The sequence below is a fragment of the Onychomys torridus genome, chromosome 1, assembly GCF_903995425.1.
Source record: "Onychomys torridus chromosome 1, mOncTor1.1, whole genome shotgun sequence".
In the NCBI taxonomy this organism is placed as follows: Eukaryota; Metazoa; Chordata; class Mammalia; order Rodentia; family Cricetidae; genus Onychomys; species Onychomys torridus.
This window is the reverse complement of record NC_050443.1, coordinates 28,557,495-28,627,622: the sequence shown is the minus strand read 5'-3', so window position 1 is coordinate 28,627,622 and position 70,128 is coordinate 28,557,495. Positions and strand designations below refer to the sequence as shown.

Genomic DNA, 70,128 nt, shown 5'->3' with positions numbered 1-70,128 from the left:
TTCCCTCCAATTTCAGCTCTCCTCCCCTTCCCCAGCACAAAGACCCACTTGTTAGCTCTTTCTGGCTCTTGGGCCTTTTTTTTTTCTTAAGATTTTATTTTACTTTTTATTAATTGTGTGTGTGTGTGTGTGTGTGTGTGTGTGTGTGTGTGTGTGTGTGCACATGTGTGCAGGTGCCTGAGGAGGCCAGAAGAGGGCATCAGAACCCCTGAAGCTAGAGTTGCAGGTGCCTGTGCCTGTCAGACATAGGTGCTGAGGACTGAACTTAGTCTTCTACAAGAGAGCACATGCTCTTAGATGCTGACCCACCAATTCTCCTGACTGTAAATGGGTTTTGAACTTTCCCACCTGACTACAGAAACCTCCTGATAGCATAGGTACCTTGTTCTTGTGCACTCAGGATCTCCATCTCTCATCAAAGTGTCTGGCTTCTATGAAGATCCCTGCTCTGAGATGACGTGAATCAATGATTTTTTTTCAGACTTTACAAAATTGGTGTGAAAGCAATACAGTTAGTTAGAAACTTGACTCTGTGAATTTTGACTTTTCTTAGTTGATATATTCTGTGTGAGTTATTTTTCCCCCTGTGGCAACCGGCCACAGCTCCTAGACAGCCCCATGAGTAACAGCCAAGGCTCAATGTTGTGCCTCTAAGCCATTCAGTGTAGTTAAATGCATTGTTTCTCTCTGTGTTCTTTTTTAAAAATCTGGGTGTGGTATGTGCATGTCTGTGTCCCTTTGTGAATGGGAACACCATCATTTATGTGAGTGTGCATGTAGGCTAAAGGTAGTCACTGAGTGTCCTTCTCAGTGACTCTCCACATTAGTTTTATTTTTAATTAAAAAATAATTCATTTTAATGTTTGTGAGTGTTTTACCTGCATGTATGTCTGTCCACCATGTGCATGCAGAGTCCACAGAAGCCAGAAGAGGACGTTGGATCCCCTGAAGCCACCATGTAGGTGCTGAGAAGAGCGGTCATTGTCCGTAACCACTGAGGTGTGTCTCCAGCCTCCCACTTCAGTTTTTGAGACATGGAATTTCACTAAACCTAAAATCTGCTGTTTTGGCCAGACTGGCCAGTGAATCCCCAGGATCCCTTTCTGGTGCTGGAGATACAGATGTGCACTGCCACACTCAGCTGCTTTGTGGGTTCTTGGAGTCTAAAGCCAAGTCCTGGGCTTGCAGAGCTAGCACTGAACCCATGAAGTCATAGCCAAGTCCCTGCTCTGGTTTCCTCCCGAGTCCTGGAATTTCAGGTCCAGGCCACCATGACTGGTTTAGAGTTAAGTGAGATAATTCATCCATATTTGTTGGACAAACAAATGCCTATTTTTCAGGGGCCTTGGGCTGATGATACTGGAAGTGATCATGAAGGCCAATTACTAGTGAGTAAATGTTACAGTTCCTCCTTGACCATCCCAGACTTACTTTCTTCCATTTTCCTTTAACCCCACTGAAAGCAAAATGACTCCATTGTGATGGTTAAGTTTAGTTGCCAACTTGACTGGGAGTGTCTGTGTTTCCAGTATGGGTTAGCTGAAGAGGGGAAACCCACTGTGAGTGTGGGTAGCCCCAGTTCATGGGCTGGAGAGATCCTGGGCTGAGTAAAATGAGCTAAGCCACACCATCATCCTTCTCTGCTTCCTGATTAAGGATGCGATGTGACAGCTCACACTTCAGGCTCAAATTGCTGTGCAACCCTGCCACAGTGGATTGTACCCCCCAAACTAAAAGGCAAAATAAACCCTTTTCTGAGGGTGTGTGTGTTACCTCAGTGGTATGTACACGAGGGTAGTGTGTGTGCACACAGAGGCCCAGGGAAGACTTTGGGCGTCCTCTTCTGTCCACCTTATTGCCTTGAGATACAGACTCTCATTGACCCAGAAGTCCACCATTTTGGTTAGGTTTTGTGGCCAGCGAGCTTTCAGGATCTGCTTGTTTCTGTCACTCATGCTGAGTTACAAGCACACACACTCAGCACACTCAGCCATGCTGCTGGACACACACTCAGCACACTCAGCCATGCCTGGAATCTTGTGTGTCTGCTGGGGATTCAAACTCAGGTCCTCACACTTGCATAGCAAATGCTCTCAACACTGAGCCATTTTCCAAGGCTTCCTTTCTTAAGTTGCTTTTTGGTTTTTATGTGCATTGGTGTTTTGCCTGCGTTCATGTCTGTGTGAGGGGGTTGGAGTCCCTGGAAGTTACAGACAGTTGTGAGCTTCCATGTGGGTGCTGGGAATTGAACCTGGGTCCTCTGGAAGAGCAGCCAGTGCTCTTAACCACTGAGCCATCTGTCCAGCCCCTCTTAAGTTGCTTTTGCTGAGTGTTTTGTCATAACAACAGAAAAGCAGATCACAGTTAGCCATACGTGACTGTGGTTGCTGAAGGCAGGCTTGGAGGTCCAGCAGTTAACCAGCTCAGCTTAACCAGAAGTCTGTTTACTCCGTGTCCGTGTGTGTGTGTGTGTGTGTGTGTGTGTGTGTGTGTGTGTGTGTTTGCTGTTGCTTCCTCTAACATTCATGGAAATTGGGAGTGACTGTCTTGCTGGGACAGTTAATGTGTTTGAACGTCCCCAGCCACTGGAAACATGACTTCTTGTCATGTTCTTTGCTCTTTCCTGGTGGGGCCACATTGAACAGCATCTTCTATAAAACAGGACTTATCATGTCCCAGCCACGTGGCCAAATAGCTAGAGCACTCTACTTCCTTCTGTGAAAAGGGCAGGCATTGTAGGGTGAGGCCTGGGATTTGAACTCTTGACCCAGCGATCTTGGGACGTTACCTAACCCTTTCCAGCTCCTTCTCTATCACAGGGCCCAGCAGTTAATGCTGTTCATTATTGTCATGAGCTTCTGCGGTCATTTACTGTTATCCCTCGTCATGTAGCATAGATTTTACACATTTACACTGTGTGTGGAGATACGGGTGCTGTGAGCGGCAAACCTGAGGAGTTCGGCTGCACTCCCTCGCCCTTGCAAAAGCATCATCCAGCTGGCCTTCTTGACTGCTTCTACCTGTTGTGGGGAGGGTGCCTTGACTCTCACCTGGGTATCCAGCCTATCCACGTCACCTGTGGTGTGCAACTCTGCCTCAAATGTGTGCGGCCTTAGGGAGGGGCGAGACTATGGTGGCAGTGAGGAGAGGGAGTCTCCATCCATGGGACCACAGGTAAACTGGATGAAGGCTTTTCATGGGCAGCCTGTCGGGGAGAGCAGCACCCACACCCCTGTAGGTAACCCCTGGCCTATGCTCTGCAAGTTGCTTCCCCAGAGTGAACTTGCACAGGATTGTGCCCCCATTTGTTGTTGGGACCTTAGGAGGAGGGAGAGGTGTGTGTCACATTGTGTGTGCAGCAGTCAGAGGACACCTTTCAGGGGTCTGTTCTCACCTTCCACCTGGTCCAGGCAGGCTCTCTCTCCTGTGGTATCTGAAGACTAGCCACTCGTGGGCTTCCAAGCGGTCCCCCTGTCTCTCCTCTCACAGGAGTGCTGGGATCACAGATGTGTGCCACACAGCTGGCCTTTTAATGGGGATCCACACTCGGGCTTTTGCAGATGGTGATATTCATCCACTGAACAGTTAACCGGGCCCTGTTGTGTGGTTTTAATCTAAAGCACTCCATCTGATTTTCCAGCACTTGAATCCTTGGGTTGTGTGGCTCAGTTCTGAGCAGACTGCCAATCAGCCCTAAGTGGGGTGGTGCTCTTGCCAACTTAATTCCCTTCTGTCTTTAATGCTATCTCAACTAAAGGAGCTTTAAAATTATTTTATACTGATTTATTTACTTTCTATGTTTACCCGTGCACTTGACTGTGTACACACATTCCATGGTACACATATGGAGGTCAGGAAACAACCTGTAGGAGTGGGTTCTTCCCTTTCACCATGAGGGTTCTAGGGATCCAACTCGGGTCATCATCCATGGTAACAACTACCTTTACCCACTGAGCCATCTGAAGCTCCCAAATGAGCATATTTGCAAGCTGAGCACACCACAGACTCACGGTAAGCTGGAACTTTACCCAGGTTTTCTCTCCTGCCACATCATCCTATAGTAAGCTTTCAAAAGATTTTTATTTTAACCAGTCATGATTTAATCCCAGCCCTCAAGAGGTAGAGATTGGTGTTATTTCTGTAAATCCCAGGCCAGCCTGGTCTACATAGCAAACTGATGACTAGCCAAGGCTACACAGTGAGACCCTGTCTCAAATAGAAACAATTTTATGTTAATTTATTTATTATGTATGCATGTGTGTGTTTGTGCCTGTGTGTATGTACATGTATACATATGTGTTCATTTGTGTCATAGAGCATGTATGTGGTGGTTAGGGGACAACTTTGGAGTCTGTTTTCTCCTTCTACCTTGTTTAGGTCAGATAGATCTCTCTTGTTTCTGCCATGCTGTGTAGCCCAGGCTAGCTACCTTCTATCCCCACCTCCCATTGCTGCAGGAATGCAGGGATTACGGTTACACACTACCACATCCTACTTTCTGTGGGTTCTGAGAATCAAAATCAGGTCATTAGGTTGTACAGCAAGCGCTTTTACCCGCTGAACCAATTTCATTGGCCCTATGGGTTTAATATGTTATTTCTAGGACAGTCAAGGTGGTGCGTGCCTGTGGAGTGGAGGTGGAGGCCGGAGGATGAGGAGTTCAAGACCCTTCTTGTTTACCTAAGAAGTGTAAAGCCAACCTCTCTGTAGGAGACCTTGTCTCAAAAAAATTTTTTTTCCTAGTGTTATTTTGTTCTTGCTTTCGAAAGACAGGATCTAACTGTGTCAAACTCACAATCCTCCTGTCTCAACCTCTGCAGTTCTGGGCATGTGGAATGTTAACTGCACTGGAGACAAAGGTCACTGGGGTCCTGGCGGAGAAATTAGTTAGGCAGGTAGAATCAGGAAGGCACAGAGGGCACAGGGCAGGCAAAGGCCTGCTGTGATCTGAATTCCAGGGGAGAGAGGCTTGATACAAGGGAAATGTGGAGTTCTGAGGAGGACGAAATGCACTCTAAGCTCCCTGATGGATCAGTTGCCCAAGGTGGGCTTCACCCCACATCCAGGAAGTCCAACCTCCCCAGTCACCAGGCTACACAGGATACCATTAGAGCCTTCACTCCTTTGCCCTCACAGTATCTTCATTTGAAAGTGTTTGGGGGGTCTCTACTGTACCCCTTCTCCCTCTGCTGTGGTACTGGGTCCACCATCCCTTCTTCCCTGGGTCATACAGATGTGTATCAATAGCTGTGAACATTTGCTTCAGGCTTTCATAGTCTTTATTTCCAACCTGCCAAAGCAGACTGGCTTTTCTCTCCTCCCATGCAGGTCAGTGTCACCGTCAGACTGACTGGTACCAAGACACATCCTAGCCTGGGTGGGGTGACACCGCGGACAGATGCTTAACGGTGGGGACAAGGCCAAAATGTAAAAACCAGCAGAGCACACTTACAAAGGGGCAGCTCAAACGGATATAGAAAGAGCAAGCTCACAGGGATCGGAGCCCCTGTCCTCCCCACCAGTCCCTCCCGTGGAGTAGAGCCTCTCTGAGATTTTTCTTCTCACGCTTTTCCTCCAATCTTTTTTCACTGGCTTCTGCAGCATCATTACCAGCCAGACCACTGTCTCTGGAGGGTGTTTCCAAGCTCGAAGGAATATTACTTTAAAACTACACTCCTATTTTAAGCCACCTTGCTTCTGAGCCCCTGGCTCCACTGTGTTTTAGGGCTATAACCATTTCTTCTCGTATCCTGGAGCAGGAAAATTCAGTCAAGCTGTTCCGCCAAGCTGAGAGGGCATCGGGGCGGGGTTGGGGAGGATCTTTTTCATTTTTTATCTTTCACCAAGTTCCAGGTGCTCTACTAGCCAGCCCAACTTCTGGGTGACCCAGAGGCTAGGGAAGATCTGGGAAAGTCTCTACTCAGTGACGAAATCAGAACTTGGCACCCCCTCTGCTTGACTGCCACCCCTGTCCATCCTGGTCGCCTCCACTGTCTCTTTGGCTCCCCTGCCCAGCATTGAGGAGCCGGGATTGCGCAACAGTAACAAACCCTTCCCGAAAGCTCTGCGCACCACTGAGGAAGAGAAATAGAAAAGCAGTGGGTCCAGGCTGGCATTGAGGGAGCTGAACACCACAGCCTCCACCCGCCATGGAGGGCTCTGTCTCAAGTAGAACCCCACCAAGTGGGACATGTTGTAAGGTCCGAAGCACACCAGAAAATTAAGAAGCGTCACCACAGCCAAGCCTACCGCCCGGCGTCTCCTCTGAGCCCCTACATGGGGCTGCGTGAGCATGATCCACATGAAGCGCCAATAGCAGAAGATGGTGACCGCCATGGGGACGAAGAAGAGAACCAGGCACAGCTCTAGGCGCACTGGCAGCACCACATCCAGCTGCTCTTGGGTGAAGTTCTCATAGCAGGTTAACTGGCTCCCAGTGCCCACCGGCTCAGTTGAGTTCAGGTACTGAACGATGATGACGATGGTGCAGTGGCCGAAGGACATGACCCAGGCCACCAGAGCAGCGATCGCTCCATACAGAGGCCGGCGGGATAGCTTGTACTGCACAGGGAAGGCCACTCCCAGGTAGCGTTCTATGCTGATGCCCGCCAGCAGCCACGTGCTGCAGTAGATGCTGCTGTAGAAGCCGAAGCCCGTGAGTGCGCACACGATCTTTGGCAGGTACCAGCGAAAGTTAGACGCTGCTTCCACGATCCGGAAGGGCAGCAGCAGCAACAGGAGCAAGTCCGCCAGGGTCAGATTGAGCAGGAGGATGTGCACGGGAGCAGGCTGGGGCTGGCGGACCCGGCTCACGAAGGCCCGCAGGGCCAGCAGGTTGGCAGGGAGCCCAGTGAGAAAGATAAGGATGTAGGCCGTGAGGATCAAGGAGCTGTGCCAGTTTGGGGTCATTCTGGAAGGTGGAAGGAGTAAGGCCAGGGACTCCCCACCCCGTCACTCACAGCCTTCAGACCCTCCTTCCTCAGCTTCAGACTGCTCACATCCTCTCTGGTTCCCAGGCCAAAGCCGTCTGCTCCTCACGACCGCTTGCCCAGCCACCTGCCAGAGCTGCCCAGAACAATTATTGACTTAGCCTTGGGCGGGCATTAAGCTGCAGTTATTACGTTTGCCATCCTGTGTCTCTGAGGGAGACCAACTCAACTTCCCATGGGAATTCCCCTCTGCCTTCCTGGGCCCCTTTCCTATTTAACTTCGCAGATCAGAGGAAGTGGCTGTGGTCAGACTGTCCCTTTCTCACAGCTGGTTGTGGCTAGGAGCCAAAGCTTGGTGGCCGAAGAAGGCAGGCATAGAAACTGGGAAAATTGGGAAAGTGTGTCTTGGGGGAAAAAATTTAAAGAAACTTCTAGAAGGCGTGCCCTGCCAATCCTGGGCTGGTTCTCCTCAGCTCCAGGTGCCCACCCCCCTCCCACCCAGCACCTTACCTCCTTGGGCCGACTATAGGACCTCTTTCACCTGGTTCTCCTCCGGTCCAGTGCTGTGGATCCTACCAAAAAGGGGGAGCTAGGGATAGCCAAGGACGAAGGCTGAGCCAGCACCTTGCTCTGTGGCCTCTTTTCCCCCAAATTTCAGACACACATTCACTGAAGCCCAGAGAGCTGGTAGCTCCTGGGCCTGGTGTTCAGCTGTATACAGGACTTCTCCTCACAGGGGACTGCTCCTACTTGGTTGGTAACCCTTGTTAACTCACAGTCTCGTCCCCATTCCTTCTTCATCCCCAGGTCTAAGGTTCCTCATGGCGCCCGCCCGCCAACATCTGGGTCTGATGATTACTTTTTTGTACTGACAGACATCCTCCAGCCTCTTTCTCACTCCACACCTGCTCCTCAGTTGCAAGCCCTAGCATCTTGCCCCGAGAGCACATACTAAGTGGCTTGCCTTGTCTGGCTTCTGATAGGAGGCTCCTCAGGAGTTCCTGGCTCAAGAGACCAAGGGAATTTTAGCAATAGCTGCACCACCTCAGAAAAGGGCGGGGGGTGGTGTCAAAAACTATGAGGAACCTGGTTGGTGGGAAGCTGTTACATGGGTCACATGGCCAGAGAGAGGCAGGTCAGTAATTGAGCAGTATTTCCTCCCCAGCTGAAGCAGGGGCCTGCAGCTCTGCCCTCTCCCTGGAGATCTGATCTATTCTGACTTCCACAGATTTTTCTGTCCCTACTTCCTGCCCCCTCCTCGTCCCCCCCCCCCCGACCCCATCCCTGTCAGGTTGTCTTCTGTTTTCTGACCAGTGTCTTCTGTGGCTGCCTAGAAGATTGATTTCATTCTCAGAATGAGGCTCCCCACTCCCCCTGAATCTTCTGACTTCTAGTGCTCTCCCATTGTCCACCCCAACAAGTTCCCTTTGGCCTTGAAGCTGAGATATATGGGCTTTTCCTAGCTTGTGTCTCATGGTGGACAAAGCCAGGCAGCTGTGGGCGGCTGTCCAACTCTCTGCACTGGGAACTTTGGGTCAGATTAAGTTTTGTGAACTTTCCTTCCCTTCTGCTAGTCAGCCTGGGAACCCTAACAGCACAGCACGTCTGGAGCGTCTGGAGTGATCAGTGAGGCCAAAGACGTTAAGCATTAGTGTCAGGGAACCTGGTGATTCCTTCCCTCAAGCCTGTCAGACAGCCTCCTAGAGGGAGAGCTGGATGCCTTGCCACAGGCCTGGAATCCCAGCTACTCTGAAGGCCTGAGGCAGGAGGATAGACCCAAGGGTAGCCTAGGCTACAGATGACAGAGAGGCTCACTCAAGGTCAGATGTTCCTGTCGCCACTCAGAAGAGTGACGCTCGCCAGCATTCCTTCCCTCCTCCTCTTCTCCCTTGTTTTCTCTCTTCTGACCTGCTTAGTTAGCTTTGAGTTAGAAGATCGTAACAAGTCCTTCAGAGGGCTACAGAGCTGGCTCAGTGGCTAAAAGCACTGGCTGCTTTTGCAGCGGACCTGGGTTAAATTCACAGCACTACTCGGTGGCTCACACTGTCTGTAACTCCAGTTTCATGAGGTCTGACACACTCTTCTGACCTCCATGGACACTGAACACGCATGCTGTATATACCTATATGCAGACAAAACACTTACACATTTAAAAAAAAGTCCTCAAAAATGTGCATGTGGGACAACAAGGACAATAAGAACATGTCACCCTCTTTTCTATCCCTTCCTCTTTGTTTCTTTCTCTTTCCCTTTCTTTTTTTCTTTTCTAATATTGGAGATGGATTACAAGCCATTTGAGTGCTGGCTACACCCTCAGTCTTGTCACTAATGTAATCTAAGCAGGGGCTCTACCACTGAGCCACACCCCAGCCCCTCACTGGGGGATTCTAGGCAGTGCTCTACCCCTGAGCCAAACCCCAGCCCCTCACTGGGGGATTCTAGACAGGGCTCTACCACTGAGCCACACCCCAGCCCCTCACTGGGGGATTCTAGGCAGTGCTCTACCCCTGAGCCACACCCCACCCCTCACTGGGGGATTCTAGGCAGGGGCTCTACCACTGAGCCACACCCCAGCCCCTCACTGGGGGATTCTAGACAGGGCTCTACCCCTGAGCCACACCCCACCCCTCACTGGGGGATTCTAGGCAGGGGCTATACCCCTGAGCCACATCCCCAGCCCCTCACTGGGGGATTCTAAACAGGGGCTCTGTCCCCACTGAGGCATGTCCCAGGCCTTCACTGCCCTCAGACCAGGAAGCAGGAGTGTGTGTGTGGAGTGGGGTGGGTAAAACTTCCAAAGGCCTTCCCCTAGTAACCTACTTAATTCCAGACAGGCCTGACCTTCTGAAGTCTCTGTGGCCTCAGCTTGCTGGAGACTGAGCATTCAACACAGGGGCCTGTAGGGGGCATTTCAGATTCAAACCACAGCACAGAAGAACTAATGAAGGGACAACACAGCTGTTGCTTGCTACTAAGTGTTGCTTTGTGTTGTGATTTTCTGTAAATAGCCCTGAGGATTTAGACTAACTGCAAAATGGAAGCTTATTGGCAAGCTAGCCTGGAGGAGCAGGACAGCCTCTTGCTTTCTGCCTGTCCCCTCCAGCCTCCCCCCACCCCCCCGGTTGTGTCACCTACAGCGACACATTGCCTTTCCCGGTCCTGGAATTTACAGAGGAAACCCTCAGTCTCAGGCTGAGCAGAGCCAACAGCCCCACTGCCTTCTGGATCCCCCAGGACTCTTTCCTGGTGTTGGGTGGATGTGATTCAAGTCAAGTTCCAAAAGCCACACAAAATGAGATCCATCACTGTGCTAGGTGGCGCCCTAGCTGATGTCCTTGGGCAGAATTGGGACACAGCACCACTTATTTCATAGTGTAGGAACCTGATGGACGGTGGCAGTTAGACACAGCAGCCAGGACCTCTGAGGTCAAAACAGTAGCACCCTACATAGCAAGGGGTGTCAGGGGTGAACCTGTTGTGCCCTTCAGTGCTGGTCCAGCTGAGCCCAGAGCCACAGAGGCAGGTGTCTCAGAAGTAGAGGTGTAACTAGGTGGGGGTCAGAGATGTTGCCCTGGGTTGGGGTGTCCAGATGCCTAGGGAGGGAGTAAACATGAAGCATTATGGCAACACACCTGTAATCCCAGCACTCAGGAGTAGAGGAAGGAGGATCCGGAGTGCAGAGGCAGCCTGGGCTGCATCACAAGACCCTGTCTCTTGAGTCAGATGATTTCCAAAGTTCCTTGACAAATCCTAGGACAGCCGTTATTCATCCAAAATGAAGCTGGTGCTCCAGCCATCGCACCTGTGTTCCCAGGATGCTCCACACCGCTCGTTTCCTAGCCCTGGTCTCTCCGCACCGCCTGCTCTTACCCTCTCCTTTCCTCAGCCATCTCTTCTTCCCACTGCCTGCATGATCAGGATTCTGGAGCTTCAGAAGCGCCCTCCAGGTAGAGCCACAGCAAGCATGTCTGTGAGCACTGCCTGCCTGAATCAACTCATTTCTTTGTTTGCTTAATCTCACAAAGACGGATCATTCTCATGTGACCAGGAACCTTGCTAGCCTCTGGCTGCCCAGTAGCCATGAGTCTCAGTGAGGCCGGCTGTGTTTAGGGTGGGTCAGGCAGTCTCGTTGTCTTAAGAATCTGCCTCCACTCCTGCTCACACCCATGCTCTGTGCCTGGATGCTGTTAACCTGTCAGATTGCCCCAGAATGGTGTGGGGGGCGGGGCTTGATACTTCTCTGAATTGGGATGTCTTACTTAGGGTTTCTATTGATATGCTCAAACACCACGACTAGAAGCAAGTTGGGGAGAAAATGGTTTACTTCATCTCACATTTCTAGGTAACTGTCCATCATTAAAGGAAGTCAGGCCTAGAGCTTAAGGCAGGAACCTTGAGAGAGGAACTGAAGCAGAAACCATGGAGGAATGCTGCTTACTGGCTTGTCCCCATAGCTTATTCAGTAAGCTTGATTATACCACCCAGGACCACCAGCCCAGGGCCGGCACCATCTGCAGTGGGCTGGGCACTTCCACATTAATTATTAATTGAGAGAATCCATTACAGACTTGCCTACAGGTCAGTCTGATGGAGACATTTTCTCAGTTGAGAGCCCCTCTTCCCAAATGAATCTGGCTTGTGTCAAGTTGACATAAAACTAGCCAACACAAGAGGGCTTTTGGCAGTCCATCCAGGGGAAGGCTAAAGGGCACTTGTCACAAACATGAACAATCATCAGTTAGGCCCTCCCTGCCCCTCCCCCTTTTCTATGACAGGCTGACTCTCCTAGCCCAGTGGCCCAAGTGCTGGGATTACAGGCCTGTACCACACCGGGCATCCTGTGGGCTTTCCTCAGAGGTACCCAGCCTTCTCTGCTTTCCCAGGATGTTGTCAACTACAACTCTCATGGATGGTTCTCAGAAATCCAAGTTCTGGTTCATTTCTCTTTCTTTCTTTCTTTTCTTCCTTCATTCTTTTTTTCTTTCTCTTTCCTTTTTGTTTTTGGTTTGGTTTGGTTTTTCAAGACAAGGTTTCTCTGTGTAGCCCTGCCTGTACTGGAACTGGCTCTGTAGATCAGACTAAGCTCAAACTTAGAGATCTGCCTGCCTCTGCCTCCTAAATACTGGGATTAAAGGCGTGGTACTTTTACTTATTTACTTTTTAAAGCAGGGAAGAGGTTGTGTAACAACCGATGACCCTGCACTTACATTGTGTGACACTATTCCTGGGGAGGAGTGAACAAACGTCTATTCACCCCAAATAGGCACCCAATGACAGATCAAATTCAATTTGGTGACCCATGAGCTTCATTGGGGTCTCTTACAGGAGCAGAAATGACTCAGACAGCTGCATCACCACAGTCCACCCCGGCACGGGTGACAGCTCACACAGCGGGAACCTGGAGCCCACTGCACAGCCTGCAGGCTGCTCAGCAGGCTGCAGAGTTTCCTTTCTGGTGACTCAGTTGGTAGCTTGGCTGGTATCTCAGTCAATGTTCTATTGCTGAGAAGAGACAACATGATCATGGCAACTCTTAGAAAAGAGAGCATTTAATTGGGGCTGACTTACAGTTTCAGAGGTTTAGTCCATCATCATCATGGGGGTTGCTTGGCACAAGTAGGCATGGTACTGGAGAAGTAGCTGAGAACGACATCCTGATCCAGAAGCAGAGAGAAAGACAGGGCGTGACTTTTGAAACTTCTAAGCCCATCCCCAGAGACACACTTTCTCCAACAAAGACACACCAACTACAACAAGGCCACACCTCCTAATCCTTCTTAAATAATGCCACTCCCTGATGACTAAGCATTTAAATACATGAGCCTATGGGAGCCGTTCCCTTCAGACCACCACAGCTGCTCTCTGCTTCTTCCAGGAGGTTTGATCTGAGCCTCTTCTCAGCAGTTGTCTCAGAGCCTTCTTTTCAGCCTGGCTTGTCTAGGAACGGCTCTCAAGTAAGCAGCCATAACTGCTTATACACTATGGAAAGGGAAGCGCCTAATGCATCTGGTCAGTTTTAGGGACTTCCTGAAGCTATTTTGAGCTGTTTACTTCCTGTCTTAAGAAGCTTCCCTGCATTGTTTGATCTCTTTAGAACAGCCTTTGTTTCACTTCCTGGTAAACATCCTGTCCTAAATACCCTAATTTTCACTTCCCTGTTACTTTCTATGTCTTAAGAAGTTTCCCTCCAAAGTGGAAGGTTCTAATCTTGGAGGAAACCAGTCCACAACAACCTCTGATCTTCCAGTCTCCTCTTTTTAGCTTCTGAGGTTTCAGATGTGTGTTAGCATGCCAAGTGTACCTGATGCTGGTGGTAGAATCCAGGGCTTCCTGCACGCTGGGCAAGCTCTCTATCAACAGAACCACGCCATTGGGGCCCTGAGTCTTCTTCCAGCCTCCCTTCCATCTGTGTTCCAGATAAGCACCACCCTCTGTTCCCCAGATGCCCTGCCCCCTTCTTTGTCACAGTTGCCCTTCCCCACCTGTCACCCCTCACCAACCCTGTCACCCCTCCCCACACCCATTCCCTGTTCCTTCAGCACTGTGCTCTAGTCTGATCAGGAAAATGGCCAGGTTTTGCATCCCCCTGGTATTCCAAGGGCAGCAGGTACATTTCAGACCATCTGAGGCAATTGACTCTCAATCCAAGACCATCTGCGGCAGTTGACTCTCAATCAAAGGAAGACTAGACAGCCCTGAAAAAGCCTGAGGCACTGGCTCCACATGGACAGTCCGGGGAATCAGGCTCAACAACTCTCCCCACATCCTTCTCTAGGCTTTCCTCAGCCACCTCTTGTCCCCAGGGTGTCCTCTATGAGTTTTGGGAAACTATGCCATCCCTGGCTTTCTCAGATTTCCCTGGAAGTTCTTTAGATTATTCAGCTGAGGAAAGGAGAAACGCAGCCCAGACTGACCTTGAACTCAATGATCTGAGGACCATCCTGACCTCCTGCTCCTCACTCAATGACAACTTCTGATCACCACTCCTTTTCAAACGCTCCTGTCTAAGCTGTCTCCTTCTTTGGAAAGGTCTACTAATGTCTTTGTAGATTAATCTGTGGGTTCTTTGTGTTTCTTTGAAAAATTAATGTTTTATGTGTATGGACATTTTTGTCTGCAGTATCTGTAAGAGATCAGTGAAGGGACTATAGCCCACTCGAGCATGTGGTTCTGGCAGGCCTTGCCCTTCCCTAATTCCCTCTGCCTTGTTAAAAACTGTTCATTCCATTCCTGAAGCTAGCCACCAAGGTTCGCCAAAGTATGCAAGTCAAGCAATCAAAAGCCCCCTTTGGTTCACCTGATTAACACACCCAATCAAAACATACCGTCAAGTGCTAGACTATTCCAACACAGACCTCCCCTTTCTCTCTTCTTAAAATCACACCCACAAGCTCATTTGCTGCTGTTTTTCTGCCCGAGACAAAAAGCGGCCACTTTAACTTCTCTTCCCTGCTTAGTAAAAATCTCTCTGTGAAAACAGGTGTTTGGCTGTGGTTTGTGCCCTATCCAGGCTCTGGAAGGGAGCCCCTGCTGTGTGTGTGTGTGTGTGTGTGTGTGTGTGTGTGTGTGTGTGTGTGTGTGTAGGGGTCTTCTTCAATTGGTATTGGCTCAGGAACCCCAAGACCAAGTTCTCAGCACAAAGGAGATTTATTTCCCCAAAGGGACAGAGGGCAGGGGATAAGATACAAAGATGAGATAGAGGATAAGGGTGGAAGGGAAGGGGACAGAGTGTTTGTCCCAGGAGAATAAAGGACTGTCTCTGAATAGAGAGGAGACAGACATGGCACCCAGGAAAACGGCAGTTTGGAAAGGTAAAAGGGGAAACCCTGTGTTAGGATGAGGGGTTTAATTTTAAATAGGCATCTTAATTAGGTGAGCCGAAGGGGACAAGATTGCTGGACTTCAGTACTTTGGTAGCTGGACCTTGGTGGTCAGCCTCGGGAGGAGGAAGTGGTCAAATAAGGGAACAGACCTTGTGGCTAGCCTTAGGAATGTGATCTAATGGTTTTTAGCAAGGCAGAGGGGTGGGGAGAAGGGCAAGGCCACCAGAGCCACGTGCTAGTAGGCTAGTGTCTCCTCAGTATCTACCTGTGTAGCACTTGACTGTAATTGCCACAGAGGCCAGAAGAGAGTGTCAGATGCCCTGGGACCAGAGTTGTGAGCCACATGTGGGTGCTGGGAATTGAACTGGGGTCCTTTGGGAGAAAAGCCAGTGCTCTTACTCACTGAGCCACCTCTCCTTCCCTTCTCTGTGTCCTTTGATTGACACCACACTTGCGTTCTGCCTCCACCTGGCTTCTGTCTTTCCCATGCTGTCCTGGCTCTGGAGGTGAATGAATGCCACAGACTTCCTGTCAAGAGACTATCTGGGCCAGAAGCATGCACTCCCGCCCCCAAATTTGCCTCCTTCTCTACCCACTGTTGCCTGTGCAGGGGGAGCACAGGGCCAGAGCAGAGACAAGGATTCTCGACTCGGGGACAGAGGTCAAGCATCATAGCTCCCATGACCTTTAGGTCCCTCAGTCCCTTCTGCATCCTGTCCTGCTGGCCCAGGGCAAACTTGGATTCTGTTTCTGTGTTCCTGGTCTGCTGCTGTCCAGGGAGCAGGTGTCCTGCTCCAGGTGGTGAGCCTGGACAAGCAGGAAGGGTGGGGGAGGTGCTGGTGGAGAAGGAACAGCCCAGATTGGGGTGGGGGTGGAGTTCTTACTGATTCCCGGGTCAGCCTCACCTGCCTCTTTTTTTTTAGTAAGCTTCTGGTCTGATAAGACCAAGAATCCTCCCAGCTCCGTGGCAGGTCCCACCCTGTCCAGTGTACACATCTTCCCTGCAGGAAGTTGTGCTGTAGAGGAACTCCGTGCCTGCCTGCGGGCTTTTCTTTACTGTTTTCATTGCTGGGACTGGAACTGCACACTTTAAACGTGCTCAGTCAGGAGGCACACCTCCAGCCTGCAGAGTATTAAGGGACGTTATGTATTCTTATTTAGGACGTGGGGGATGTATGCCAGAGTGTGCATGTGGAGGTCAGAGGTCAACTTGCTCGAGTCAGTTCTCCCTGATCACTCCCGTCCCTGTCCGTTCAGTGCCTTCGCCTGCTGCGCCATCCCTCAGGCCCTAAATGTTTCCGCGTAGCCTCCTTGGTCCTCTTCATTCCGCTATGTGAGTCTCAGGGGTCTAACTCAGGTTGTTAGTCTTGGCAGCAAGCATCTTTACCAGCTGAGCTGTAAGAACAGAAGGTGGTGCCATCTGGGCTCTACATTTATCTAATCTCATCTACAAAGGAGGCTGAGGCCAGAGAATCAAAAGTTTGAGACCAGCCTGGACAATTTAACAAGACTGTTTGTCCACCTCAACAACAGACCTCCTCCAACAAGGCCATGCCTCTTAAATCTTCCCAAACAGTTCCACCAACTGGGGACCAAGTATTGAAACCTTTGAGCCCATGGGGGACATTCTCATACAAACCATGTACAGGTTTTGGAGTCAGAGCAGCTGGCCTCAAGGCTTGATTACCAGGGGGCTTTGCCAAGCTGCTGAAGCTATATCTGATCTAAAAGACTGAGACTTCAGGGTTGGCAAGGGTGGGCCCTAGAGCCATGTAGTCTGGAACCCTGTTCATAACTTTGGACAGGCAAGCTCATGTTCTCTTACCTCAGTCTCTTACCTGAAGAATGGGGATGACAATCCATTTACATAGTAGGGTTGCTGTGAGGCCAGAAATGAGTATGCTTGTTTGTATGTGTATACATATATGTGCACATAGAACCATATATCAGTACATGAATACAAATATGTGTATGCATGTATGTATCTATATGCCTCCATACAGCAAGTATGGTTGTTTTTTTGGTATTCAAGAGGGGCTGACTCTTCCCCTGAAGACAGCAAACTTTACAGATGCTCTTATATAAGTGTCTTATGTAAGATGGGGCACTTAGGAGGCCAAGGCAGGAAGATGGCTTGGGCCCAAGAGTTCAAAGTCAGCCTGGGCAAAATAGCATAATACTGTCTTACAGATAGACAGACAGCTGGTCCCTGTCTACCCTTGGGACTAGTCAGTGCCTTGTGTCAGTACTGAGGTGGGGTTGGCTCTAATTGTGATGGTGAACCCTGGGCTGGCCCACGAGCGCTTTCCCACAGATGAACAAGCAGAAGTAACCCGGAACTTGCACTTTTTACTTTGTCCTTTATTCCCACTTTTGTTATCCAAATCCAACTCACAGATAGGTCAAAGGATAGATAACCTTGGTACCAAGGTCCCAGGGTCACTGCTATAATATGTAAAATGTCTGCTCTGCCCTGGCTGATGTATTTGAACTTGGACCCCAGCTGGTGGCTCTGTTTGAAGAGATAGTGGAGCCTTTGGGAGGTGGGGCCTCTGGTGTCTCTACTTCCCAGTCCTCACCATGATGGAGAAGTTTCCACTGCTGGTTCCCACAGCCATGGAGCCTTTCCCACCATGATGGACGGAATCCATGAGTCAAAGTAAGCCTGTCTCCATCAAGGTGTTTCTCTTGGTGATTTTGGTCAGTCATGGTGTCAAGTAAAGTCACTAACACAGAAACACAGAATCCAGGTGCCAAAAGGGAACCTTCAGTGATGTTCCTGCCTGCTATGGGAGGCTGCTTTCCAGCTGCATCCTGGGAATGCTGCACCTGACCTCTCCACTCAGTGACAACTTAGGTGGAGCCGTGCTCACTGGAGCGGGGAAATAGCCACAGTGTCTCACTATCCTGCCATGGTTGCCCACTCATCAGATGCACTGGGCCTTCCTTCCGCAAGAGGTGACATTTTGAGTGCTGGAGACATGCGTGAGCAAGCCAGGCCTTGAGCGGGGGGTGGGGGGACACAGATAAAAAGAATGGTAATAAGCACTATACTAGCACTATACTGTGTGGGCTGGAAGGGGGTGCTCAAGTGGGAGGGGAGGGGTTAGCCAGGAAAAGTGTCCAGGTCAGGAGACTAGCTGTTCCTATGGGAACAGGCTTTCAGGCATTGAGGGGCCAGAGGAGGCTGGTAAGGCTGGGCCAGGGGCCAGGCTGGCTGCTCAACCTTGAGAGCTGGAGGGGTATGCAGAGAGAACAGGGGTGTGGAGAGTACTGACCCCCTTGGAGAGCTGTCTGTCTGCCATGATGGCTGACCTTACCTTCTTTCCCAGTCTTCATGTGTCCTGACAGGCTGCAGCAGCCAGTCAGAATCCAAAGCTCCATCTGATGTCCTGATAACAGAAGTCCTTCAGTGTTTTCCTCAGCATCCAGCAATGACAGACAGACCACAGACTCAGAGCCAGATGCAGCAGTGCAGGTCTGTCATCTGAGAGCTCAGGAAGCTGAGGCAGGAGGATCAAGAGTTCTAGGCCAGTCTGAGCTACATAGTGAGACCGACCCTTCTGGAGAGAAGGGAGGGAGGGAAGGAGAGGAGAAAGGAAAAGAAGGAAGGAGGAAGGAAGCCTGGTCATCTAAGAGCTAGAGGTCACAGGATGCACACAGCCATGCTGCTCTCAGTAGGTCAGGAAGCATCATCTGCTGAAACAGCAGGATTTCCAGGCTCAACACACCGGCCTTGCCAGGTCCTCACTTTAAACAGTGATATCCCCCTCCATGACACCTCAGCCTCCAGATGTTTGGGCTCCAATCCCAAGAGGCATCTTTTACTCTTCTCTTGATCTAACAGTGATCCCATCAGTGACCTAACAGTGATCCCATCAGTGACCTAACAGTGATCCCATCAGTGACCTAACAGTGATCCCATCAGTGACCTAACAGTGATCCCATCAGTGACCTAACAGTGACCCCAGTGACCTAACAGTGATCCCATCAGTGACCTAACAGTGACCCCAGTGACCTAACAGTGATCCCATCAGCTAAACCTTTCTACTCTAAGAATCATATCCGATATCTGGCCACTTGGATGTATATCCAAGGTCACTGCTAGGTCGTCACCAGCTCTCACCTGTGTACCTTAGGGGTTTCCCACATGGTCCCTTGCTTTATGGCTTCCCCCCTTTGGTTCTTTCTACCATACAACTGCCAGATCATTCTTTTTTTTTTTTTTTCTTTCAAGATTTAATTATTTATTATGTATACAGTGTTCTGTCTGCATGTATTCCTGCACACCAAAAGAGGGCACCAGATCTCATTACAGATGGTTGTGAGCCACCATGTGGGTGCTGGGAATTGAACTCAGGGCCTCTGGAAGAGCAGGCAGTGCTCTTAGCCTCTGAGCCATCTCTCCAGCCCCCAGAAGATTTCTTTTAAAAGGTAACTTGAGACACATCTCTTGCAAAGGGTTCAATTTAATAATTTTCAAATGAAAAATCTCAGTCGTGGTGGTACATACCTGCAATTCTAGCACAGGAGACTGAGGCAGGAGGATTACTGTGAGTTTGAGAGTCTGGGCTACATAGTAAGTGCTAGACCAGCCAAGGACACACTAACAATGACAACACAACAATAACAACCACACATGAAGGGTGAGTAGGGGTGCTTTCCTTTCCTACTGGACCCGGAAGATTGTGCCCTGGAATAACCTTTTTGCACATTGTAAAGGTTTGTCACTCAAATTGGGTTAATAAAACGCTGATTGGCTGGTAGCCAGGAAGGAAGTACAGGTGGGTGACCAAACTAAGGATGATGGGAAGGAGAGGGGCAGAGTCAGGAGACACCAGCCAGATGCTGGTGCAGAGGGAGCAGGAGATGAATGTCCCATGCTAGTAAAGGTACAGCCACGTGGCAAAGCACAAATAGAAAAATGGGTTGATTTAAAATGTAAGAGCTTGTTACTTTGGGCTATTAAGAGCAGTTTAAAGGCTCATGTGGTCAGAAAACGATACAGATATGCAGTAAAGACAGATTCAGATAAAAATAAAAACCTATACGTTTTACAGTGTGTTAAAAATATATATATGTAGGCTTGGGAGAGAAAAAGAAAAGTCCTTAATAGACTTAAGGAATAGAGTAATAAACAATATAATAATCCATGTAAAGATGGAAATACACAGAGAATCTAGATACTGTATGTTATTGTGCTGTCTTTAAATTTTTTGACTACTAATGAACAAATGATAACTGCTCAGAGACATTTGATTATGAAAGCTGCTAGATTAAACCAACCTATATATTTTTAAAATATGTTGACTTCAAAATTTAACTAAAAAAAAATGTTACTTTGGGAAAGAGATTATGCTTCTATTTCCACAGGAAATGAGAGGCTGTGGCTTAATTCTGTGTTAAGAAAAATCAGGTTTTCCAGGCAACAGTGACACATGCCTTTAATCCCAGTACTTGAGAGACAGAGCCAGGCAGATTTCTGTGAGTTCCAGGCCAGCCTGGTCTACAGAGTAAGAACCAGGACAGGCACCAAAACTACACAGAGAAATCCTGTTTCAAAAAACTGGGGGGCTGGGAGGTGGTGGCACATGCCTTTAATCTCAGCACTCGGGAGGCAGAGGCAGGCACATCTCTGTGAGTTTGAGGCCAGCCTGGTCTCCAAAGTGAGTTCCAGGAAAGGTGCAAAGCTACACAGAGAAACTCTGTCTCAAAAAGACAAAAAAACAAAACAAAACAAACAAACAAACAACAACAAAACAAAAACAGAGGGGGGAAGAAAAAAGAAAAATCAGGTATAATTGAGGAAGACCCTCTGAAAAATCTCCAATGGGAACAGATGGCCCAGATGATCCAACATTTCATAGTACCTCTATTGTAGTTTCCTCTGAGTTCTGTATCCAGAATGGCTTCTGGCTGGCTGAGATGATCCAGCTTCATAGAATTCTCCAGTCAGGACTTGACCATAATCCTAGCTTTTCTCAGGGCCCCCCAAAGATTACCAGAGCCCCCAATCAATGAAAGTAGTCTAGAAAACTATGCTTACATTCTCAAAAAATGGATTATGGATATTTATCATTTTTTTAAGGAGGTTGGTTACAAGTTGTTATGGATAACAGTCAGGAAAAATGCTAAACAAAGGAGATTAGATTCAGGGATCTTGTTCTGAAAAGAAAAAGAGGGAGATCTAGAAATGAGGATAAAAGGGTAGATTTTTGAATCTACTTTAATACAAAAAACAACTGTTAACCTCAAAATGTTTTACATTGGTATGGATTTTAGTTTATTGATACAAATTTAAAGTTAATTTTGTTATATGTATATTTCTACTCTTGTTTAAGATATTATGTTCATGCAACTCATTTAAAATGTAATGTATAATTAAGAAGTAAAAATTAATAGTCATCTATAATAGTCAAACCTATAGTCTTATTAGTTAGGTTTTCTAGGTATACAGAGATATATTTTAGATAGATAGGTAATCTTCAAACATTTCAAAGACCTAAAGAATATGGCATTTAAAATGTTTTAATAACTTAGACTTTTCATGACAGCAAGGTACATCTGCTCCTGGCAGCACCAATTTATTCCAGAAAAGATGATGGGCATCAAAGAAACTCCGTATGGATTTTGTTTTCTTTATGGCAAAAGCTAGCTATATATGAACAAAGAAACTGCTCTTGCCTCAATTGCTGACAGTTACTGTCTAAACTGAACCAGCAGGATGCAAAAACAGTGACCGCCAAACTTTACCAAGACAAGGTAGGACAGTCCTTTAAAATTCCCTGTTTCACAGGAAAGTCTGTCAAATATGCTAGGCCTGCAGGCCAAAGATGGGTGCTCCAATATTGCAGAGAAACTTTGGGTGACTGTCCAGGCAGCCTGATGTCTCTGTCATTAGGTAACATTTTATCCTTCTGGAGTCTTTGATGGAGTTGAAGACTAGATACTCATAGTTATAATTTTTCTTAGTTATGATAAAAGAGTAAATTATATATAAAATTTTGGACTTACCAAGATAAAATGGATAATTAAATGTTTTATCTGATTTTGTCAAAAACAAATAGACTGGATATTGTAACTGTAATTCTTACTTGATAACTGTTTTTGTTGTATATAATTTTACTATGTTAAAATTAAAACCTTTTTTAATTAGACAAAAAGGGGGAAATGCTGTGGAATAATCCTCTTGTAACTGTAAATATTTGTCACTCAAATTAGTTTAATAAAACACTGATTGGCCAGTAGCCAGGCAGGAAGTATAGGTGGGTAACCAAACTAAGGATGATGGGAAGGAGAGGGGCAGAGTCAGGAGGGAACAAGAGATGACTGTGCTGTGCTAATAAAGGTCTCTCCATGTGGCAAAGCATAAATAGAAATATGGGTTAACTTAAAATGTAAAAGCTAGTTAGTAACAGTCTGAGCTATTGGCTGAGCATTTATATCATATTCAGCCTCTGAGTTGGTTATTTGGGAACTGGCAGGTGAGAGAGAAATGTCCTATTACAAGATTGACATCTACTGATTATTTCATGGTGGACTTTCCCATGTGCTCAAATAAATACATCCATTGTGGTATGTTTAGTTTGTTCTTTTGCTGTTTTGAGACACTAAAAGATGACAGACATCCTATGTCCATCAGTAAAGTGTCTGCTGCCATGAACACTATGGGCAAATGGGGCATCCCTATCATAGAAACAGAATACCTCTGCACGGGAAGAGGAAAGTGGGTGGTGATGTGCACCTGTGATCCCAGAACCTGGGAGGCTAAGGCAGGGGGAGTAGGAGTTTGCGGCCTGTCTAGGCTACATAGCAGACTCGGTTGAAATAAAAAAGTAAATAAAGCTGTGGGGAAGAGGACGAGGCAGTCCAATGGCATAAGTCAGTGAAGATCAGATGAGAGATGGTTAGTGGAAAGAGCAAGCAGGATATAAAAACAGAGCTGCAAAGGAGAGGGGGATGCACACACATGAGCCTTTCTATCAGTACCCCCAGGGATCCCCATACTCCAGCACTAACAGGCCCAGGAATGAGGCTTGGCTTCCTGTGGCTGACTTTCTATTGTAGCAAGATGGGCCATAGATGGATGGCACAAAGCTGGACATGCAGCAGGCAGTGGAGACAGCAGCATTGCCCAGGATGGCCTCATGGAGGAGGAGACCATTGAGACACCTGCCCACAAGGAGGGTGCATTAGCTGCTTTTCTGGTTCCTACAGCAAAATACTAACATGGACAGAAGCAGTTTACGAGAGGAGGAATTGTTCTGGCTCACGGTTTAGGTGGCACAGTCTGCTGTGGTGGAGAAGGCATGGTAACTGGAGGTTTGATGTATGGCTGCAGACCCCTGTGGCTTGCTCACAGCATGGCCCACCAGGAAGCAGCGAAGGGACTTGGTGCATCTTGGGACTTCTTTATTCCTCTTCCCAATGTAGCCACACTGAATAAATATCCTTTCTCTTCCTTTTACTGTTGCTGGCACGTTGCCCAGCCTGTTGGGGTGAGTGGCAGTCTCTAGTTGGTTGGGGCTGCCAGATTCTAGGTTTTCAGCCTAAGAACCAATAGCATTAGCCATGCTGGCTGGTTTTTGTCGGCTTGACACTCATCTAGACACATGTGAGAAGAGGAACCTCAACTGAGAAAATGCCTCCATGGTCCAGTCTGTGAGGACATTTTATTGATTAATGATTGACTTGAAAGGTCCAGCCTACTGTGGGTATACCACCATTGGGTCCATGTTTCAGGGTACTATAAGAAAGGAGGCTGAGCAAGCCAGTAAGCAGCATTCCTCCATGCCCTCTGCTTTAGGTCCTGTCTCTAGATTCCTGTCTTCAGTTTCTTTCCTGACTTCCTTCTGTGAGGGTTCTTGACATGGAAGTGAAAGTCCTTTTCCTCTCCAAGTTGCTTTTGGTCATGGGGCTTCTCTCAGGAACAGAAACTCTAAGATATTAACTGTAGATATTTATGTTTGCCTTTAACTTCATTGGGTGATGTCTGTGTTGAGATTTACTTTAAAAAAATTGTATGTCTGTGTGTATATGTATGTGTGTTATACCTCATCCATTGTGCACCACGAGGGAGGAGAGAGGCGGGCCCCTGAAACAGCAAAACCTTTAATAATTCACCACACAAGGCAGGTCTCTGATCAATCAGAGCTGCAGGACAAGGACTTGGGAACCTTGTTTTTCCTGGCAGCCTGAGCAGGAGCTGAAGTGAGATTTACAAGCACAGAGCTGCTGAGCCACCTCTCCAGTCCTGTCCTCAGGATCCTTATCTTTTGTCCTTTGTTTGTACAGTACCTGGGGATGCACACAGAGCCTTTCCATAGGCAAGTGTGCTTTATCTGCCCTATGCTTCCCACTCAGAACTTTCTTCACAGTAGCAATGGATCTGTAGGGAAAGGTGAGTTTTCCATGCAGCTGGACACCCAGTATCCCTTCCTAGATGTTCTACTACTGCCCTTATTCCGGCTCCTCATGACCACCCTGGCCTCCTTGGCTGCTTTGGACACACTATGGCTCAGATATGTTTGAAATGTGGACTGTGCCTCCCAGGTTCATAGTTTCGAGCACTTGGTCCTCAGTGAGGAATGTTATTTTGGGGGTTGTGCAATGGTCAAGATGGGGATCATAGTTTGCAAAGGCGTGCCCTGACCATGGGCCTGTAAGAGTGACAACCTAGCCTTTCTTCCAGTCCCTTCGCTGCTTCCTGGTGGGCCATGCTGTGAGCAAGCCACAGGGGTCTGCAGCCATACACCAAACCTCCAGTTACCATGCCTTCTCCACCACGGCAGACTGTGCCACCTAAACCGTGAGCCAGAACAATTCCTCCTCTCGTAAACTGCTTCTGTCCATGTTAGTATTTTGCTGTAGGAACCAGAAAAGCAGCTAATGCACCCTCCTTGTGGGCAGGTGTCTCAATGGTCTCCTCCTCCATGAGGCCATCCTGGGCAATGCTGCTGTCTCCACTGCCTGCTGCATGTCCAGCTTTGTGCCATCCATCTATGGCCCATCTTGCTACAATAGAAAGTCAGCCACAGGAAGCCAAGCCTCATTCCTGGGCCTGTTTGTAGCTGCAAGTTTTCCTGTGTCCCGCCTGGCCCACAGTCAGGACAAATCTCTCATCCACAGTCCCGAAGCCTTTTATAAAATAATCACATAGAGGCTTAATATTATTTATAACTGCTTGGCCATTAGCTCAGGCTTATTATTGACTATCTCTTACACTTAAATTAACCCATAATTCTTATTTATGTTTAGCCATGTGGCTTGTTACTTTTTCTCAGTTCCACCTTGACATCTTGCTCCCTCTGTGTCTGGCTGGCGACTCCTGACTCAGCCTTCCTCTTCCCAGCATTCTCCTCTTCTGCTGGTACCGCCTACACTTCCTGCCTGGCTACTAGCCAATCAGCATTTTATTAAACCATTGTACAAGGGCATTATCCCACAGCATTTGCCCTTTTTTGTCTAAACACAAAGGAAGGTTTTAATTTTAACATAGTAAAATTACATGTAACAAAACAGTTATCAAGCAAGAATTATATTACAATATCTAATCTATTTGTATTTGGCAAAATTAAAGATATCCTACCTATATATTTGTGAGTCTAAGGCTTCATATTTACCCTATCTCTTATCATAACCAAAAACAACCCCATAATTATAACTATCTAGTCTTCAACTACATCAAAGGCCCCAGAAGGATATAATATTACCTAAGTAAACAGGAAGACCATTGTAAGCAACTTCCAAAAATCTAGAATGACAGAGATGGCTGGCTGCCTGGACAGTCCTCCAAAGTTCTGCAACATTGGGGCATCCATTCTTGAGCCTACAGGTATAGAGTCTCTCAGTTGCTTTTCTGTGTGTCCTATAGAATGTCTGGCAGTTTCTTCTGCAAAGCATGAATCTGAAGGACCATCTTGCCTTTCAAAGTTCAGTGGTCATTTTCCTATGGGTCCTGCATGTCCAGTCAATACAACATTTTGTCAAGTAGTCCAGGCAAGAACAGTTTCTTGCCCAAATGACTATTTTTGCCCATCCTTGATGCCCATCTTTCTCTTTGTAGTAAATCGGTGCTGCCAGGAACAGATGTGTTTCATTGTCCAGAAAGTCTATGTTTTTTAAAAAATTTAAATGCCATATTCTGTAGGTCTTTGAAGTGTTTGAAGATTACCTACCTAATTGAAATATATCTATGTATACCTAAAAAACTTAACTAACATGACTATAAGTTTGATTATCATAGATGACTAATAATTAATCTGTATTTCTTAATTATACATTACAATTTAAATGAGTTACATAAACATAATACCTTAAACAAGAGTATATATATATATATATATATATATATATATATATATATATATATATATATGTATATATAATAACAAAATCAACTCTAAATTTGTGCCAATAACCTAAAATCTAAACCAATGTAAAACATTTTAAGTTGCTCTTTAAAAATAGGCTCAAGAATCCACCCTTTTATCCTATCATATCTATATTCTATATTTCCATAACTTAAGTTATCCCTCTTTCTTCTTTTAAAAAGATATTGACTATGACCAATAACAATTTGTAACTAACAATCTAAACAAAGACAAACAACCACAATCCATTTTTTGGGAATGTGGGCATAGTTTTCTCAGCTACTTCCTCCTGATAGATAGTGCTGTATTCTTATGGGGATCCTGAGAAAATTAAGAATTATGGTCAAGTCCTGACTGGAATAGTCTGTGGGTCTGCATTGTCTGAGCCAGTTGCCTTGAAATTGTTCTGGAAATTGGATCATCTGGGCTATGGTGTCATCGGAGACCTTTCAGAAGGTTTTGGCTGGTCAAAACATATGAGCCTGGAAGGAATCCACAGGTTCTCATCCTCTGTGGAAACAAAAGCAGAACCTCTTTTCCAAAGCAACATATCCTTAGATCCAAATTTTGAAGTCAAGATACCTTTAAAATATATATTGGTTTAACTCAGTAGTCTTTATCAAATGTCTTTCTGCAGTTAAAAATCCAAAAGACAACACAATCCAGACTCTCTGTGTGATTTCCACCTTTTTTTTTTAAAGAATTGTAGCCAGTGATGTTGATACACACCTTTAATTTTTTTTTAAATTTATTATGTATACAATGTTCTGCCTGCGTGTAGAGCTGCAGGCCAGAAGAGGGCACCAGATCTCATTATTGATGGCTATGAGCCACCATGTGGTTGCTGGGAATTGAACTCAGGACCTCAGGAAGAACAGCCAGTGCTCTTAACCTCTGAGCCATCTTTCCAGCCCTGATTTCCATCTTTACGTGGCTTATTTTTTATTTTTTTTTTTTACTTTCTCTTTAAAGACTTTATATTTTAAACTTTCTATTTCTTTATATAACGATCTATATTCTTTTTCCTCTCTCTTCCAAGCCTATGTATATTTTATACATATTGTAAACAGTTTAGAGGTTTATTTCATTTGAATCTGTTTTATTGTGAGTCTATTGCTTTAAACTGCAGTATTACTAGGATTGAAATGGCAGCTTTGGCTGCTGGCTCCATCCACCTCAGCTTTCTAACATGGTGGTGGTACGTTTACCACCAGCTCTACCAACTCTGGCTCTGGGAGCCATGTGTACCACCAACTCTCGGTAGCAGTGGGTCTATGCCTCCATTAAAGCAGCATTTAGTTCAGAAACTTTTTTTTTTTTTTTTTTGTATTAGCAAAAACTAAATCCATCACACAGTGTACTGAGCAGCTTGGAGACACCTCTATGTTTTGTGGTGGGAATTTGCCCTGCTGCACTGAAGCCCACATGCTGTGAACCTGCCATACTGTAGCTCAAGTCCTCCTACCACAGCATCTCTGTATCACAGCTTTCCTGAGAAACACAACTGCTCTTGGCTCCATTTTAGAACACTTTTTAAAAACTTTATCAGGTTTTGGGTGGAAATTCTTGCCCCATGTCTGGGTGCCATTTATAGCTGGAAGTTTTCCTGTGTCCCGCCTGGCCTGCAGTCAGGACAAATCTCTCACCCACAGTCCTGCAGCCTTTTATAAAATAATCACTCAGAAGCTTATATTAATTATAACTGTTTGGCCATTAGCTCAGGCTTATTACTGACTGACTCTTACACTTAAATTAACCCATAATTCTTATTTATGTTTAATCACATGGTTTGGTATCTTTTTTCATATCTACCTTGATATCTCTTGGCGGTGGCTGGCAGCGTCTCCTCAGCTCTCTTTTTCCTTCCTCTCTCTCTCTTTAGAATGTTCCGCCTAACCTTATTCTGCCTCACCGTTGGCCAAACAGCTTTATTTATCAGCCAATCAGAGCAATACATATTCACAGCAAACAGAATGACATCCCCATCACTTGTTAGTGCTGGAGTATGGGGATCCCTGGGGGTACTGATAGAAAGGCTCATGTGTGTGCATCCCCCTCTCCTCTGCAGCTCTGTTTTTATATCCTGCTTGCTCTTTCCACTAACCATCTCTCATCTGATCTTCACTGACTTATGCCATTGGACTGCCTCGTCCTCTTCCCCACAGCTTTATTTACTTTTTTATTTCAACCGAGTCTGCTATGTAGCCTAGACAGGCCGCAAACTCCTACTCCCCCTGCCTTAGCCTCCCAGGTTCTGGGATCACAGGTGCACATCACCACCCACTTTCCTCTTCACGGGAAGAGGAATCCTAAGCAATTTTGGTCCAGGGTGTGGTGCTGTCCATCACTGATCCATCACAATCTGGCTCTGCCTTTTCCACAAATTTTTCTGACAAGCTGTTAGAACTGTGTGAAATTCTTTTGAGGGAGACAAGCTTTCCCTCTAGCCAGCAGTAGACTTCATTAAGCTTTTTCCTTTCCCAAGCAAGAGACTCCTACAAAAGTACCACCTCCATCCCCTACCCCTATCTCTCCATTACCCCAATCCCCTCTCCTCACTCCGACCCCCCTGGCCTTGACCTCCAGAGAGATCCTTCTCCATCTTCATCCTGAGTGCTGGGATTAAAGGTGTGCTACTGAAGAACCAGCCTGCCTCCATCTTAGGCTTAGAAGTCATCTTATAATAAAGACAAACTAATGATTATGATTATGGTTAAACCTCTGTTTCTCAAAAATTGGGCAATGTCCCAGCTGTAACCTTAACTACAAATGGTTCTGCTCTGCCTGCTGCAGGAATACCAATCTTGTCTTTGTTTCAGGAGGTCATTATGACTAACTTGTTAGGCTCATGTTCTGATCCTGTAATCCTGCCTATTTTGCCCACCAAATCCCCCATTTGGACACCCCCTACCCCTGAGCTATCAAAGCCTTGTCTTCCTCACATCTGGGGCTGCTCTCTAAACTCTTGACATAAGGTGAGCCAGCTGGCTGGCCAATCCAGAGTACACTTCTAAACTAAAACTAGCTTTAACTAGACAATTGTGGATTTGGTTTTTCTCCTTGCAATTTTCAGATTTAACACTGCCATGCCAGGCAACACACCACACTGTCCAACCAGGCTCTGCATTCCATGTTGTTCTCTTAAATAAAAGAACAGGACTTAGCCACCTAACTCACCAAGTGCACACTCACTGTCATATGTCTTGGGAGAACCGGCCAGTGCACGGCTGTCTGGCAGCATCTCGATGCTGTTTAAATCTTGTCTTGTTTTTCTGACAGCTCAAATGCGTTTATAACTCTCTGCCCAGTGCAGACTTCCTTAGCTTATCATAGCAGGGCAGGCCTAGATAATTGCAGCAACCAAAGCCAAGTTTGGCTTATTTAGGGCCTTAATGATAAGACATTGGGCAGCTTGGAGATTTTCCAAGGAATGAAGGAAGCTGAGCAGCCAGGACCAGTTGAAAAGTTACAGCACTAGCACAGCCCAGTGAGGACCTCTACATATATCTGTATTGGTCATGAAGCCCCAGGCCACATGCTAAGCAATTCTCCACGTTTTCCCTTTCTTGTATCATGAGCCTCGGATACAGAGTTTGAATCTCTGGTTGGATAAATGAAGGTACCAGGGATGCTGGAGAACAAGGTGCAACATCTCTGTAGACTTGTGTGTTGGGTGTTATTTGGGAAAGCTGTGGAGCCGTTAGGAGATGGAGCCGCCTTGGAGGAGGAGGGGAGGAACCAGCCTGCCTTTCTTTATTTTCAGCTCAAAAGCTACCTTACAGTAAAGTCAGACTAGGTTCATTCCTACTTATGATTAAACCTCTGTTTCTTAAAGATTGGGCTATGCCCTAGCTGTAACCTTAACTACAAATGGTTCTGTACTGTTTCTTCCTAGAATGGCAATCATGTCTTTATTTCAAAAAATTGTTTATAGCCATCTTGCAACCCTACCTTTGTTTCAGATTATATGGCCCCCATAACTACCTTGCTATGACTACCTGTTGCTATGAGTACCTGTTGTTATGACTACCTTGTCATGCCCACCTTGCCATGCCCACCTTGCAACTGTATCTTTGTTTCAGGAGGTCATTAGGACCAACTTGTTATGCATATGCTCTGCTCCTGTAACCCCACCTATTATACCTGCCAAATCCCCCATTTGGACATCCCCCCCCCCACCCCTGAGCTATAAAAGCCTTGTCTTCCTCACATCCAATGCTGACCTCTTGAACCCTGCCTTAGTGGGAGGCAGCCCTTGTACAGGAATAAAAAAAGCTTGCTTTAATGGATTAGTTGCTTTAGTTAATTTGGCCATGATTTGGGTAGGTGGTCTTTCTCCTCCCGTCTTTGGGATTAACAGAGGGGTACTAGGAAGTGAGTCTTGATATGTTACAACCCAGCCAGTTCCTGTTCACTTCCTCTACTACTTACTTGGCTGTGGATGCAATTGGGATCAGCTGGGCCCCTGTCCTGTACCCTTCCATCCCTCCTGCCTCAAGTCTCTCCTAAGGCGATACACTGTGCTCCTTCAAACTGTAAGCCACAATCCACCCTTCCTCCCTGGAGTTGCTTCTTTTCAGGGATTTTGTCATAGCAACAAGAATGTAACTAATGCAACGTTTAGCTGATCGAAGTAAAAGCCAGGCGTCTTAAAGATCAAGTCTGTTTTTAAAAACTGGAAGAGCTGTATTGGAGATGGACATGATGGTGCAGAGTTGTCCTTAAAGTATTGGGGAGGTGGAGCAGGAAGGTCAGGAGTTCAAGATCATCCTTGGTTACAGGAGACCCTATCTTATAAACACAGCATCAAGGTCAGCAAGATGATTCAGTGGGGAAAGGGGTGTGTTGCTTTTAGGTTCCTGTACACACACATGGAAAAAAGCATGCAAGCAAAATAAAAACAAAATAAGGCAAAAGAGTATAGGTAGTATGTAACTTTTAAAGCCCTGGAACCAAGGCAGGCCCCTGAGTGTGCCAGCCAGAGGAAAGATGTCCAATGAACCTACCAATTTGTCTCAGAGGCTAACACAACCTAGACCATTTCCATTTTTCATTTTATGTGTATGGGTGTTTTGCCAACATGTATGTTGTACCATGTGCATGTAGTACCCATGGTATCCAGAAAATGGTGTCAAATTCCCTGGAACTGGAGTTATAGAGGGCTGTGAGCCACCATGTAAGTGCCGGGAACTGAACCTGGGTCCTCTGCAAGATCAACAAGTGTTCTTAACTACTGAGCCATCTATCTCTCCAGCACCCATTTCCCTTTTTTTCTAATGCTCTGTTTGTGGAAAAAGTGATAACTGTAAAAAGGAGGTTACCAAAACCACACAGTAATTACAGGTCCGTGTCATAGTCTTAACAGGAAATAAGGAGGAGCTATACTGCTTGCAATGTTCCGAGATTTCACTTGGTTTTCGGACAGTGAAAGGCTGGAAATGGGCCACAGATTTAAAATTTGGATCTTTGTGTTTGGCTCAGAGATCACTCTGCAAAAGTGATAGTGAGGACCTGGTCAAGACGCCCCAAGGTCTGCTGTTACAGCTCTGATGTGAGCAGTGCCTTGGTCCAGCCAGCCATGAGCTTCACTAGATACTGACAGAGATACTGGATTCCCAAGAGGCAAATTGTAGCAGAACTCAGTTCTTCTGGAGAAATTGCTCTTGAAAATCTCTTTCCTTCTTCCCAGAAAACGTTTCCTACTTCATGGATTATGTTTGTTTGTTTTGTGGCGCAGGGAATTTGACTCAGGGCCTTATGCACGCTAGGCAAATAATCAACCACTGATCCACATCCCCAGCCCCTCACTGGGGGATTCTAGGCAGGGGCTCTACCACTGAGCCACACCCCAGCCCCTCACTGGGGGATTCTAGGCAGGTGTTCTACCACTGAGTCACATCCCAGCCCCTCACTGGGGGATTCTAGGCAGGGGCTCTACCACTGAGCCACATCCCAGCCCCTCACTGGGGGATTCTAGGCAGGTGTTCTACCACTGAGTCACATCCCAGCCCCTCACTGGGGGATTCTAGGCAGGGGCCCCACCACTGAGCCACACCCCTTACTGGGGGATTCTACCTCTACAAATAAGCTACAGGTAATGTAAAACTAAAACAGGAGTCACATTGTTGCTAAGGAGCCTCATTGTTATACATTGCTATTAAGTTTCCATACCTTACAAGAATAAGTTTCCATTTCCTACTCCTAACGTATTTGTAAACCATGTTTTTCAAGCTATGTTGAACTTGTGACCCCATGATGTATACTCACCCCTTTCCCTTGCTAAACTCCTGAACCTGTGAGATACCATTGAAAATGTATCTTTCCTGGTTCCCTGGTGGCTTCCCTTCCACATGATGAATTCTTGCACTGTGTACTCGACAGGCAGCCTTGAGCCCCGAGTCCCCACTCTCTTTCTGTCCAGGCGCTAACAGCCAGTTATCTCAACAGTTGTTTTCTCTCAATCCTAACCCTTCTCCATAAAAGGGGCCTCAAAAGCCAGCGAGGGGCTGCTCTCTGAAACCCTGACAGTCGTCTGGCCAGTTCCTTCTGCCCTTCAAATACAGCTTGCTTTAATCAGACAGTGGCAGTAATGGTTTGTCCTTGGCTTGAACAGGAGAAGCACTGCTGAAGGAAGGAGCATGTCATCACGTTCAGTGAGGTAACCCTTAGCCCTGCTAACCTCCCACGGCGTCTTCGGGCAACTCGCGTCTCTCGGTCTCACTGTCTACCCTAACACGGTCAGTGTTCTCTTTCCTTTCTGTCGCTGTCATAGACACACTTAGCAGCAGTGTCTTAGGGGAGGAAGAGTTTATTTCAGCTCACAGGTCACAGTCCACCATTGAGGCAAATCAGGGCAGGGATCTGAAACAGTGAAGATGGGCTGCTGCGGCTCACTCACAGGCTCAGCCACCAGCCAGAGAAGATAGACCTGGGATGTCACTGGAGCACACACACACACACAGAGTTGAAAAAAAATCTTTAAAAAACCAAAAACTATTTTAAAAAAACGGATGACTAATTTGAGATCATACACAAAAATGTATGAACCAAGGATGTGTTCACATCTGCAATCCATCCTAGCATTTAAATGTGGAGGCAGGAGGATCAGAATTCAAGGCAATCTTCGGCTACATAGTAAAGCTCAAGAGTAGCCTGGGCTACATGAGACCCTGTCTAAAATAAATAAATAAGTAAATAAATAAATAAATAAGTAAGTAAATAAATAAATAGGCCAGGTGTGGCTGCACACCTTTGATCTCATCACTGAGGAGGCAAAGGCAGGCAGATCACTGAGTTTGAGGCCAGCCTGGGTTACATAGTGAGACCCTGTCTCCCCCCCCCTCAAAAAAAAAAAGCAAAATAAAACCAAAACCAAGAACCAACCCACCCCACCAAACAGTACAACAAACCCCAACAGTATAAACTATATGGAAAGAAGAGATTTCCGAGAGAACTCAGGACTTCTGGCGTTGTCAGCAACCTCTCCATCAGCTGGGACCCGGTCCCGGGAGGAGCTGGGACAAAGTGGAAGAACACTGTCTTTCCACACAGAGGCTCTCCAACAAACTCCTGCAAGTCAAATAAGAAAAGGGGGATTACAGGAGGAAATGCAAGTGACTCCTGTATGTTATGCAAACACTTTCTCCAGGGTTTACTGTTTCTCTTTGCAGCAAATCAAACCCAGGCCTCTGTGTAAGCTGGCTAAGCACCTTAGCACTGGGCTGTAACCCAGAGACCCACCTCACTCTGTCTCACAGAGACTACAACTGGAATAGGAAGAGTAATGACCTTGTGTCAGCTTGTCTGGGCTCCCATGCCTGGCTAGATCCCTGGCATTTCTGTGAAGATAGTTCAGAATAAGATTGACATTAGTAGTGAACCTGAGGAGAAGTAGTGTGTGTTCTGTGGTGTGGGGAGGCCTCATCCAATCAGTTGAAGGCTGACCTTCCCCAGCAAGAAGGACTTCACCAGCAGAAGACATTGTGATGCCTCTCATGACCCCAGCTCCTGGTGGACCTATCGTGACCCTTGCCAGTGTACCTGTGTATATGGTACCATTTCTTTCTTTTTTTTTTCTTTCTGGAGCTGAGGACCAAACCCAGGGCCTTGCGCTTGCTAGGCAAGTGCTCTACCACTGAGCTAAATCCCCAACCCCATGGTACCATTTCTTTAGAGTCCAGAGAATCCTGTTTCATTGGAAGCTCCGCTCAGCCCTCCTCCTCCCTCTCCAAACCCCGCCCCTCAGAAAGCCCGCAAACTGAGGCTCCTCCCCCGGAGCTGCTCAAGACCACGCCTACAGGGTATTTAAGCTCCGGTCCATAGAGCTGCCATGGGATGTCTGATAGGAAGTCACAACATGCCCACACAGTTGGGCTTGCCCGACGGACCACGTAGTTATTTCCAGTTCAAAATAGCCATTTCCAGGTCAAAACATCTTGTGTGACTAGGACTCCGTGGCTTTGCATGGCTGCGAAAAGTGCGTGAGGCCATGTAATCTACGCACATGTGTGGAGTAGCCACATGCGGTCCTGTACGCATGTGCGGCCCACTCTTTAAAAAGCCGGCGCCATTTTGCACAGGTCTCTTCTCTCTTCTTCTTGTCCCACAGGCCTATCACGTCTGTCTCTTCCTATCCTATATTAATAAACAGCTCTTCTGTGGATTTGTCATGTTCGGGACGTGTTCCTTGCGGGTAAGAGCGCCAAAATAACTAACAATGTCTCCTTTTCCTTCCCTGAGATCATCCAGGAATGCTTTGCTCAGATTAAACCTGGTCTTATTAATTCGGCTTGATTTGGCATATTGTGTCAGTGGAGAAACCCATTAGCGGGGATTCAAAATACTTATCACTAGCACCCAGAATTACTAAATTTTAACTATCAACTTTAAAAAATGCTTACCATACAGCATTTTGTTATGGCAGCAGAGTTACAGGGTCACTCATACAGTGTGGAAGGTGAGGAAGGAAGTCAAAAGATTTCTTTACCGTTTCTTATAGTAAAATCCAGCTATGCTTGCTCCCATAGCTCACTGCCCATTCATCCACCTTCCAAGAGAGCACCCATCCCAAGGTCCCGCCTTATATTTGAATCATGTACAATCCCCATAAAAACTCCACCCCGGGGGCTGAAGAGATGGCTCAGAGATTAAGACCACTGACTGCTCTTCCAGAGGTCCTAAGTTCAATTCCCAGCACCCACATGGTGGCTCACAACCATCTGTAATGAGATCTGGCGCTCTCTTCTGTATACATAATAAATAAATTAATTTAAAAAAAAACCCTCCACCTCTTGGACCAAGATGCTCCTTTCAATTGGTTAGCTGACCAGTGACAGGATTCCCACAACAGGAAGGAAAGAGGCTGATTCTGCTGTAGAAAGATCAATATTTCAAATTCATGTAGCATTTCCAGTTGGAGAGTGTTAGGTCTCAAACCTGGGACAAATCACTGAGGTATCTATTTAACATATCAAATTGGACCTGAACTCCAGTCCCTACCTATTACAGGTATAGCTGACACACCCCACCCCCTAATCATACTTCTCTAGCCCAGGGCTGGGCTGCCCTTCCCCCAGTTACCTTTCCCTATATAATTCAGACATTTTGGTTACCCACCCTTTTGATCTACCATTTACCTTGGTCAGTATGTGAGAGCCAAAGTTACATTTTAAGTTTTAATTACTATGCCTAAGAGATCCATGAAACAAAAATGCCTCTGATTTGCAAGTCCCTTGCCCAAGGACAGCCAGTTCCTGAAATGCAGGAGGCTAATGTTTATGGGAGATGACAAGCCACATGTTTCCACTGCCCTAAACAAGTTTGTTTCACTCAACTGCATCCATGTGCTTGATCACAAGTGGGTGTTAATTAAATTTTTGAATACTGAGCAAGATGGAATTTGGTCAGGACCATCATCTGGAAACTTTCCAGGTAAGTGGCCCTGAGGCATGTGTTGGCTGGGCTTATGTAGACAAAATCCATAGGCCACCACATCTTTCCATGAGGCTTTGTTGTTAATTTTGAAGAACTACAACTCCCAGAATCCCATGAAGCTACCTGATAGAGCAGATAGAGCTTACAGGTTAACTTCAGGTCTGACAGTAGGCAGGAGGTACATGAGCAGGAAATGCATCAGGATGTGTGCTTGCCTCTGATTGGGTGGGGGAGTGAGGGGGTGGGGTATGCAGGTAGGAACTGCATCAGGAGATATATTTGCCCCTGACTGGAACTGATGGGAAATATGGTGGACCTGTGGTTTTAACTTTTTAAGCCTCTGCAAAATGTGACTTGTCGTCAACCATTTCTTGGGAATCCTGGAAGGGACCTGGCCAGAGTCCACCAACCTGGCCAGTATTAATTAAAGCTTGCTTCAAATTTGGCTTTAAATTGTGTAAGTGATCTTATTCTCAACTGGTGGGATTTACAGTACCAAGGGATAGCCATGGTGATAAATCACAGCTGGTATTTAATAAGTTTTCTGCTCCCTCCCCCATAATAAGTTTCTCAGCTAATATAGTAAGCCAGATCAAGCCAAATTTTAAAAGTATAACAACAGGTATATTAAGCAAAGCAACTCCTGGGCAAGTTCTTTGGTCTCAGAGCTCAAGGCCAGAGAAGTCACACCCAAACTAAGGCAGGGAGATTTTATAGATTGTAGGCTAGGGGTGATGATGTGTCTGCCACAAGCTGGGTTTGTGGTCAAAAGCTAAGTGCTTAGGTTCGGACTTGGACAGCTGGCAGCATCAGAGGATGAAGTTGCATTAGTTGCCAAGAATTTGGAACTGGGCTTTGTTCTCTGAGTGGCGGGTTTTGGAAAGATAAAGAGACACAGAAAAGATAGAGGGGGTGTGCAGAGGGAGGGGGAGACAGGAGTGGGATTTCCCAGGCCATGTAGGAGTGAGCTAGAGCTCCAGCCAAACAGTATGGCCACTATAAGCTTCCTTGTTCAGTGAGAAGAGTCCCTTCAGACAAATGAATATACAGACGTCACAATGCAAGGCAGGATTACATCAAAGGGGAAGGACATTTGGAGTCAGGTGAGGTGGGGCTGTACTGCCTGTCTACAGAGGTGTCACATGGATGAACCAATCATTAAGTGAAATAAGCCAGATGCAGAGAAACAAATACTATGTGTTTCCCCTCATATCTCGAATCAAGATCTTAAAAGGGAAGATATAGAAGTAAAAAGAAAACTGCTTGGGAAAAAGAAGGGCACCTAAAGAGAGGGGAAAAGTTAGAGGGAGAAGTGAGGACATTATATACAGGTTCGCAATGTCATAATGAAACCAATTACTTTGTAAAATTAGCATATGCTTAAGAGAATAAAGGTGAGGGCTGGCAAGAGGGCTCACTGTCTGTTCTTCTAGAGGACCTAGTTCAATTCCCAGCACCCACATGGCAGCTCACAACCATCCATAACTCCAGTTCCAGATCTGACGCCCTCTTCTGGTCTCCATGGGCACCTGGCATGCAGGTGGTACACAGACATACATGCAGGGAAAATAATTTCATATATAAGATAAAAACGTTCACCTCAAAAAAGAAAGAAAGAAAGAAAGAAAGAAGGGAGGGAGGGAGGGAGGGAGGGAGGGAGGGAAGGAAGGAAGGAAGGAAGGAAGGAAGGAAGGAAGGAAGGAAGGAAGGAAGAAAAGAAGAGAAAAGGAGAGAAAGCTGACCATGGTGGTACATACCTATATAACCTCAACACCCAGGGCACTGAAGTAAGTGTTGTGAATTTGAGACTGGCCTGGGTCACACGGTGAGATTCTGTCTCAAAACACGCAGTGAAACACACAAACACACAGGCTGTATCCTCCATAACCATCTCTGTACTGCAGAGTGGGCAGGGACTTCCTGAGATGAGAGACTGTTAAGAACACATTTGAAAAATGAGCTGGTCCCTGCCCCACTTAACAATGGAGACACGTTCTGAGAAACCCAGCTAGTGGATTTCAGGGGCCTGTCATCACAGAGTGACTTACACAGGCTCGAATGTCTAGATCAATCCCTTCATGGGGCTTTGTTCAGGCAATAAAGACACAGCTACCAGCTTGATGCCACACACCTGAGGTCCCTGCACCTGGGAGGCAGAAGCAGGAGGCTGATGAGTTTGGCTATATAGGAAGATTCTGACTTAAAACAAAGACAAAATGAGGGGCTTGTGGGATGGCTGTCAGAAGGTGAAGGTGCTTGCATTAGGGCTTGGCCACTGGCTCCCATCTCCAGGAATCCATTCGGTGAGGGAGAGAGCTCACTCCCAGCAGCATGTGCCTTCATGTATGCGCCCACACAAAATATTTCTCCCAAAATAAGTAAGTAAATAAATTCAATTTTAATGCAGGGATTTAACAAGGCAATTCCACATAGTTTACCTGGTAGTTAAAAGGAGGTTTATTTCTGGGTAACTTACAACCAGTAAAGGGGTCGGTTACAGGGTCCAGGAGAGGTGAGGTACAGTCCAGCATGGTTCTCTGGAGAACTCTGACTTGGTCTGCAATCCAGCATCCAGGATCACAGGAGCCAATAGGGCTGGTATGTACAGGATCTTACCAGCTCCCATGTCGGCCATGCCCCAGGGGCAGGTCATAGGTAGGCAGTTACCAGCTGCCTCACCAGGGGCAGTGATTCAAAGGCAAAGCTGGAAGAGCTGCCCACTACACAACTTAGATAATTAAAATGAAAAAATATATATCCTGCAACTGCAAGGTGCTCAAAGGTCGGGGAATGAGCACACGATTTTACAGGAAGCTTTTGGTTTCTGGATGTGGTCTGCTGGAGCCTGTGACCCAGCACTCTGAAGGTAGAGGTAGGAGAAATCAGGAGACATGGGTCATTCTTGACTACATGCTGAGTTTGAGCCAGCCTGGGGGTAGACATAAGACCCTGGTTGGAAAATTAAAAAAGACAGAACTTTTAAAGTTTAGCTTTAAAATACTTATTGACGTATTTATTTGGGTGGGGGGGGGTCTATATGTGGAGGACAGAGGACAGCACAGAAGAGGTTAGTTCTCTCCTTCCACCCTGTGGGTTCCAGGAATCAAACTCAGATCTTCAGGCAGGAAGATATCAGATTGTCAACTTCCGCCTTCCATGTGCACAGTGTGAGCGCACACAAACAAGTATACACAAATACACCTCACCCACACTTTCCCTTCATGCACACATGCATGAACGCTTGCGCGCGCACACACACACATGCTTACTGAAGCTGAACTTACATACAAGAATATTTATCCACTTAAGGTCATGGTTTTGTCTCATGACTTGACATTCCAGCTCTACTCAAGTTATAGAATTTCTCCATCACTCTATAATGTCCCAGGGGGATCTTCCCCGTCTATATCTCCATTTTAGCTATTCCCAGCCCATAGCAGCCACTGACCTGCTTTCTGTCAATGTATACCCTGTAAAGCAAAGGCTAGTTAGCTGAAGCAAGGTAAGTGGAGTCCTCCTCAGAGAACACAGAGAGGAGGCCACAGGGAGCAGGTGTCTTACAGCACAGTGGGGGTCAGGACAGCTGTGCTCTGGTTATTTTTCAAAGAATAAGCAAGAGTTATTTTATTTGCTGATTTTGCTGTGCTGAGGATCAGATTTAGAGTCTTATCCTTGCTGGGCAAGCAATCCATGCAAGACTATATTCCTAGCCCTTTTAATTTTATTTGGAGACAGGGTCTTGCTCTGTGGCCCAGGCTAGCCTTGAGTTTAGGATCCTGACAGGCATGCACCTCTACCCTCTGCAGGGAATTGTTTTGATAAAGACTTCTTCCAGGAGACCTCCTCAGACAGTGGTTCTCAACATGATGATCATGATCCTGAGGGTGGGGGCGTTGAACCACCCTTTCATGGGAGTCCCATATCAGATATCCTGCATATCAAATATTTACATTGCAATTAGTAACAGTAGCAAAATTACAGTTCTGAAGTAGCAATGAAATGATTTTATGGTTAGGCGTCACTACAACATGAGGAACAGTATTAAAGGGTCGCAGCATTAGGAAGAACTGCTGTCAGGTGTGGAAAAGGTGAGTGTGGGGTGTAAGCAGACTCCCCAGCAAACACCCGAAAGAGCAGAGGCGTCTGGGAAGGGAAGTGGCAAAGCCCTCCCTCCCAGCTTGTCAACCATCAGTTAGGCATTGGAGAGCTCACATCTCCATCTGCACGAGACACCCCGTGCTGCTCACTCTTGGCCAAGGTGCCTGGGCAGAGAAGTGAGCTTGTTTCCACAGAACACCCAGTTCTCATGGTGCTTGCCTGGACTGTTTGACCTTCCCTGTCTTGTTTCCACAGCATCCAAGATCCCAACCAGCATGGGGTTTGTTGTTGTTGTAGTTTAAGACTGGCAGGAGCAGTGGCTCATGACTGTTGTCCCAGTATTCAGGTGCCTGGTTTAAGTAAGGTGGAGAGTTTGAGGTCAGCCTGGACTGCAAAGAAAATTCTGTCTTAGAAAAAAAACAAAACAAAAGTGACCGGGCAGTGGTGGCACACACCTTTAATCCCAGCACTTGGGAGGCAGAGGCCGGTGGATCTGTGAGTTCTAGGCCAGCCTGGTTGTTCTTCACAGTGAGTTCCAGGACAGCCAGAGCTACACAGAGAAACTCTTTCTTGAGAAAACAAACAAACAAACAAAAAACAATAGTGAGTGTGGTGTGTGCTGGTGCAGGACACAGAGGCAGACGGATCTCTGGGATTTGAGAGCCAGCCCAGTCTGCATAGTGAGTTCTAGGTCAGCCAGGGCTACATAATGAGACCCTGTCTCAAAAACAAAACAAGGGCTGGAGAGCTCAGTGGTTAAGAGCACTGGCTGCTCTTGCAGAGGACTTGGATTTGATTCCCAGCAGCCACCTGATGGCTCACAGCCATCTGTAACTCCAGTTCCAGTGCATCCAATGCCTTCTACCAACCTCAGAGGGTACCAGACACATACGGTACACAGACATACATGCAGACAAAACACCTGAATACAAAATAATAATTTTTTTAAATGTCAAAACAGCAGTGAGCCCGTACTTAAGACCTGAGCCACATGGCCCAGCTCCTCTTCCAGATGTAAACCTGAAGTTTTCTAGCAATGTCACTAACAAGACTGAGTTTTGTTCACAGAAAATAGCTCTTCCATTCCTGTGCAACCCCGCAACCCCTGTGACCTGAGCTTTCACATCATACTGGAATCCACCACGTTCAAGTCAGGATTTCATTCAAGTTCCTCGTCTTCTTGATTTTTTTTTTTTTTTTTTGAGACAGGGTTTCTTGTATCCAGGCTGGTAGCTGAGGATGACCCTCAATTTCTGGTCTCCCTGCTGCCTCTCCCCTGCTGCTGAGGACAGAAGGGCACAACTGTGTCTGGTTTATGTGGTGCCAGGGCTTGTGCCTGCCAGGTAAGCACTCTGCCAACTGAGCTACATCCCCAGGGCTGAATATACATACATACATACTTACATACATACATACAAACATACATACATACATACATACATACATACATACATACATACATCTTAAGGAAGAAATGTGGTTAGTTTCATTCCTCCAACCCTGACCCTCTGCAGACACCTGGGCTTTTTTGTCCAGCCCCACTGCCTCGGTGTGACTGTTCCTTCCACCCACCACCTACAATACCCAACCCAGGAAGATGTGGAAACATCATTTGCCTTTGCCAGGTACGGAATTTATTTGGGTAATTTTTCTCTTTGCCTGCCATTGCTCATAAGTATCCCAGAAGATCTGAATTATGGAGCAGTTGGAACTCTCTGGAAAACCCTCACCAGGGCAGGTTGTTCCCTCACCCCTGAAGCCTGTCTCTCCCACTCTGAAGAGCCCAGAGTCAGTGGCTTGTACCCTTCCCCCATCCCAGGTCCCCAGCTCAGTTCCAGCCCTGGGCAGCCCCCCTTCCCCCATGAAGGCACTGAAGCCCAGCTGCTGCAGAGGCTGGGCTCTTTCTTCCAGAGAAGTCTCTCGCCATTACAACGTCCCAGAGTGGAATCCAGGGAGTGTAAGAGGATGGGAAGGAGGGCACCATGGAGAGCCCAGATGTGAGCAGGTCCAGGGAGAGCTGAGGGACAGCTGTGCCTCCAGCCTGTCACAGGAGTTGCGTCTCTCCTGAGCTAGGGAATGAATGCCCTAAGGACACACCTGCCTACTCCTTCCTGATCCCTGGAGATCTCATTGCCAGCCAAGGCACTGGGCCAATGGTTCCACACCCCTCCTCCAGTCCACCCTTTTCTCTAGCTTGGACACTCCTTGGACGGCTCTTCTCCATTCTTTACCTTCAGTTCCAAGCTGACTTCCTGAGTCCATGGCACACAACCTCTGGTCAGCCTCCGCAGGAGCTGCTGAAAGTCAGCTTGGAACTTGGAGGATGAGAAATAGAAGACAAGAGGGTCGATGCAAGAGTTGAGAGTGCTGAGGAGGAGCACGTAGCTCCGCCAGGCTGGACTCTCACCCCGGACATAGCCCACCACATGGGACATATTGTAGGGGCCGAAGCAGACGAAGAAGATGAGCAGTGTGGCTGCTAGAAGCCCCATCACCCTCTTGCGCCGGCGCCGGCTGGCTCCCCGACTGAGAATCCACACAAGCCGGCTGTAGCAGTAACTCGTGATACAAAGAGGCACCATGAAAAGGACCACAGCCATCTCTAGCCGCACAGGCAGGAGCACAGCCAGCTGGTCCTCCCGGAATTCCAGGTAGCAGGTCCCATCGGTGCCCCGGCGGTGGGTGGCGTTTCCCCAGTATTCAGTGACATAAACCACACTACAGTGAGCTGATGCCAGGAACCAGCAGATGCCACTGACCAGACCAGCCTGGGCCAGCCGTGGCCGAGTCTTGTACCACAGTGGGTAGGCCACGCTCAGAAAACGTTCGATGCTCACAGCCGTCAGGAAGAGGGAGGTGAGATAGATGGTAGTGAAGAAAAGAAACCCAGAGAGGGGGCAGAAGATGAAGGGCAGGAGCCATCTCATGCCACTGGCTGCCTCCACCATGCGAAACGGCAGGAACAGCAGCAGGAGCAGGTCCGACAGGGTCAAGTTTAGCAAAAGTAAGTCCACGGCCACTGGGCGGCGGCGTAGCTTGCCCACGAAGACCACCAGGGCCATCACGTTGAGGGGCAGTCCCACGAGGAAGACCAATAGGTACACGGCAAAGAAGAGCCAATGATGGCCGAGAGAGAAGCTCACCCCCATGGCCACAGATGCTAGTGAGACAGAGGTGAATAGGGAGATAGTGTGGGGAGTTGGGGAGTCTTCTGTCCCCCACCAGGAGACTCTTACCCATCAGGCAAGAGTGTTGCCATCACTGTTTACCCCCACCACGCCATCCCCCATACTCTCCCTGCAGGGTCATCCTCCCTGCCTTCCTGCCTTTCCTGTCCCTCACCCAGTGCAGACACCACCAAGGTGTCTCCCTCCCTGTGTAACCTCCAGCCCCATACTCACCAGCTTATTGGAGAATCGGTGCTCCGCTGCCTTGCACCACGCTGGCTCTTCCAACACTAGGCGGTGAGCTAGTTGTCCAGCCGAAATGATAAAGACTTGGTGGTGCCTATGACGTCACTCGCTGCAGAACTGCACAAAAGATGCTTTGAGCTCTGCTATCTGGGCTGTGTCCATATGCAAAAAAAAAAGAAAGAAGGAAAAAAAAAAGAACAAATCCCAAGGCTGTGTGTGGCTGAACACACGGTCTCAGCTGGGACCTTCCTTCCTCCCTCTTTGACTTCATCTCCTCCACCTAGATTCGGTATGCTTCTTTAGAACATGCACATCTAGTGCTCATCAGAGTGGGAGATAGGATGCACAGACCAAGGGCTGTTTCTTGCTAACTCTGTGACTTGGGACAAATGAGTACAAGTCTGTGGCCCCCCATTCCATAAAACAGGTCACAATACAATACAATTTCACAGCTTAAAACGTATGCATTGGCTCAGTTATGTAGCTCAGTGGTGGCAACACTTAGACGGGCTGTGGCTCAGTTGGTAGGACATTTGCCTATCATGCACGAAGCCCTGAGTTTGAGTCTCAGCACATAAAGCAGGTGTGGTGGTGCATGCCTGTAATCCCAACACGTAGGAGGAAGAATCAGGAGGATCAGAAGTTCAAGGTCATCATCAGCTCCTGGTTACAACAGTTTGAGGACAACCTGGGCTAAATGAAGCCCTGTCTCTAACAAAACATAACATGCTGAGCACATAGAATAGAGCCTGTCCCTGTCATGGTCCTTGTGGTGCAGTCAGGGATCTGGGGTGATGATGGTTAATGTGATGGTGGAGGTGGGTGCCGTGAGGATTGCAGTTATCTGTTGTAGGAGCGTAACCCACAACAGGCCCTCAGGCCACTTCCAGTTCATCCCCAGAGATAACAGACCTCTTCACTCAAATATTTATGGAGTAGAGCATGAAACCAACACCCACCGGCCAGAATGGCTGTGGCTAACACCAGACAGAACCAAGAGCCAGCAAAGACAGAGAGACACCAAAGAGACTGCACCATGGGATAGCCACTTTGGAAAGCAATTTGATGGTTTCTCTAAACCCTTAAACACGCATTACACAATACCAATAATTCTACCCTGAATATTTGCTGGAGAGACACGAACACATGCGTGTTCACAAACACTGGCTCATATATCATCTTCATCATGGGCCTAGTCACCATGGCTCACAGTGGAAATATGCCATGACCCCACAACAGATAGGTATCAGGATATGAGGCATCAGGGTAACAGTGTGACATACCACATGGATGAATCTAAAACATATGCTAAGTAAAGCAAGCTAGACATAACAGGCCCTGTTTCACATAATTTCATTTGCATGAAATGTCCAGAATAGGCAACTATTTTAAAACAGAAAGTAGACTAATGATTGGGAGCCAAGGGTGAGAGGCAGAAAGAGAAAGAGATCCATTGTAAATGAACGCAAGGGATCTTTCTGGGTACGTCCCTGAGAATTTACTTTTAAAAATTGGCTTGTGTACTTAGCATGGGTGAATTTTCTGGCGTGTAAATTACATCTTGGTTAGGTTGTTAAAGGTGTTGCTGTGAGCCAGGCAGTTTTTATTGCTTCCGGGCTTGCATTTAGTGAGACTAAATAAAGACATCAATACTAAAACAGAAGCTCCATCTCCTGGGGAAATGAATGATCAAGAGATCTAGTTGAGGGTGGGGGGTGCACCTGATGGAGGAAGCCAGAGTGGATGAGATCTCACAGGTGGGCCAGAAGTGTATTGGCCTCTGAGTGGAAGAAAGCCCAGGTAACTGGGCACAGTGGCCCCACCCCCAACAGGTGCTCCTGGGCAGTGGGGATGGAGGTTTGAACCACTATGGGGTCAGGTAGTGGGGCCGCATAGACTTCCACTAAAATTCTCTAGTGTTCCACTCCCCGGGGGCCACGTGGTGAATGAAAAAATGAAAAAAAAAAAGGAGGAGGACATGACTATCCTAAAGTGTGGCCAAGATTTTTATTGTAGAGGTAAGGGAGGAAGCAGGCAGAGGGGAGAGTCTGGGCTGAGCGTGGCTGGCAGACTAAACCAAGAGAGGAGAGAGGGAAGGGAGAGGAGAGAGGAACCACTGACCAAGAGACTGTTGCAGCCAAAATGGCCGAGTTATATAGGATCAGGGTTGGGGGAAGGGAAGTGGAAGCCCCGCCCCTGGGGGAGGAGGTTTAGGGTTGGGGGCAGGGTGAGGAGTGCTGGGGGGAGCCACAGGTATGAGGGATAATGGGAGAGCTGGTCAGCATCCGCTTTGATATATTTGTCAAGTAAGTAACACCAAATTTTCTTTGAAAAGAGATCAGTAATATCTATCAGTTCGGCAAATGTTTGCTGAGCACCTGCTATGCGCTGATCTCTCTTCTAAGTGTTGTGGACCTACTGTTCAAAAACCCTTACATTCAAACACACTTAAGACCACAAACAGATCTTTTCTTTTTCTTTCTTTCTTTCTTTCTTTCTTTCTTTCTTTCTTTCTTTCTTTCTTCGTTTCTTTCTTTCCTTCTTTCCTTCCTTCCTTCCTTCCTTCCTTCCTTCCTTCCTTCCTTCCTTTCTTTCTTTTGAGAAAGGGTCTCACTGTGTAGCCCGCATTGTGGACCAGGCTCACTTTGAGCACCCACAGATGCACTTGCCCAAAGAGATGATTTGTATGAACCAGTTCAAGCACTCTGGCCACTATGCTGTCACTCACTGGAGCCTTTGCTGTCATGGGAAGAATAAGCTTGATTCTGACACCTGGCCTCATCACAGATGCCAAGTGCCTGTCTCCTTCATGGCCACTCTCCTCTGCCCTCCCTCTCATGGGCTGGGGTGTGCCTCTTCTCCTTCTCCAAATGGATCACACAAGTTAGATGTCCACTAAGCCTTAGAGGGCCTGCTTGGAAGGACCACACCCCACCCCATCTTTGCTGGGGGACTTCTTGACGTCCTCCAGAATGAAGGTCGTCATCACTGTAGCCACTTCACGCAGTATTTGGGGCTGACTAGAGGAGGCATCCCTTGTCTGGGAGCACTGTCCTCTTGCGCCACAGAGCTGCTGTAGGAGCATGTTCTCTGCTCACATCAGAATAGAGACTTCCCACGGCTGGCAGAGCAATCAGACCACAGAATCTCATTGGTGTTACCTCCCTCTGCTGGGCACAGTGTCTGGTGCAAACCTGTCCATCTGAACAGCAGGCACAGGGCTGAATCAACAGGTTGTGTGAATTGGGCAACTGTGGTCTGTGCCAACAGTCTCAGCTTTTCTGGAGGCTGAGGCAGGGGAATCACTTGAGCCCAGAAGTTCAAGACCAACCTGGCTACTATCACACCTAAACTCTGTTAAAACAGAAGGTGCGGAGGGGGGCACCTGGGGACATAGCTCAGCCCTAGAGCACTTGCTTAGAGGGTGCAAGGCTCTGGGTTCTATCTCCAGTAACACACCACACACACACACACACACACACACACACACACACACACACACACACACACACGGGGAGGGCTACTCTACTAGGAAGAGTTGGATGAGGATGAGGGACACAATTGCCCCATGAGACATTCCCACAGTTCCAAGATGCCTCTGCTGGAGCGAGCTCAGGTCTGCAAATCCCTTGCATCTTTCCAACTTGCTTCTGCTGTCAGCGTAAATGCTGCCCTCTAGTGGGTTCAAAGGGGTATGGCAGGGTCATGATGTTGCAGCCTTTCTTCAGAAATGAAAATGTTCTTTCCTCAGAAATCATTTCCAGGAAACACTCCAAAATTGGGTCACTGTGGTGGTATTCTTCCTCATCCCCAGGAGTGCAGGGCTGCTCACAGCCTGTGGCAGGCAGGTGGTTAGGCGTAAGGGACAGAAACAGGAGGCAAGTTGGGATATATCCGGCAGGTGTACTGTCCCCCTGTTCTCCAGCTCTTGACTTCCACTCTCTTCTTTGAACAAGGACACTGTTCTCTCCAGGTGCAGCCCTTCCCATGAGTGGTTTCTGTGATGGCTTTGGGCCAGGCTGCTCCTGGGTCGTGGAGGAGCAGCCCTCTTGGGGGCCTGGCAGAGTCACCCAATTCAATGCCCCTTGCCCCCCTGAGGTGGCTGCTACTTCTGAACTGTTCCTCCGTGAGTCCTTGCCATACATACTGTCCCCCGGCCAGGACCTGCTCCCAAGTAGCCGGTGACCAGCGGGTTGAGCACCACACTCCAGGCCCCTGTGATGAGCCCCAGCTTCCTCCAGGAGCTTCCTAGGTCCGGGTTTATGAAACTAGCCACATTGGAGGCATTGTAGGGCCCTAGGCAGAGCAGGAGAGTAAGAAGGGCTCCTCCGGCCACCCAAGCTGCCCTGAGCTTCCGCTTGTGGCTCAGACCTGAGTGGACCAGGGCCCGGAGGCAGCCCACATAGCAGAAGGCAGTGATGCCCAAGGGCAGAAAGAAGAGCAGGATGGAGAAACTGAGGCAGGCAGGGCCGGCAGAGTTGGGATCCCATGCTTCCAGGCAGACTGGGGAACCATTCACAGGTGTGTTGATTCCCAGGGAACTGGTGGTGTTGTCCAGCCAGCCTCCAGGGGCCTCCAAGCCAAGGACCAGGCCCAGATGGCAGAGGACAAGGGCCCAAATAGCCACACACACGCCCCAGGAATAGCGGGGCCTCCGAATGGCTTGGTACCCGAAGGGGAAGGCAGCCCCCAGGTAGCGACCAGCACTGAGAGCGGCCAGGAAGCCTCCACCTGCATAGAGTGGAGCAAAGTGGACCAAAGCAAAGACAGGGCAGAAGGGGAGGGGCAGGGGCCAGGCCCCAGAAGCCAGGGCCTCCACAGCCTTCAGGGGCAGAGTGATGGCCAGGAGGAGGTCGGAGCAACCCAGGTGGAGCGTGTAGACCAGGCTGGGGGTGAGTCGCAGTCTTGCGTGGGCCACCGAGCCTCGGATGGCCATCAAGTTCAGTGGGAAGCCCAGTGCGAAGGCCGACATGTAGAGGGCAAAGGAGAGCTGTGGGGGCAGGGCCATGGGGCCAGGTGGGTGCGGCCGCTGTCACCGCCCCTGCTCACTGTGCTCAGTGCATCAGCAGAGGAAAGACAGGGCTTGAGTCCCACGCTGGTGTCCCTACTGCTCAGAGCACCAGAAGTCAATCTCAGCGCCACTGAGGATGCCAAGGCCCACAGGAGGAAATGGCCGCTGGATAGCCACAGAGCCCGGAACAGAGCTGAGGAGTCCTCTCAGTCCCCAGCTGTCCCCTCCTGTACCACCTTAGGGTGAAGACAATGACTCACTGTAACAGGAAGAGATAGAAGTTTCCAGAGCTGAGGTGACCTCTGATTCTGTAGACTCTGGGGAGAGAAGGGCAGAGGGAGGTCAGAACCAGGCTGTCTGCATGTCAGAGACCCCTGAGTTCACTCCCTGTCCCTTATTCCATGACAGAGTTGCCACACCCCCTCAATAGGAAAGACCCTTCACCAGAGAAATCAGGGGCTGGAGGGATGGTTCAACAGTTAAGAGTGTGTGTGTCTTCCAAGAGACCCAAGCAGGGATCCTAGCACCCACAGTCACCTCACAGCCATCTATAACTCCAGTTACTACATCTTCTTTGCCTTTTGTACACACATACACATATTTTTTAAAGAAAGAAACCAGGAGTGATGATGGCATACACCGTTAATCCCAGCAGAAGCAGGAAGATCTCTGTGAGTTTGGGGCTAGCCTGGCCTACATATTAAGTTCCAGACCAGCCAGGGATACGTAGAGAGGTCTGTTTCAGAGAGAGAGCTAGAAACACACACACACACACACACACACACACACACACACACACACACACACACACACAGAGAGAGAGAGAGAGAGAGAGAGACAGAGACAGAGACAGAGACAGAGACAGAGACAGAGAGAGATCATCAGTGGACACTAGCTACACTACGCAGGGAAAGGCAGGCCAAGAAGATGCTAAGGGGACAGCCCAAAGGCAAGTCAGTTCCCATCAGTGTATCACACTTTGGGGAACATCCTGGCACAGGAACCCAGGGAAGAGAGGAGCCTTTGAAAATGGAACTTACCTCTTAGTGCTGCCGGGTGCCTCTGAGGCTCAGGAGTCCTCTTGTAGGGCTATTAGATGATGCCCAGGATGGGCAGTGATCTGGAAGGGAGAGAAGGGCGGGGTGGCCATTAGCAGGAGGTACTAGAAGCCTGGATGAGCAGCTGATGGAGCATCCTATGCTGGTCTGCAGGAGGTGAGGATATACAGACAAAGAACGGGGAGTGTGACTGACTTGGTTGAAGACCTTAAAGAGGCAGGGTTCATGGGGCAAAGCATTGTGCCCTCCTGACTCATTCACTGCTTGTTCAAGCCCACAGGGACCTGAATCTGCCCCATGGCTGGATGAGCTCACGGGCAGGTCCCTTGCTTTATTGACTCATTCCTAAGTAACAACAACAAAAAAGGCATTCTGAAGACTTCAGTCAGCAAAGTAGGTACATGCTGTCATTCATATACAGACAGTAAAAGAATCACTTAGTGGCCTAAGCCTGGCAATGCAACCTGTAATTCCAGCTGTTTTGGAGATGTAGGAGGATCACAAGTTCAAGGCCAACCAGGCTACAGAGTGAGTTCAACTTCAGCTTAGGGAACTTAATGACAATGTCTCAGAATAAATACTGGTGAAGGAGTTGGAGATATGGCTCTGTGGTGCACAATCTGCCTAGAATCCCCCAGTGAGGGGCTGGGGTGTGGCTCAGTGGTAGAGTGCTTGCCTAGCTTACACAAGGCCCTGGTTTCCAACCCCAAACCCATAATTTACTTTTAAATTTCTGTTTCACCTACACACACACACACACACACACACACACACACACACACACACACACACACACACACACACCTGGCAGTTCCGGTCTAAATCCTATGCTGCAACAGTTTCACTGAGGGTGCACAATCTTCCCTAAGCAGTTTGCTTGGTGGTTATTTGGAGTTCCTCTGGCTGTGTGACCCCATGTCTGCTATCTCTACCAAAAGGCTGGCCTTATGCATGCCAAGGTCTGCCTTGCCCAGTGCGTGGTGCTCCATAGATGGAGATAGATGGAGTTCTGGATAATTGCTTACTCTTAGGTGGAAGGCTGCAGTGTTCTAGAGTCCCGGCCTCTGGGCCTCCTGGCCACCTGCTCTTCACGCTCAGCAAGGCTGTTGACATCCACATCTCGTGGTCAATGGGTCATGAAGTAGCTTTATATCAGCAGCTGGCCTTGGCGACAGGATAAGCAAGTACATGGTGGTTGCCAGGAAGCCTAATCCTGACCTCATCAGCCTCGGGGCTGCCTTCTGCTCCTTAGAGAAGACCTTGCCCCTGGGATCTTTGGAGACTCCAGGTTTGACTGAGCCTCATGAAATTGGTTCTGTGCGTTACAGTTCTTGCACCCCAACAACAGGCTCTACCAGATGTGAGTTCTGTTTTTATTGTTGTTGTTTTGCATCTTGAGTCAAGGTCTCAAGCAGCCCACGCTTGTCTCAGACTCAGAGTAGCAGAGGATGACCTTGAACAGATTCTGGTCCTACACCCCTACCCCTGCAATGCTAAGATTACAGGTGGCAACACCACACCCTGCTTACGTAGTGTTGGGCATCGAACCCAGGAAGTCATGTGTACTAGGCAAGTACTCTACCCACTGAGCCAAATTTCCACCCCTCCCCCCAATGGCAAATTTGAATTCACCAAATACTTGTCATATATATTGATCAGCTAATTAGCAGTTGAATATTCTGGACTTCATTGTGGGTATAAGAGCCCCCAAAACTTTCTTTCTCTCATTAAAACAGTGGAGGTTTTTTTTGTCTAAATGTAAAAAATGGGGACACCTGGAGAAACAGCTCTGAAAAGCATCAAGCATTCTTAACAGCTTAACATGCTTCTAGCTCCCCAAATATCTATTCTACATTTGTGTGTGTGTGTGTGTGTGTGTGTGTGTGTGTGTGTGTGTGTGTCATAGTGTGCATGTAGGGGTCAGAGGACACCTTTTGGGGAAGTTTCTCTCCTTCCAGCATGTGAGTCCTGGGAATCAAGCTCAGGTTATAAGGTTCAGAGGCAGGTGCCTGTGACCACTGCACCATCTCTTCAACCCTCCATTTAGATGACATTTAAAGTCCCACTGGGCCCCCAAATTAGTTAATGGTGCTCACAGGAAATCAATTTGGGGACAAAGAGGAAGTGAGGGCTGTGTTCTGGTGCTGGGGAAGCATGACAAGGGAGGGGGGAAGGAACCCTTGTGGGGACCCTCGCTGTGCTGATTGAGCATACCTTGCTCTCTAGGTTGAGCAGGTAAGTGGACTGGGGGTGTGGTTCAGTGGTAGAGCCCCTGCCTAGAATCCCCCAGTGAGGGGCTGGAGTGTGGCTCAGTGGTAGAGCCCCTGCCTAGAGTCCCCTAGTGAGGGGTTGGGGTTGAGGCTCTAGGGTATTTGCCTGACATTCATAAAGCCCTAAGTTCAATACCAGCACCGCACAATAATGGTGTCCCCATCTGCTGATTGGATCATGAGATTACCATGAGTCGCTTCTCCTCCATCCAAGCTCCAAACAGCCAATCCCATCTCCAGGTTCCCAACGGGAGAGAGTTCGTGTGACAACTACGTCATTTTTTATTATGAAGCGTTTAGTGGATCACACATAGGTCCATGGTATCCTGCCTGCTTGGTGCCCAGCACCCCTGAGGGAAGGCACCATCTCTACAGAAGGCCTGACTTACTGGTAGACATGTTTGTATGAGGAAAGGCAGCTGAGGACATTGCCTCTGGCTTCCTTACTTCTGCCCTTCCTGGGGATGTCTCTCCAGGACCAGAAATTTGGGTAATAAGATTAGTGGGGGTGGGGGAGTATCAAGGGGACAGAGAAGAAATGTTAGTGACAATCCAAACTGGTCACAGCAGGAGCACCTCTAGCTGAAGTGAGGCTCAGGATGAGGTGGATGGTGGCAGATGGCCAGGGTTGGAGAAGGGGACATTGTACAGTGTGGGGTGACAATCACTAGTGCAGAGAAGGCTGGCTTGCTCTGGCCAGACTCAGGTTTTTAAATGATTGCGAGGACATGCAACCCAAGTGTGTGCTCAGGGAGTTGCCTTAGGAACTGTAGGTGACTTGGCAGCTGAACTGAAGCAGGCAAAGAACTTTTGGGTCTTCCCTAGGTTCCAGAACTTTCCATGGCAGCAGCTACTTCCATCCTCAGTGCTTGAGGGTCACATATTCCACATCTTCCTTTGCCTGAGGCCGCTTTCCAGCCCCAAACTGAACCAGCTCTGAGTAGTGGATGCTGTCGCCCTCAGGGTGGCTTGGTGTCACATTCTCATAGTCACTCTGCAAAACATGTGAAGGGAAGCCAGGCCTCCTGGTGACCAACCTCCGTCCATTCTCTTTCAACGCCTTCTCCCGTTGGGTCCCCACCGCACGGGGCCCAAATGTCCAAATGGGGTCATCTTGTCTGCAAATGGCTATGCTCGGCCCCTTAGACACCTATCCTGGCTCCCACCCCAGCTCTCTGCCGGAACAACTGCTGTAGTCTGAATGTGTCCCCTGAGTTTCCTGTGTCGGAAATACACAGATTGTGGGATCTGTAGGAGGGGATTAGACTGATGGGTTAATAGACAATGCAGAGACTTTTTTTAGGAAGTTGGGTTCTCTCTGACAAATGTCCCTGGCCATGAATGTTCTGTGTTACCTCAGGACTCTGTCATTACCAGAAGCAGCTCCTTTGATATTGGATTTCCAGAACTAATCATAAGTCAAAATAAATCTCTTTCCATTGTAAACCACCAAAGGTATTCAGTTATAGCAATGGGAAATGGATTGAAGACAGCCACCCTTCCCAACTTCACTGTCTGCCAAGTGTGTCCCATGAGGGGCTCTCAATCAAGGCCCCAGGTCCCGTCTCCCCGTCCCCTTCCATAGTGTAGCTCTGCCCCCTTACCACATGATACTTCTGTAGCACTGAGTAAGTGACTGTGTCATTGTTGTTTGGAGAAGGACCCTGTGTTGCTGAGGTCTCCGCATCACTGAGAGAGAGAGAGAGAAAGAAAACTCTGACTTCAGGCCCGTGGGGAAAATGCCTTGTCTCTTGTGAGCACAGTGCCACAATAGCAGAAAATGAAAATGGGTGTGTGAATGCATCCCAACATGCCGCCTGGCTTTGGACACCCGCTTCTGAATTAAAGAAACAGGTCCCATCTGAGGCTGTTACTCATGCTGCCACGTAAGAATGAGGTAGTGAGCACATGGTGGTGCCTGGTACAAAGGGGGCAGGAGGGGACACAAAACTTTCCTCCCACAACCCCCCTGAGTGGCAGGTTCCAAACTCCTGTATCCTCCAAACCTGGCTCTGGGCGTGTCAGTCTCCGGAAAGCGCAAGATGGCGTAACTAACACTGTCATCCATTGCTGGGTTGTAGCAACCCTGGGACTGGGGGCCTTCGGAGAGAGGGGTCCTTCTAGTCTGGAAGATGCAAAGTTGCAGCTGGGATTCTCCCAACCATTCCTTTCTCCTGGCCTTTGATCCCAACAACTCCCTGGAGGTTTTTGGTTTGTTTATTTATTTTTTCCCCAACAGGATCTTACAATGTGTAACCCAAGCTGGCCTCAAATTTGCCAGTCCCCTGCCTTATCTTCTGGAGCACTGAGATTTCAGATGTCCACATATCCTCAGAGCACTCATCCCCCTTCCCATCTCTTGTCTTCAAGGCTACTCCGGGTTCACCCTTCCTACTATCTTCACTTTGTTGTTTTTTTATTTTGTTTTCTTTTGTTTTTTTTTTGAGACAGGTTTTCTCTGTGTAGTCCTGGCTGGCCTGGACCTAGCTCTGTAGACCAGGCTGGCCTCAAACTCACAGAGATCGTCCTGCCTCTGCTTCCCAAGTGCTAGGATTAAAGGTGTGCTTTAAGCCACCAGCTGGCTCCATCTTACCTTTTTATTCCTTACAAAAAAGCTCTGGCCACTGGAATTTTCCTGAAGCCCCTGATGGCTCTGATTCTGTTTCCATCTAAGGATCAAGGGTTTGTGAGGGTAGGTGGGGATAACCCAGTAGGCTGAGGGCTGTGGGGAGGGGGAGGGAGGAGGGCCAGTTGATTGCTCACTTTTTCTGGAGTTTCATCCCCCAGATAGCCAGGATGCAGATAGCCAAGCAGAACCCTAGTCCCAAGGCAACCCTCTTGCCGATGGTCTCCGGGCTATCTGGTGAAGAAAGAGATAACGGCTCTGGCTCACTCTGCCTTGTAAAGATGGCAATGGGCAGAGCATCTTGCCCATCTCCCTTCACAAAGCCTGGTCCTCTTCGCCTGCAGATCTCCTCCACATACAGAGAAAGATCGAGAAGTGGTTCCTGCCTCCTCACTCCTGATAGTAGGGAAGGGCCAATTCTTTGTCCCCAGCAAGAGCTATTCCAGACAGGTCACAAACCAAGCCTGTGACCCTTGCCCTTGCCTTTGCCGTGCAACCCTGAGAGCAGTTTGATCAGACAGACCCAGCTCCACACAAGACTTTGTCCCACACTTGTCCTTCCAGGCGAGCCCACAGCAGTGGGCTCAGCAAGCCTCGACCTTGAAGAGCGTGCTAGGGAGATGAGAAGGGCGACAGTTATTTGAAAGAAGCAGGGCACAATCTGGGCATGGTGACTCAGAGATGAGTAATCTCATCTCTGTAATCCCAACACTCAAGAGTCTGAGGCAGGGGAATTGCCTGCAGTTCAAGACCAACCTGGGCTGCATAGCAAGACCACTATCTCAAACAAAAAGAGCATGGGTAGGTTTCCTAGCGGGATGAAACAGGGTTGTTTTGGTTTTGAGGCAGTTTTTCTACATAGCCCAGGCTGGCCCTGGTGTTCTGGTGATATTCCCACTTCAGCCTCTCAACGCCTATGTTCAGCTTCCTTTTTGTGTTTGAAACTGTTTTTTTAAACCATGTACTTGTATTATCTTGTTAAAAACACTAAATGTCAAAAGATAAATAAGGATCTTAGCCAGGCGGTGGTGGCACACGCCTTTAATCCCAGCACTCGGGAGGCAGAGCTAGGCGGATCTCTGTGAGTTTAAGGCCAGCCTGGTCTACAGAGTGAGATCCAGGAAAGGTGCAAAGCTACACAGAGAAACTCTGTCTCGAAAAACCAAAAAAAAAAAAAAGGATCTCATTCATCACGGGGGAGATGCACACATAGAGGGAAGGAGGGAAGGAAAGGGACAGAGGAAGACAAGGAACACCAAGAGTTTTGGAAGGCAGGCACAGCCTTTGAGGGAAGGCCGTGAGGCAGAACAGGATGACTTTCCAACTAGGAGCTACTGGCCGCAGGGTGTGCCCTGGCTGAGCTGGACACGGGAGTTGGGGGAAGTGGGCTGCAGCTGCCAGGACAGAGGAAGGACTTAAGGGAACTTACAGTAGACAGTGAGAGTGCTGGGCGGTGACTCGCCCATGCCTAGCTGGTTGATCCCTTGGCATCGGTATGAGCCAGAGTGTTGGATCCTCAGGGGTTCCAGGCTCAGCTTCTGGCTGAGGAAGGGGAGGTCTCGGTCGCTCGAATCCAACCAGACATACTGCGAGACGGGCGGGTTGGCATCACTCTCACAGGACAAGATGGCCTTCTTCCCTTCCATTATGCTGTTCCCGGGGCTAATAGACACGCGCAGCCTCCGAGGAGCATCTGTAAAGGGGAAACTGAGTCAGGCCAGGCTGCCGGTCACCTCATCTTCTTCACACTTAGCCCCCAGCTCCTGCCACTCACACAGCACTTGGAGGTCCCAGGCCTTCGATGGAGTCTCTCCAATGGAGTTGCTGACCATGCAGTTATACTTTCCAGAATCTTCTGGGGAGATGGAGCTGAAGCTCAGCTCTTTCCCTTCCTGCACAAGACTCCCATTCTTCTTCCACAAGATGTGGACCTCTGGAGGGTGGCTCCTGGAGAAGTTGCATTGGAGGATGACGTGCTGCCCAGCATGGATCTCTGATGAGGGGCTCACCTTCAGGACCTTCACGGCTCTGGGGGCATCTGCAGGGCCACAGCCTCAGGTGATGTTTTGACTCTCTAACCTTCTTGATGTCTCCCCAAAATGTCCTGTGTTTGATTAGGACTTCCTAGCCCTTTGTTTAGTGTTTCCTGTGTCATGGGTCAGGACTTTCTGTCTCCTTAGCCCCAGGCCTATGTGTCCCTCTTCAGTCCTCTCTCCCCCGGCTTGTGGTCCAGGTTTCCATCCCCTCCCCCTTCCATTGCCATATTTCAGTTTGTCTACCTCATGGACACCCCTTGCCCTGTCACTCACAGTGAACATTCAGGTTGACGGGGGCGGCCCACGAACACCAGTGGTTATTACAAGCAGCGCAGCTGATGGGCATGGAGTCCCATGCAACTTTCTGAATCCTCAGCACTCCAGGCGTGATCTCATCCCCAGATCCTTGAGGGCTCCACTGGTAGTATGTGACTTCAGGATTGCTGGAGTCGTAGCTACAGGCCAGGGTCACACTGTCTCCTTCCCGAATTGGTGTGGGGTTTTGAATCACTGTGGTCACCGCCTTGGGGGCATCTTAGAGGAGAGCAGAACGGTGAGAAAGCATGATCATTTGGTTCCCCTTTGCAGTACCAGAAATCAAACCCCTCGCCTTGAAGGGGCTAGGCAATAGCTGAGCCACATCTCTAGGCCTACCCTATTTTCTCTTTAGCCTTTTATTTCTGAGCTAGGATCTTGTGTATTTGCACAGGCCAGCCTTGGACTTCTGACCACCCCTCCTTAGCCTCCTGCGCAGCTGAAATGGCTGACTTGCACCACCCTGAGCCAGCTGCAAGGCTGGTTCTCATTAAAGCCTTTGCATACTGTCCCTGCATGAAACCTCTCCTGCTTCCCTCTTGCAGCTGTGAGGCACAGTGCTATTTAAAGCTGTGTGACTGTGGGCTGCAGACCTCCATCTACTGTCTGTCGAGTGGGACACCAAAACACACACCCTTCCAGAATCCTCCCAGAGGACAGATACCCTTAGAGCAGTCATGGTGTGTCACAAACAATACACTTTGCTACTGCTCTCCAGCTGTCTAGATGTTCAGAGTGTGGGGGCCCCGCCCGAATGCAAGCCACTCCTGGTCTTACAATTGAGACTGTCTTGGGAGCAACTTGATAAGAAGCTGTGCTGTGCTAAGGGATGCCAAACAATGGCGGAATAACTGGACACTCCCTCTGGCTCTCAAATCTTTCAGGACTTCTTCAGGGCCTCACCTGCTGCCAATGACACTTTGTTTGCATGTCCTGTGAAGCCCTAGTATTAGGCAGGGTCTCACATAGCCCAGGTTAGCCTTGAACTTGCTATATAGCCAAGATGACCTTGAGTTTATGATGCTCCTGCCTTGTGTCTTAATGCCGCCACATTTGTTCCTTTTATGCAGTGCTGGGCATTGACATCCCTCGAGCCCCGTCCCCAGGCTCTCTCGGGGAGATTCTAGGCAGGTGCTCTACCACTGGGTCAGGCCTCTAACCCCTCATTGGAAGATTCTAGACTCGTGACTGGTTACTGAGCCGTGCTGCCACTCCCTTCCTGGCATGTTGTAGGAAAACATTGTGCTGTTGAGCTGCATCCCAGGTGCTCTTTCTACTTTTGAGACAGTCTCAGTAAATTGCCCAGGTTGACCTTGAACTCAATCTGGAGCCCAGGCAGTCCTCACATTTGTGATCCTTCTGTCTCAGCTTCTCCAGTAGCTGGGATGACAGATCTGGGCCACCAAGCTGGTGACATTCATTCATTCATTCAACAAACATCTACTAAGTAATTGCTGTAAGCCAAGGCTGTGGTCTGCATGTCTAGAATGCAACTGTGAAGCTCCAGGTCCCTGGTTGCTTGTCTTCCCCACACTTCCACACCCCCTACACTCTATTGCCTTCCCTCTCTATTTCCCTCTTTCCTCCAAGAACCAGAGGTCAGTTGGCTGCTCACACTGGACATCCAGCTCAGCTTCCTCCTCTATGTCTCCAGGACCCAGGTGGTTCTGTGCCACGCAAGAGTATTTTCCAGCATGCCTCAGGGAGACTTTAGGGATCCGGAGCTTCTCTTGTGTCTCTCCAGGCATAGGTTTTCTATTGTGGTACCAGGTATAGTTTGTTGCTTTCGGATTGGCCAGTGAATCACAAATCAGCTCTATTGACTTTCCTTCTTCAGCCGGTAGACTGTATATGTGAACCCTGGAGGATTCTGGAGCAACTGAAAGAAGTCACAGAAGTGACAGAGCAGGTGAGCAGAACCCACAAACCTGGGCAGGCCACCACCAGAGCCTCCATCACCATCCCTGAGGATCCTGCTAACTCCCCACCTCCCTTGCCAGATTCAAGGGAACTCACACAGCACCGTAAGGGCCACCTCTTCCGATTGTCCTAGGCCCAGGTCGTTGGAAGCCTGGCAACGGTATTTCCCACTCATGTCCTTGGTCACTGATTGCAGAGTTAGTGTGAGCATCTGTTCCTGCAGGGGCTGCCCATCCTTGACCCAGGATACTGTCCAGTATGCTGGGTAGCTGCTGATAACCTGGCATGTCATGGTCACAGAGTCACCCTTCTTGACCTCTTTGGGAGTGACCTTGATCGTCAGCTGTGGGATGTCTGCAGGAACAGAGGAGCATTGGGAGAGAGGACAGGGAATTCTTGGTGGCTATTTTCATTCAGACAGCAGCAGCTTGCGCATCTGTGGTTCCTTTGTCCACCCAGGTGACTGTCACAGCCCCTCACTTGTCTCTGTGTTCCCCTTTCTCTTGAGCCTTCCCCCCTGGTCTCCGCCAGCACCCCCAGCATCCCTAGCATTGCTGGTTAGACACTAACAGCAAAGCTGTCTGCTGGGCTCCAGGAGAACCAGTATCCTACCTCCTCTCTTACCTCGAAACGGGGCTTGGCCCTCGTCCTCTCTGGTCCTCCAACACTGTCATGAGTCCACTACACTTGCACCTCCGCACCTTTGCACTGGTTCTTTCCCTCCCTAGAATCTTCTTTGCCCGCCCTGGCCTCTCTCTCCACAGACGTCTCTGTCCATCAGCCCACCCTAATCCTGCTTTCTTTTGGGATTTGTGAGCTGTTTGCGTGTGCGCATGTGGGTAAGGGGCTCGGAGGACAGCCTTGGGTGCTGTACTTCAGGAACTGGCCATCTTGATTTTACATTTTTTGATGGTCTCCCACTCCAGGGTCTCCCACTGACCTGGAGCTCATCAATTAGACTAGACTGGTTGTCCAGCAAGTCCAAAGGACCCACGCGGATCTGCCTCCTCAGGGCTGAGACAACAAGCCCATGCTGCCACATTCAATTTTTGTTTTCTTCCTCTTCCTCTTCTTCCTCTCCTCCTCTTCTTCCTCTTCCTCCTCCTCCTCTTCCTTCTTCTCCTCCTCCTTCTCCTTTAACAGGGTTTCTCTGTGTAGCCCTGGCGGCCATCCTGAAACTCACTCTGTAGACCAGGCTGGTCTCAAACTCACAGAGCTCCACCTACCTCTGCCTCATGAGTGCTGAGTTTAAAAGTGTGTACCACCATGCCAGGCTCCACAGTAAATATCCACTGAATGAATGAATGAATGAATGAATGAATGAATGAATGAGGCATAAAGTAATGACAGGAAAACTTCCTTGTATGGAGAACAAAGAAACCTAACCAGATGATCCTCAAAGTATGCTGTGGCTTGAGAACTGATTGATTGATTGATTGATGACTGAGTGGTACTCTGGAGGTTGTCTCAGGGTCTCACACATGCTAGGCAAGCACTGTACCAGGATACATCTCCAACACTTAGGGTTTTGAGAGAGTGTCTCACTATGTAGTCCAGGTTGTCCTCAAACTCAAGATCCCTCTGCTTGGCCTCCTGAATACCCATTTCCAAGCCTGTATCTCCACACTCAACTCCATTGCTTTATTTTTTTTAGGTCTCAAGACACAGGACCGACAGAAGAGACAGTGAGAGTGCCCGTGCCACCCCCAGAAACAAGTAATTGACAGCTGAACCTTCTATGGACAGACTCCTCTTACCCTTAGTGGGGTTCACCAGGGTTTAGGAAGAAGGGAACAAGATGTCCTTCCCACATGGAGACTCACGTTTAACATTCAGACGCACTGTGTTCTTGGAGATCATTTTTGTAGAGTTCCAGACTTGGCAGGTCATATTCTTTCCATGGTCCTTCCACTCTGGTTGGAAGGTGAGCTCGCTCTCTATGTAGACATTCTGTGTAGAATCGGTGCCAGAGGTGGTGGAGGTGGTGGAGGTGATTTCGAGGTCTTTCAGGAACCACTTCAAGTAAATGTGGTACCGAGAGCAGGCAAAATTCAGTCGACAGGTCAGAGAGACACTTTGGGATGCATGGATATCTGATGGCATCTGGATGTAAGGTGGGAAGGGTGTCTCTGGAAAAAAAAAGAGTTGGGGGTGGGGCATGGGCTAGCCTTCCCCTCCTGGCTTCAGGCATCCTGTCCCATATGGCCCCAGAACAATCCCTTACAAGGTCACTCTGCCTCCTTGCTCAGTTCAGCTTCTCTGTGGAAGGCTTTGGGGGCACTGGGCATGCTGGGAAATCGCATTACATTTACTTTGCTTTTCACCTCTCCTTTCGTTTACTTTCTAGCTGGCCTCAGGATCACCCAGGGTGGATTTCTCTGGTTTAGTTCTGCATGTATTGCTAAGCGTTGGTGACATGCTTGTGTTTGGAGTCAGTCAAGCAGACATCCTTTTGGTGAGGTGATCCTGAGGCCCAGGGCTCAGAGCTCCACCAGGCTAGACCACCTCACAGACATGATGTCGAGATGCCTTGCACTGACAGCTCTAGTGTGGACTGATGATATCGTCGTCTAGGGCAGAGAGCCCCGGCTGTTGTGATGGGCCATCTCAGAGCCCTCTGCTCTTGTCATCTAGCCTAAAAGGACTCCGTAGACTAACATGCTAAGAGATTTGAAAATCCAAATCTCTACCTTCTTTGGAAAGATATAAAAATAAAAAATAAATAAATTAAAAAAAAAACAAAACCCTGACGGCCTGGACAACAGATTCCGGGCCAGACCCAAGCTGAGGGGGGTGTCTAAGGTGGGACAAATGCTCCTGCTACAATTGTTCTCAGTGCCATCAACGTCTCCGATTTGAGTGAAAAACTAAATCGATAGGAAAGGGCATGACTGCTCCTACAATGGAGAAGAAGGTTTATTGTAGATACGAGGGAAAGCATAATCAGAGACATCTGAGAGTCCAGAGTGGACATGACCCTGAGCCATATGAGACAGGGATGGAAGCGAGAGAGGAGGGGAAACAGGTGTAGCAGCCAAGAGGGCAAAAGGTAAAGAAGGCAGGTAACCAACAGGGCTGGATTATATAGGGAAGAGCCTCTGGGGGAAGGGCAGCCTGGCCCCTGGGCTGGAGAGTTGGGATAGAGGGCAGGGTATGTCAGCCATACTCTGTAGGTGTGATGGATAGAGACTGAGGGATGCTGGAGAACCTGACAGCCATTTCCAGTTTGATGTGTTAAATGGGCACCTCAGCCATTGGTCCCAGGGTTTGAAACCTAACAGTGAGCAGGCAATTCAGTACTTCCACCTCCCTCTTCGCCTCTGCCAGAACAGGGCGATGCTTCCCCCACACCCTTACTGGAGATATTGAGGTGAAGCTGCTCCATCCACTTGTCATTGTTTGAAATCATCCTCAACCCCAGCTTCCCATTGTCAGTGATCCGTATCTGGTGAATTTCCAGGGAGCAGTTACTTTCTCTGTTCCCCCAGAATGTTACCCTTCCTTGCTCAGAAGGGGGTGACTCAATCTTGGTGTTATTATAGAGGACACTCCCCTTGAAATCCTTGGTATGGTTGTCAAACTGGTAATCGTGATACAGGAGGACCTTTTCCAGATGAGTACTCTGTGTTGGCATTTTGTACTTGCAAGGAATCCAGACGCAGGCTCCTTCCCAGGCAAAGAGGGTTTGGGGATGTTCAACAGTCCATTTCTGTGATGAGTCAACCAAAGCCACGTGTCCTAAAGGCCACAACACTGGTCAGAAATCGTTACTGAGGGGTGAGAACTTTCACAGGATATAGGAGAGGGAGTCACTGGGGAGATGAAGGGCGGCGGAGGAGCATGGCACATCTCTGCCTCTGAGTAGTTCCCTTCCATTCCCCAGACCTATCCCTGCTCTACCTTACCCACAGACATCTCCAAACCCAGGTGTCAGCCTGGGCCTTACCTAGAATCAGGAGGAGCCACGGACAGTGGACATGCATGGTGTCTGCTCTGGGTGAGACCTAAGGAAAGAAGAATTAGTCTGTAAACTATGTGTGACTATATTCCAGCCTTCAGGCGATTGAGGCGGGGAGGGGGGGGCGGGGATTGCTACAAGTCTGAGGCCAGTCTAGGCTGTATTCTGAGACCCTGTCTCAACAACCACAAAAAGAATTTGCCTTTGAGCCGTCTGGTTTTGCTTATTCAGTCCTCTGAACTCTGATCTTTTTTTTCTGATCCTGGGTTGTGGGTGGGGACTCATACCTGGTTATATGATGGGGATGTGGGATTTGGGGTGCTCATAGAGCTATTTCTGGGTGTACCATACTTCTTCAAGCCAAGACCCTCCTTTGATTTCTTTTTTCTCTACCTATCCTATGCATTTACTAGTTTTTAATTTTTTTTTTAAAATTTTTATTTTCCGGAGCTGAGGACCAAACCCAGGGCTTTGTGCTTGCTAGGCAAGAGCTCTACCACTGAGCTAAATTCCCAGCCTCTAGTTTTTAATTTTTATTTTATATTTTGTGTGTGTGTGTGTGTGTGTGTGTGTGTGTGTGTGTGTGTGTGATTATGGGGCATGTGCACACTCCGGTGCACATGTGGAGACCAGAGGACGACTTTGTGGAGAATTCTGTGGAGTTGATTCTTTCCTTCCACCTTTAAGTGGATCCCAGGAGCCCAGCTCATACGGCCGGGCTTGCACAGCAAGCGTGTCCTTCCACTGCACCATCGACCTCTAAAGCTCCTTACCCTGCCTGAGGCTCTGTGGTGCCAGACTGTTGTATGCCTTGAATGCCAGGCCCTGGTAACAAGGATCTCCCCAGGCTACCAGTGCAAGATTTTACATAGGGACAGACAGAGTGACTTGAAAGACTTGGGGAAAATCTCGTTAAACCAAATTTGAGCCTAGTGATTTACACCTGGAATTCCAGCTGCTCCAGAGGCTGAGGCTAAACAGTTGCAAGTTCTAGGTCAGCTTGACTACAAAGCAAGTTCAAGCCTGGTCTAGTCAACTTACTAAGACTTTGTCTCAAAACAAAAAGTAAAACGAGGACTGGGGTACATCTCTGTGATAGAGGAGTCTCCCAGTGGAGCAGTAGACACCTGCCTAGAATCCCCCCGTGAGGGGCTGGGTGTGCTCAGTGGTAGAGCCCCTGCCTAGAATCCCCCAGTGAGGGGCTGGGGTGTGGCTCAGTGGTAGAGCCCCTGCCTAGAATCCCCCAGTGAGGGGCTGGGGTGTGGCTCAGTGGTAGAGCCCCTGCCTAGAATCCCCCAGTGAGGGGCTGAGGTGTGGCTCAGTGGTAGAGCCCCTGCCTAGAATCCCCCATTGAGGGGCTGGGGTGTGGCTCGGTAGAGTCCCTGCCTAGAATCCCCAGTGAGGGGCTGGGGTGTGCTCAGTGGTAGAGTCCCTGCCTAGAATCCCCCAGTGAGGGGCTGGGGTGTGCTCAGTGGTAGAGCCCCTGCCTAGAATCCCCCAGTGAGGGGCTGGGGTGTGGCTCAGTGGTAGAGCCCCTGCCTAGAATCCCCCAGTGAGGGGCTGCGGTGTGGCTCAGTGGTAGAACCTATGCCTAGAATCCCCCAGTGAGGGGCTGGGGTGTGGCTCAGTGGTAGAGCCCCTGCCTAGAATCCCCCAGTGAGGGGCTGGGGTGTGGCTCAATAGCCTAGAAGGTACAGTCCCCAGGTTTAATCCCTAGTACTATCTCAAAAAGTAAAACTAAACTCATATTGAAGTTTGACATAAGGAAAACATTTTAGGGAGTTAGAAAGCCTTAGAAACAGAGAATGGTCCAAAGCCCCCCACCCCCCTGAGCCCCAGGTGCCAATAGGAATCAAAGAAAAATATTCCTTTTCTAACAGCATCAGCCAGTTGGTACCACGTGGGAATGGGAACCTCCCGTGGTCTGATCATGGTTTTACCATAAGAAAAAAGGCAGACTGTTATGAGAAATGTCTTATTTTATAAACATACATAGGACCAGCCATGGTGGTGTGCACCTAAAATCCAGTACTTGGGAGCCTGAATCTGAGAATATGAGTTGATGCTAGCCTGGCCTCCCAAGCCAGACTTTGTCTCCAAAGGCGAAAAACACAAAAACCCTAAACAACAGAAACATAGAGTGGTGTTGGCCTGACAGAACCTACCCGTGTGTTTAGGTGCACCGATTTACAACTGATATCCAGTATGCTTGTGTACTCGCTCGCTCTCTGTCTCTCTCACCCTCCACCATCATTACCATCCTACACTTTACGTAGAGTTAAATTTAATTCTGTTGGTGTGGTTGTGACCTGTGTCAGCCCCCAGGGATCTTACAGGATGTGCCAACTGAGTGTGTCTCCGGTGGCAGTGCAGAGCTGCATCCCTTCTACCCACCCACCAACAGCATCGGCACCTCCCCCTCCCAGGCTGCAGGACACAGGTGTGGAGGGCTGTTGGGTGACCAGGAGCAAGTATAGGGAAAGCTAGTCCACTTGCTGCAAACAGGCTGGCTTCTGTCCCCAGTGTGGGGTTTGGGGACAGTGTCTGGGTGTGTGAGAGATGAGGAGATGGAGGCTGGGGCAGATCATCAGAGGCAGATCATCCAGGTGCAGGGAATGTGTTACATGGCCATATCTTCAAGGTCACGGCCACCTGGGAAAAGCCGAGTTCAACAGCAGGCTTTACTGAGACTTCTTCCACCGTCTAATGAGCTGTGTGTATGACACGTGTCACCAGACATGGAGTAGATTCCCTTACTTCCTAGGCCATGAGTCTATTTTATTCTTTTTCATCAAATGCAAGCTCGGTTCTGAGAAACACACATTGAGACACTCTCGGGGTTGCTACAACAGTTGTGGCAACCATCAGCCCCCAGGTGCCCGACCACTGTGCCTCTCCGGCAGCACCTCCAGCTACATCCTCAACAAGGTTTGGCTGGAGAACTCAGTCAGCGTGAACAGGAAGCAGACAGTCCCAGAGCAAAGCTGCCAGCCTACAGGATTTCCAGGAGTCACCGTAGCATAAGAAGCAGGGACCTGAGATTGAGGACTGGATGGCTGAGGAGGTAGAGTGGGGTATGGCAGCAATAGTTACCAAGTCCAGGAACTTAGAATAAGGCCACACTGTTGAGACCTATGATGCACTCAGTTCAGATCTGCTGGGAGCCTCGGAGTTGGCTTCCTGGCCCCGCTCTTCCCTCCTGAGCATCCAACAGCTTCTTTCACCTCAGAGGACCCAGAAAATCTGGCAGAGGCGGTGTTGAAAGACAGTGATCTGTCTGTGCCTCTCGCAAGTTAGATAAAAGAAAATGGCAGGTCCTCATGGCCAGCACACAGAGGACACCCCATATTTGCTTGTTGAGAACAAGAGAAAAGATCAAAATGGTATTTACCTGTCTCCTCCTGTGTGTTCTCTCTTCAGGGTCTCTAGCAGCCTCTGAGAGTAAAAGTAAGTGAAGTCTCCCCAGCTTGGCCACACCCCCTTCCTCTCTGTGGCTCTGAGGGAGACCAGTGATAGGGTGATCTGCAATCTGTGATCTGTGAGTGGAGAAGAGAGGCCATGATGGAGAACACCAGCTTGGAGTCAAATTGGAAGGGCTATTTGACTCTGCAGCCAGGTCTTAACTTGTGGATGGTCCATGTCTAATGAGTCTCCAAGCTGGTTTGTCCACGCCTCCCTTTGTGAAAGTCTTGATCATGAGAGCTTCCAGCCCGCCTTCATTTGGTGATATGTCTTATTACTGGCACTGCCATTAGCAGCCCCATGGGCTGGGGAAGAACCAGAGCTCTGAGGAAGGAAGTTGCTGAATGGGAGTCTTTCCTCCTTGACATTTATTTGTTTGTTTGTTTTGGAGTTTTTGAGACAGGGTTTCTCTGTGTAGCTCTGGCTGTTCTGGAACTCACTCTAGTCCAGGCTGTCTTTGAACTCAGAGATCTGCCTGCCTCTTCCTCCTGAGTGTACCACCATGCCTAGCACTTGATTTTTATTTATTTGTGATGGTATGCGGCACACGTGTGTGTTTGTGTACTGTGTGTATATATATGTGTGTTGTGTATGTTTGTGTATGAGTGTGTTTGTGTGTGTGTTGTGTGGTGTATGGTATGTTTGTGTTTTGTGTGTGCTTGTATTTGTGTGTTTGTGTGTGTGGTGTAAGAGTTCTGTCCTTAATTGCATCATCAGCCTGTGACAGTGTCCCAGCTTAAAAAGTGGGTGGGCAGGGGTTGGGGATTTAGCTCAGTGGTAGAGCATTTGCCTAGCAAGCTCAAGGCCCTGGGTTCGATCCTCAGCTCCACAAAAAAAAAAAAAAAAAAAAAAAAAGCAGGCAGGCCCTCTGTGCGTCCCTTTTCTCTTTCTGCTCTCTTCCCTCCACGAGGTGTCTCTCTCCCTCTCTCTGTCTCTGTCTCTCTCTCTCTCCCCCAATAAAGCTCTAGAAAGGTAACCATGGCTCGTGACTTTCCTCCAGCATGCTCCTCTGCTGGCATGGCCTCCGCAGGCTGTGGCCAGCCACCAGCAGTGCCAATTTAACCAGTATTTGGTGCCGTGACTCAGATATACACCAACCGAGGACATATTGGCTGCTGCCACTTGTCTCTCCTCCCCTGTCCAGCAAGACCACAAAACTGTGAGCACACGTCGTCCCTTGCCTCCACTAGACCCCTATACATCTACCCTGCTACCACCATGATTCTTCACAGTGAGTCTGCTGTTCCGCGGCTGTAGTCTGAGCTATATTCTTTGCAACAGACACCCCGGGGGTTGTCCTCGGGCTGTGCTGGCAATGGCAGGCACATTTTGCTCCTGACAAGGAGAAAAATGTCCTCTTGGGTCTAGTGGGTAGACCAACTGCAGCACATCCACAGTCCTTAGGTTCCCTTGATGAAGAGAGATGGTTATTTAGTCTGATCCCACTTTGTTATTTTAATCTTTTATTTGACTCTCGGCTACAGCCATGGGACAAAGGGGTGGATACATTTACCACCTACATTGGTGGATAGGGGCAGGTACCGGTAAACCTGGCCACATAACAGCATCACAGGAACTTCTGCCATCAAAAGGGCAAATAAGAGTTACTTTATCTCCAAGATTTCTGCTAAAGCTCTAAACCCTTCTCCCTCCCCACTACTGTGTCTGCCATGTGCAATCTTTTCTGTCTGACTTCTACCGGCAGTGGGCAGGTTCAAATGTGTGGGCTTGGGTGGCTTCTAAGACTCTCGCCCTAACTCACCTTAACTCCATCCACTCATTTTCAACTGCCTTGAGAAGCACAGATGGGTCTGAAAGTGGCTAAGATCCATACAATTAAGTTTACAGTAGTCAGGATGGCTCCTAAGCAAAAAAAAAAAAAAAAAAAAAAAAAAATCAGCTTATAGCCTCAGACAAGTATAGCCTACTAGCACATCTTCCAAAAGCTGTCCTTAAGCCACCAATCATCGGGGGGGGGGGGGGGGATCCAGGAAATGGAGTAAAAATCTGTCTCTTGTTGCCCAGACCTCTCGACTAAAACTTAAGTATCTGGAGAGCAAGGCTCCTGACCCCATAGGCAAAAGAGTCATCTGTGGCGTTTAAGGTGTGCCAGGGAAGAGATAAAAGCCTGAAAACAAAATTGTCAAGTGCTGGCACTCACAGTTTCCTGAGAGCTGTTGGGTCCCTGTTTTAAGTGAAAAAGGCCACGGGCTAGGGAATGCCCTGCCAAGCCATCAACAGCCTTGTTAAAAGTGCCGCCTAGAAAGACAACCAGTCAGCTGACTGCCCCCAGGCACCAAGACGCATGGGTACATCAAGGTAAGACCTCCAACAGACCTAGGCTTGGCTACAGACAGGGCAGGGAACCCAGAACGCAGCAGGGAAGTGATCCGTTTCTTTCCTTCTGGACACCAAAACCACTGACTCAGTCCTGGGAGTTTTGGGATGTCACCTCTCCTTCTCTATTGTCGGATACAGAGGACAGCCTTACTTACCTCACCAGATTTAATTGCACTTTCACAGTTACTTAATAAAAAAAAAAAGATTTCCAACTAAGATAAGAGCTCATTGTCTCACTTCAAAGTTACTGCCTATGTTTCTCATGTGCATACAGACAGGGCCATGATCTTTGCCTTGTCCCTAATTCCATAAATAAATAAATAAATAAATAAATGAATGAATGAATGAATGAATAAATAAATTCTCATGTACCACAAGCTTTTATCTTCCCAGTTCCCTGTTCTAACTCACTGTTCAGCTAATGGTACAGGACCACCACAGAACCGGAGTCCAAAAATCATCAAGTAAGAAACTGTAACAGCTAAAAGGTATTTACACCCCTAGACTCAAAAGTGTCTGAGTGCTACAAAAACCTTTAATGTAAACATCTATTACTATGAGATGCTTTTAACAATTGATCACCTGTCTCCTGGATGCTGAACTAGTAAAGGAAACAGGTGCTTTAAATAATCTGTCTCTGATAAAACTTAACATGTTTCAAAATCCATCTAGACAGGCTGGATCTACCAACATAAAATAATAATGATTGTTTTCTCTCTAAGCTTTTTCTATGTCGCCAGCATCTTGTCAGACAGAAGGTTCCCAGCCACAGCCAAGAGGGATACATATCTCCAGAACAAACGGATGACAGGCAGCATCCCACAATGCCTGTCTACCTCGGAAGACTCCCCTTCTCCATTCCCCCAAGAGCCAACGGACCAAAAAATCAACTGGAAGCAGTGTTTGAAAGGAACGATGCCCCTATTCTCATCTACCTTCTTTTTTTGTTTGTTTTGGTTTGGTTTGGTTTGTTTGTTTGTTTGTTTTTCGAGACAGGGTTTCTCTCTGTAGCTTTGGAGGCTATGCTGGAACTCGCTTTGTAGACCAGGCTGGCCTCAAACTCACAGAGATCCACCCGCCTCTGCCTCCCGAGCTGCTTTTTTTTTTTTTATAATAAGTGAAAGTCTGAGATGTAAGGGTTCTGTTCTTAATTACGTCATCATCCTGGGACAAGGACCATCCTAAAAAGTGGGTGGACCCTCTGTGTTCCCCTTCTTCTCTTTTCCTTCCACACGGTCTCTCTGTCTCTCTTCCTCTCTCTCTCTCCCTCTCTCCCCTTTCTCTCTCCCTCTCTCTCTCAATAAAGCTCTAAAAAGGTAACTATGGCTTGTAACTTTCCTCCAATACGCTCCTCCGCCAGCTGGCTGCCATGGGCACCGATTTAACCAACATGTGGTATGTGTGTTTGCACCAGTGCTTATGTGGGGGTCAAAGGACAACTTGTGGTCAGCTCTCTCCTCCCACCTTTATGTGGGTTCCAGGGATAAAATTGGGTTGCCAAGCTTGCCCACAACCACCTCTACCCATTATAAATGGGAAAGTCTTGAGACTGCAACCTAGTTTC

General features: G+C 48.3%; 4 protein-coding genes across 4 annotated transcripts; all 4 read right to left on the bottom strand.

Annotated features, from left to right (window-relative positions):
• Nucleotides 1-5,749: 5,749 nt before the first annotated feature.
• Ffar2 (free fatty acid receptor 2) lies at nucleotides 5,750-7,501 on the bottom strand. Its single transcript, XM_036183358.1, has 2 exons — nucleotides 7,440-7,501; nucleotides 5,750-7,065 (listed from the first exon to the last, which is right to left on the bottom strand). Exon 2 carries the CDS (start codon nucleotides 6,907-6,909, stop codon nucleotides 5,917-5,919), a length of 993 nt encoding a protein of 330 aa, XP_036039251.1. The 5' UTR covers nucleotides 6,910-7,065; nucleotides 7,440-7,501; the 3' UTR covers nucleotides 5,750-5,916.
• Nucleotides 7,502-41,751: 34,250 nt separating this feature from the next.
• Nucleotides 41,752-43,628, bottom strand: LOC118581445 (free fatty acid receptor 3). The gene is made up of 2 exons (XM_036183597.1): nucleotides 43,557-43,628; nucleotides 41,752-43,315 (listed from the first exon to the last, which is right to left on the bottom strand). Exon 2 carries the CDS (start codon nucleotides 43,302-43,304, stop codon nucleotides 42,345-42,347), a length of 960 nt encoding a protein of 319 aa, XP_036039490.1. The 5' UTR covers nucleotides 43,305-43,315; nucleotides 43,557-43,628; the 3' UTR covers nucleotides 41,752-42,344.
• A 4,045-nt stretch (nucleotides 43,629-47,673) lies between these two features.
• Nucleotides 47,674-48,576, bottom strand: Ffar1 (free fatty acid receptor 1). Its single transcript, XM_036183719.1, has one exon. The coding sequence runs from the start codon at nucleotides 48,574-48,576 to the stop codon at nucleotides 47,674-47,676; it is 903 nt and encodes a 300-aa protein (XP_036039612.1).
• Nucleotides 48,577-52,732: 4,156 nt separating this feature from the next.
• On the bottom strand, nucleotides 52,733-66,172 carry Cd22 (CD22 molecule). Its single transcript, XM_036168625.1, has 14 exons — nucleotides 66,154-66,172; nucleotides 62,751-62,808; nucleotides 62,162-62,542; nucleotides 60,628-60,933; nucleotides 58,901-59,158; nucleotides 58,500-58,763; nucleotides 56,843-57,103; nucleotides 56,308-56,571; nucleotides 55,963-56,226; nucleotides 54,671-54,767; nucleotides 54,501-54,576; nucleotides 53,914-54,032; nucleotides 53,512-53,596; nucleotides 52,733-52,901 (listed from the first exon to the last, which is right to left on the bottom strand). The coding sequence occupies exons 2-14, from the start codon at nucleotides 62,785-62,787 to the stop codon at nucleotides 52,770-52,772; spliced, it is 2,544 nt and encodes an 847-aa protein (XP_036024518.1). The 5' UTR covers nucleotides 62,788-62,808; nucleotides 66,154-66,172; the 3' UTR covers nucleotides 52,733-52,769.
• Nucleotides 66,173-70,128: the final 3,956 nt, after the last annotated feature.

Excerpts from the sequence above, each read along its gene's own strand:
- Ffar1 (XM_036183719.1), bottom strand. The coding sequence starts at position 48,576 with ATGGCCCTGCCCCCACAGCTCTCCTTTGCCCTCTACATGTCGGCCTTC.
- LOC118581445 (XM_036183597.1), bottom strand. The coding sequence starts at position 43,304 with ATGGGGGTGAGCTTCTCTCTCGGCCATCATTGGCTCTTCTTTGCCGTG.
- Cd22 (XM_036168625.1), bottom strand. The coding sequence starts at position 62,787 with ATGCATGTCCACTGTCCGTGGCTCCTCCTGATTCTAG. Across the intron at positions 54,577-54,670 it reads GGGATGAAACTCCAGAAAAA|ATGGAAACAGAATCAGAGCC; the intron begins GTGAGCAATCAA and ends CTTGATCCTTAG. Across the intron at positions 54,033-54,500 it reads TTTTTGTAAGGAATAAAAAG|ACTAGAAGGACCCCTCTCTC; the intron begins GTAAGATGGAGC and ends TGCATCTTCCAG.
- Ffar2 (XM_036183358.1), bottom strand. The coding sequence starts at position 6,909 with ATGACCCCAAACTGGCACAGCTCCTTGATCCTCACGGCCTACATCCTT.